General features: G+C 45.6%; 1 protein-coding gene across 1 annotated transcript; it reads right to left on the minus strand.

The window, feature by feature from the left end:
* Positions 1-4,587: 4,587 nt before the first annotated feature.
* Positions 4,588-41,269, minus strand: SMAP2 (small ArfGAP2). The gene is made up of 10 exons (XM_073571865.1): positions 41,024-41,269; positions 19,452-19,585; positions 19,287-19,372; positions 18,451-18,529; positions 17,589-17,672; positions 14,819-14,900; positions 14,292-14,398; positions 13,002-13,164; positions 12,339-12,655; positions 4,588-12,215 (listed from the first exon to the last, which is right to left on the minus strand). The coding sequence occupies exons 1-10, from the start codon at positions 41,124-41,126 to the stop codon at positions 12,099-12,101; spliced, it is 1,272 nt and encodes a 423-aa protein (XP_073427966.1). The 5' UTR covers positions 41,127-41,269; the 3' UTR covers positions 4,588-12,098.
* Between the last annotated feature and the right edge of the window lie 27,829 nt (positions 41,270-69,098).

A 69,098-nucleotide genomic window follows, 5' to 3' on the forward strand; every position in this document is an offset into this window, starting at 1 on the left:
CTGGTCTATGGGGGTCACAGTGAGATATATGGGGGTGGAGCAGGGTGACAGCAGCACAGAAATCCAGGAAACATTTCTGCTGATTGATGGCCTGTTCTGATCCAGACTTTGCATGCAAAGACCACATTCCCCTCCTCAGATCCTGTCCTGGCGATGTGTGAAAGCGAGGCGACAGGCACAGTCCGGGGTGACACTGGGAAGCAGGCTGGGGGGAAAGGTAGCCATACAGTAACGATAAAAATGAGACCCCTTTCTTCAGCTGCCTCACCAGCCCACCCCTGACTGCACCTATTACCCCTGACCCGTGTGCAGGTGCTCAGCCAGAACCACCCTAGAATGCTTTTAGCAGATAATACTGCCATAGTGTTCTCACATAATACCGCCATATACTTCACACAATACCACAATGTAGATCACACATAAAACCAGCAGGGTGACACAGCACAGAGTATTTCAGGAGAGCAGTATCACACGGGATAGGATTAGATACACGGCTCAGCAGTCAGTATCACACAGGATAGGATTAGATACACAGCTCTGCAGACAGTATCACATGGGATAGGATTAGATACACGGCTCAGCAGTATCACACAGGAGGGGATTAGATACACGGCTCAGCAGTCAGTATCACACAGGAGAGGATTAGATACACGGCTCAGCAGTCAGTATCACACAGGAGAGGATTAGATACACGGCTCAGCAGGCAGTATCACACGGGAGGATTAGATACACGGCTCAGCAGGCAGTATCACACAGGACAGGAATAGACACACAGCTCAGCAGTCAGTATCACACAGGGGAGGATTAGATACACGGCTCAGCAGGCAGTATCACACGAGAGGATTAGATACACGGCTCAGCAGGCAGCATCACACAGGAGAGGATTAGATACACGGCTCAGCAGTCAGTATCACACAGGAGAGGATTAGATACATGGCTCAGCAGTCAGCATCACACAGGAGAGGATTAGATACACGGCTCAGCAGTCAGCATCACACAGGAGAGGATTAGATACACGGCTCAGCAGTCAGCATCACACAGGAGAGGATTAGATACACGGATCAGCAGTCAGCATCACACAGGAGATTAAATACACGGCTCAGCAGGCAGTATCACACAGGATAGGATTAGATACACAGATCAGCAGGCAGTATCACACAGGATAGGATTAGATACACAGCTCAGCAGTCAGTATCACACAAGACAGTATTACAGATATGCACACACTGGTGAAACTTCCAGCCCCCCCCCCCCCCCCAATTATACACTAGACTATGGGCTGTATATGTCACTGTCCTCCTCAGACAGCCATAAAAGCTGTCATAAAAGGGAAGGTGTCAGATTACCGGAGATCACTGGGGCTGTGAGTGAGGAGGCGGAGACAGAGCAGGAGGACAGTGGAGCTGGAGCAGGAAGCACAGTGCAGAACGTGGAGCTCAGCAGATAGCACTGGGCTACAGTAAAATGGCGCCCAGCCACACCTACAGCAGTGAATGGTGCAGCCCACAGGGGCATGCCCAGTTCTCTGCTAATGAGGCTGCAATGTGGGGTCGGGAACCGACCACAGTCTCCTATGTCCAGGGACGGCCATATTTGCAGACTTTATGAGTCCTCCACAGATCTGCAAATCAAGATGGCAGCGCCCAGTGGCTACATTAAAACATTATTACAAACAAACCATAAATCCTGGTTAGTACAACATTTGCTGAAACATGTTTTGTTACTTACTCTTTTTTTGCAAATTATATAAAATTGCGGCACCTTCCCTTTAAGGAATCTAATTCACCTTGTATCCTGTTATGTGTATATACAGAGCCTTACAAAAGTATTCGGCCCCCTGGAAATTTTCAACCTTTTCCCACATATCATCCTTCAAACATAAAGATACCAAATGTAAATTTTTGGTGAAGAATCAACAAGTAGGACACAATTGTGAAGTTGAATGAAATTTATTGGTTATTTTAAATTTGGTTGGTATCTTTATGTTTGAATCATATGTGGGAAAAGGTTGAAAAGTTCCAGGGGACAGAATACTTTCGCAAGGCTTTATGCTCCACTTTCTGTCCCCTGGCGCCAACTGTGTTCTTTACAGCCATCACTACTAAGTCTTCAAATTCCCTTTTACTTTATTATGCTTTGCTAATATAGCGCTATACAGACATTGACACTGTCCCCGATGGGGCTCACTATCTAATTTCCCTATCACTATGTCTTTGGTGTGTGGGAGAAAACCGGAGACTACGGATGAAATCCACACAAACACGGGAAGAACATACAAACTCCTTGCAGATGTTGTCCTTGGTGGGAGCTGAACCCAGGACTCCATCGCTGCAAGGTTGCAGTGCTAACCACTGAGCCACCGTGCCGCCCATGGACTACATTTCCCAGTCCTTTTTCTAGGCTGTAAGCCAAAAATATTCACACATCTTGTAACCCTGCCTAAACCCACTCCACCCCCAGCTTTACATTTATAATGTCACACTGCCTCAGCATAATATCCTGTCCAGGAGACTGCTGCAGGCAAATCACTTAAAGGCCCAGAACACCAAACTTGGCGACAAAGTTTATCCAACACTGACCCCTTACTGACTAAACATGCTCGACTAATAGGGTGGATGGAAAGAAATGTATGACATATTATGGCATAATATATGGGGCAAATAGAAATATACAGGGAGATGGGAGAGCTCTGCCGAATAGACGCTCGGAAGCAGAGAGTGAGCTCTGCCGAATAGACGCTCAGAAGCAGAGAGTGAGCTCTGCCGAATAGACGCTCAGAAGCAGAGAGTGAGCTCTGCCGAATAGACGCTCAGAAGCAGAGAGTGAGCTCTGCCGAATAGACGCTCAGAAGCAGAGAGTGAGCTCTGCCGAATAGACGCTCAGAAGCAGAGAGTGAGCTCTGCCGAATAGACGCTCAGAAGCAGAGAGTGAGCTCTGCCGAATAGACGCTCAGAAGCAGAGAGTGAGCTCTGCCGAATAGACGCTCAGAAGCAGAGAGTGAGCTCTGCCGAATAGACGCTCAGAAGCAGAGAGTGAGCTCTGCCGAATAGACGCTCAGAAGCAGAGAGTGAGCTCTGCCGAATAGACGCTCAGAAGCAGAGAGTGAGCTCTGCCGAATAGACGCTCAGAAGCAGAGAGTGAGCTCTGCCGAATAGACGCTCAGAAGCAGAGAGTGAGCTCTGCCGAATAGACGCTCAGAAGCAGAGAGTGAGCTCTGCCGAATAGACGCTCAGAAGCAGAGAGTGAGCTCTGCCGAATAGACGCTCAGAAGCAGAGAGTGAGCTCTGCCGAATAGACGCTCAGAAGCAGAGAGTGAGCTCTGCCGAATAGACGCTCAGAAGCAGAGAGTGAGCTCTGCCGAATAGACGCTCAGAAGCAGAGAGTGAGCTCTGCCGAATAGACGCTCAGAAGCAGAGAGTGAGCTCTGCCGAATAGACGCTCAGAAGCAGAGTGAGCTCTGCCGAATAGACGCTCAGAAGCAGAGTGAGCTCTGCCGAATAGACGCTCAGAAGCAGAGAGTGAGCTCTGCTGAATAGAAGCTCAGAAGCAGAGAGTGAGCTCTGCCGAATAGAAGCTCAGAAGCAGAGAGTGAGCTCTGCCGAATAGAAGCTCAGAAGCAGAGAGTGAGCTCTGCTGAATCGACGCTCAGAAGCAGAGTGAGCTCTGCCGAATCGAAGCTCAGAAGCAGAGAGTGAGCTCTGCCGAATCGAAGCTCAGAAGCAGAGAGTGAGCTCTGCCGAATCGAACCTCGGAAGCAGTGAGTGAGCTCTGCCGAATCGAAGCTCGGAAGCAGTGAGTGAGCTCTGCCGAATCGAAGCTCGGAAGCAGTGAGTGAGCTCTGCCGAATAGAAGCTCAGAAGCAGAGAGTGCGCTCTGCCGAATAGCAGCTCAGAAGCAGAGTGAGCTCTGCTGAATAGAAGCTCAGAAGCCGTGCGCTCTGCGGAATACAGCCCTGCCTACCCACACAGCATGAAAATGATGCTACAGCAGATAACAGAAGCAAGCCAGTAACTCAGGGAGAATCTGAGGTGATATGACAGGAAGTCAGTATTTTCATCCAATGATCATGCAACAAGGAGAGCAGTTCAGGTTTCAGAATGACTTGGGCTCTTTTAGAAATGCCTTACTTTCCCTTCTGTAACAGTTCACATAAAGGGACTTGGAAAAGTAGTGCCTAACCACTTTAAGGAAGTATTCCCATCTTCCATCCATAACATTAGAATCTGTCATTTCATGATCTGTGGGAGCTTGACCTCTACCAATCCTAAGAATGAAAGGGGCTTAGGGCTAATTCCTTTTCTTAGCATTACCGCGCTCCCATCCACTTGACTGTGCACTGCCCCTTTCACTTACATTGGACCATTCTGTAGTTCCGTGCACGGCATGTGTAGGTTGGCATTGTACAAGAAAAAAGGAGCTAAGGGGAAGCACTACTAAATCAATGCTGCACTAACATCATTATGAAGATCAGTAGGTGACCAAGAGGTTGGACCCTCAACCCAATCACTGCATAAGATGCGAATGAATACCCCTTTAAGATTATTGAAACAATCTGGGGGGAAAAAAAAAACCAGTAGACAACCACGCTAATGTTTAATAACTATTTTTATTTTGGAATGTACATATACACAGATGTGTAGCTGCCTCTGTATAGGATACCCACCTTCAAATGAACAAGAATCAAATACACAAGAAACCATTTCTTCTTTACAATCATTAATACAAAAAAAAATGAATAGAAACATTTGTAAAGGTATAAATTCAGACACAGAACAAAAATATTGTATATACCTGTAAGATTATCTGCATTAGATTGGTTTATAACTTAAATGAGCCTTGTAAAATAGGTTAAATTAACATCTCCTTTAACTCTCTCATTGCCAGAAGAAAACAACTGACAAGTTACACAAAAAAAAACAAAGAACACAGGTTAGCAAAACAATATAAGCATATGTTAAAGCTACAGAAAGTGCAAATATTTCACATTCATAATATGCATTTCCCAGCACGCATGGTTAATGAAAGTCCTTTTGTTTGAAGGAATTTTGGTTCAGCTGATTAGCAAACGATACAATACAGAAACATTAAGAAGAGGCCTGACATGCTAAAAACCCTGCTTTTCCTGGGAAACTGTCATGCAACAGCCAAGTATCAGCCTAACCCTACTATGACATTATACCTGTAAGTCTTGTCTGCCTGGGGAAAAGAAAAAAAAAAAAAGTTATACATGTGCGATATGGTGTAGAAACAAGACACAGAACAGGACAGAGGCAGTTGTGTGCCAGGGACACCCAGGCCATATAATAGCTCATACACGGGAACCCTGGGTCCGGCGTTACATTCACTGCTAGCTTTGTACAAGGCGACCGGCTCTGAACATCGGCGTAAAAATCTAGTATCTATAATAGCCCACAAAGGCCCTCTAGGATGATAATGCTCACAGTGGGGCACATTTATGAAGAGGCCATAGACTTGCACAGAGTCATAGGATGGAGTGGGCTTCATGCAGCCCACCTAGTAACCGGACGCTCACACATACAGTTCTGGCCAAAAGTATTGACACCCCTGCAATTCTGTCAGATAATACTCAGTTTCTTCCTGAAAATGATTGCAAACACAAATTCTTTGGTATTATTATCTTCATTTAATTTGTCTTAAATAAAAAAACACAAAAAGAATTGTCCTAAAGCCAAATTGGATATAATTCCACACCAAACATAAAAAAGAGGGTGGACAAAAGTATTGGCACTGTTCGACAAATCATGTGATGCTTCTCTAATTTGTGTAATTAACAGCACCTGTAACTTACCTGTGGCACCCAATAGGTGTTGGCAATAACTAAATCACACTTGCAGCCAGTTGACATGGATTAAAGTTGACTCAACCTCTGTCCTGTGTCCTTGTGTGTACCACATTGAGCATGGAGAAAAGAAAGAAGACCAAAGAACTGTCTGAGGACTTGAGAAACCAAATTGTGAGGAAGCATGAGCAATCTCAAGGCTACAAGTCCATCTCCAAAGACCTGAATGTTCCTGTGTCTACAATGCGCAGTGTCATCAAGAAGTTTAAAGACCATGGCACTGTGGTTAACCTCCCTAGATGTGGATGGAAAAGAAAAATTGACAAGAGATTTCAACGCAAGATTGTGCGGATGTTGGATAAAGAACCTCGACTAACATCCAAACAAGTTCAAGCTGCCCTGCAGTCCGAGGGTGCAACAGTGTCAACCCGTACTATCCGTCGGCGTCTGAATGAAAAGGGACTGTATTGTAGGAGACCCAGGAAGACCCCACTTGTTACCCCGAGACATAAAAAAGCCAGGCTGGAGTTTACCAAAACTTACCTGAAAAAGCCTAAAACGTTTTGGAAGAATGTTCTCTGGTCAGATGAGACAAAAGTAGAGCTTTTTGAGCAAAGGCATCAACATAGAGTTTACAAGAGAAAAAAAAGGCATTCAAAGAAAAGAACACGGTCCCTACAGTCAAACATGGAGGAGGTTCCCTGATGTTTTGGGGTTGCTTTGCTGCCTCTGGCACTGGACTGCTTGACCGTGTGCATGGCTTTATGAAGTCTGAAGATTGCCAACAAATTTTGCAGCATAATGTAGGGACCAGTGTGAGAAAGCTGGGTCTCCCTCAGAGGTCATGGGTCTTCCAGCAGGACAATGGCCCAAAACACACTTCAAAAAGCACTATAAAATGGTTTGAGAGAAAGCACTGGAGACTTCTAAGGTGGCCAGCAATGAGTCCAGACCTGAATCCCATAGAACACCTGTGGAGAGATCTAAAAATGGCAATTTGGAGAAGGCACCCTTCTAATATCAGGGACCTGGAGCAGTTTGCCAAAGAAGAATGGTCTAAAATTCCAGCAGAGCATTGTAAGAAACTCATTGATGGTTACCGGAAGCGGTTGGTCGCAGTTATTTTGGCTAAAGATTGTGCAACCCAAGTATTAGGCTGACGGTGCCAATACTTTTGTCTGGCCCATTTTTGGAGTTTTGTGTGAAATGATCAATGTTTTGCTTTTTGCTTCATTCTCTTTTGTGTTTTTTCATTGAAGACAAATTAAATGAAGATAATAATACCAAAGAATTTGTGTTTGCAATCATTTTCAGGAAGAAACTGAGTATTATCTGACAGAATTGCAGGGGTGTCAATGCTTTTGGCCACAACTGTATCTTTATGATGTCTTTCTCAAAGCCAGTGTTAGGAGTGAATTGTAAAGGGGGACGGGAGACAAGACAGGATAGAGATATTATATTTTTAAAATTTAAACATCCTAATTTTGGCTTCAAAAATGCCAACAAAATGGCATGTGTCACAATCCACTAAAAGGGAATTTCAAGAAAAGTTCGGTTATCCTATTGGGTGATTTACAATCCTTAAAAGGGGTTGTCCTGAATATGAAAACATTTTTACAGAGGTTCAAACTGGTAAAAAAAACAACAAAACACTAAAGAAGTAGTCTATGCGCCCTGCTGGTCCTGATATACATGCTTAGCCAATAACTGACCGCAGTGGTGACCTGCCTCAGCCAGTGATTGGCTTAGTGGGCATTTCCAGAGAGTTGAGATAAAACCAAGATCAAAAAGAGCAGTGAGATCTGGGCAAGTGTTAGAAAGGGAAGTGCTTCTTTTTTTTTCTCCTTAGACCAGACTGATCCCTTATAAAAAATATTTTTTATCCTTTGGACAACCCCTTCAAGACAGGATCATATTTCGATGTTTAGCGCTTTATGTTAACAATGCCAAGGTGGTGACACAAAACAAGGAAAGAAGGTCACCTCTTATTCTGTAGAAAGATCAGATGGGCTTCAAAAACTGCATGCCTGAATAGAGGCTAAAGATTTTGGCATGTGATGCGGTGACTTTATATATTTCCTAGCACTCTTGATAAATCTGCCATATTGCGTTCTGGTGCCCACACTTGAAGACTTAGGGTGTGTGCAGACGCTGCGGATTTTGCTGCGGGCCCTGCGGACCAGCAGCAGAATCTGCTGCGTTGTACAGTACCATTTTACTCTGTGTACAATGAAAACCGCTGTGCACATGCTGCGGAATTTTCCGCGCGGTTTTGCTGCGGTGTCAAATCCGCAGAAAGAAATGACATGTCACTTCTTTTCTGCGGATTCCGCTGCGGTTTACCATCTCCTCCATTGTAGAGGTGATAAACCGAAGGGCTAAACCGCAGCCTAGTCCGGTTAACCGCAGGTCTTTTGACCTGAAATTTACCTGCAGGTTTTACAAAATCCGCCGGGAAAAATCCGCAGCACCTAAAAACTATGTGTGCACATAGCCTAAGTGCTACCACTCTTTATTAAATGTAGAAAAGATGTATTTGGTGTGTACCAAGCAGTACATGCATGTTTGTACACAGGCCGATGAACATGTCTGTAGTGAGGATAATCTGTAAAGCAGAATAAAAGAAAAAGCCTATGCACTTACCCGTTCAGTTCATGAATAGAGCCGAAAAGTCCTTCAGCACTATTAGGGCAGGACCATGTGCAGCAGATGTTGGGAGGCAGAAAGTAAGGAAACCACCATGCCGTTTGGCACAGTATAGACTATACTATTTTTCAAGGGCAGTCCTTTATTAGCTGCACAACTCCACACAGAAGTTTTACTAACAAAACTTGTGCAAATATTAACAAGCTTTTTGAAAAAAACAAAAAAAACAAAACAACGCATAAAATAGTATGTCTGTGCCATTTACAACATTTTCTTGGCTGGTAGGCAATTGCTACCTGTAGCCTTTAAGTGCACCAATATGTGGACAATAAGAATACCTGTCTAGTCACTTAGCTTGTGGAGAGGAATAAAACGACTAATATGAACACGGCAGCCCATATTCTTAAAACATGTGTATGTATTACACGACACTAGAATATATAAAAAGCAAAACGAAACAAGAACTCAGTGCAAATGGTCAAACTGCTCTGTATATGGAGAAGAGACCGGTTATGTCTCGCAAGATAACTGTCTACAGATTATTTGTACAATTCTGTCACATGCTGACCTACAATTTTCCTAAGGCGGCCAATCCACCACATCATGTGCTCATATATACTCTTAAGGCAGACATTTCTCTTCAGAAATATAATCATCTCAACACATCCATAAAATGTATGGCAATTTATGTGCAATTATGATAAGTAATAACTAATAATAGGGTTAACTATTAGGGCCAAACATGAAAGCTTCCCAAAAGGAATGATTACGAACAGCACCAAATTAGAACACTACCAGAAAATCTTATACACCACCCCTGAAAAATAAAAATATCTATAATATACAAGCCGTGCATTAATAGATTAAGTAAAAGCCAAGTTAAAGAAGTTGTCCACTACTTGGACAGCTTCTCATACCCCTCTCGCTTGGCCCCCATACTCACCTCCCGGGCTGGCGCCATTCCCGCAGTGTAGGCATTCGCTCTCCCCGGGGCTCTTATGTGATGTTGTCACATGTGACCCCAGCGCGTCACTGTCTCCACCTCCTGTCGAATTGAGAATGGAGAGGAAGTGAGAGATCAGTTTCAGCCCGGACTTCCTCTTCATGTTCGATTTGTCCAAAGATGGAGACAGCGACGCAAGCAGTGACTGGGCACCGGGGTCATATGTCACAACACTGCATAAGAGCCCCAGGGAGAACAAGTGCCGACATTGCGGGAACAACGCCGTTTCAGGAGGGGTATAGGCTTTATACCCCTCTCGCTTGGCCCTCATACTCACCTTCCATGCTGGCGCCGTTCCCGTGGTGTCAGCATTCGCTCTCCTCAGGGCTCTCATGTGGTGTTGTCACATGTGACACCGGAGTGTCACTGTCTCCACCTCCTGTCGAATTGAGAATGGAGAGGAAGTGAGAGATCAGTTTTAGCCCGGACTTACTCTTCATGTTCGATTTGTCCGAAGATGGAGACAGTGATGCCAGTGCTGATTGGGCACTGGGGTCATGTGTCACAACACTGCACAAGAGCCCCAGGGAGAGCAAGTGCAGACATCGCGGGAACGACACCGGCTCGGGAGGAGAGTATAGGTTTTATTATTTCATGGGGGCTAAACATTTTGATCAAGAAGGGGTTGTCCTAGGAGATGACAACCCCTTTAAAAGGGACCATTACCCTCCATTGGATCCACATTACAATCCCCTCTAAATGTTTCTATAATAAATAAAATATGGCCCAAGCACTAATGCATACACTGTGAATGCCAATACGCCCTACTGTGAGCGTTAAGACACCCTATAAATCTCTCCCTGCCATAAAATATAGCATTCTTCTATACTGCACGCTAACATGACAGTGAAAAGGCTAAACACACAAACTACTTCAGGTGTACAGAGCAGCAGATTACTTCAAATCAATTCCTGGGAATGTAACACAATGAGGGTAGCTCTAGAAGTGACGAAAGCAGGAATCTGGCCTTATAACATCAATCCGCAAACCAGATCAACGTTATACATGGGGTGGATTTAACGTCTTCCGCTAGGGGAGATTAGATGCAGGTATACAACACAAATTCCTTTTGATAAAGGTTATAACAAAAACCAACAAATTAGATTTCACTGCAAAAATACTTAAAGAAAAAAATCCAGTTTTAAGCAACATTAGAGCATAATCAGTTGATGACTATTAAAGCCAGATTCAGTTTATATTTATATTCATTTAAAGGGGTTGTCCACTGGAAAAGTCTTTTTAGCAACAGGCTCATAGAAGTTTAAAAAAAAAAAAAAAAAAAAAAAAAAAAAAAAAAAATGGGACACATTACAAGAGTCTCTTTATGTCCCTAATCTGACAATTATTGAGTGTGTTGGTCTTTATTTCTTGGTCCAATCTGAACACAGAGGAAATATCCACTCAGCCCAATCCCTGGTCGCAGTGAGGACATTCCCAGCGACAGACTGGCATTCCTGGTGTCAAGACAAAATCAGGAGGTAGAGGCCAGCAAAAGATCTGGATCAAAAAACGGGAGTAATGGCAGATTGGCGAGGTGACTATTGCTTATTTTCTTTTTGTCAAACCATGAACCCATTTCCAAAAACTTTTCTCCACTAAAGAACCCCTTTAAAAGTGATTGTATGGGACTTTTATATTAGTGGCCTATTCTTAGGATAGTAATCAATATCTGATCCGTGGAAGTGTGACATTCAGCACCACCGCTGATCAGCTGTTCCAGAGTGGGGCGGGAGCCAGAAGTGCTCAGTTGTGGAGCTGCACAGAACAGTTAACTGTATAGTGGCTATGGTATTGTACTGCACATCCGCCCCGTATTGATTTGAATAGGGGGCAGATGGGCAGAAATTCGTTACAATCACTATACAGTTGACGAAGCTGGGCAGCTCCGCAACTGAGCACTTCCAGCCTTTGCAGGCTCCATCTGTAGGGGTGCAACCCCGACACTCAAGTCAATCAGATATTGAGGACCTATGTTAAGTATAGACCATCATTATATAAGTCCGAGACAACCCCATTAACTACTTTCATCACTCCGCCTTTATAGGAACCCTCGCATACAAAGCATAAAAGAAAGTTGTACAAGGAAAAAGGAATAAATCTTAAGCCACTGATTTATAAATACTGGCATGCGTCTCCACACAGAGCATCTATACCAGCACATTATTATATTTCACTTTATAAGTAAAAACACAATGTGGACGCCATCACATTCCAGTCGCTGTACAGAGGTGGGATACAGACTAGCTGCAGACCTGAAGGGGTTTGCTGGTGTGGAATTGTAACACTGGTCTCTTGAGCCTATTTGTATTCAGCTGGTAGCAGCACACAACATGGGAGCCCAATAGGTGAACTCACTAGTTTCTTGCCATCTGCATATCCTTGTCGCAGATCTTCACATTATGAAGTGTGTAGCTCACCTGCAAGTGTGCCTGTAGACAGTTAACATCCTACACTAAAATATACTGGTCATGGTAGCTTCAAAAGGGCCAGTGTGTCCCTGTAAAAGTATGGGAAAGACGGAATATAAGTAGGGTGAACTCTAGAATGACTTAGATGAATGAAGATGCTTGTTTGTCACCAGAGAAGGACCAGCTTGGCTGGAGAAGTGAGGAGAGAGCAAGAGTTTAAGGGGAAGGGTTCTGATGATTTTCATTTCCACATTGGTGAGCTGAGGGTCTGGTTAGGTCCCTGGTTAGCTGAAGGCTGTCCATATCCTGCCATGCCTCCCACACCAAAAAAGGTCATCCCTGCCATCTGCTGGGACACCTAAAACACAACACATACTGATATTAATATTCTATTCCTTGAAACACCAGAAAAACAAAATACAGTTTATGAAACACAATGCAACAGATGTTATCATACAGGCCTATATGTTACAGAAATTACCTGAGCAACATTCCACTGTAACTGTTGTCCTGGTTGCATGCCATACATTGGCTGTGCCATAGCACCCATGCCCGCTACATAGCCTGCATGTTGTGTCATCATTCCATTAGGGACCCCCATCACTGCTGCCTGCATTCCACCCATGTACCCAGCTGGGACCGCCATAGGGCCAACTACACCTGGGTGTGCTGGTTGAGTCATGATTCCCAACGGTGATGCCATCATGCCACCCATAACACCACCAGGCGAAGGAACTGCTGGAAAGCCGGTGTAAGCACTTGGATATGGCATTTGTGCTGGTGCCATGAAAAGAGCTCCTGTAGGATAAATGGAAAACGGATAGGTTAGCGAGAGAAAATTTAAGAAGGTAATGCTGAGTATGAGTCTTCCTAATGGAAACTACTTAATTTAACCTCTGCAAGTTCTCCAAATATTTTCAACTCCAACAAAGATTATGTAATCTCCTTTATTAGATACTGATGGCGGATCAAACTGATATTACACATTTATGGAATTTAGTAAGAATCTGAATGAGCAGCTAACCCAAACCATTACGGAGAATAAAGACAATAAAAAGCAATTTTGCACCCAAGGACAAGGAGGGTGCACAATCCCACTGATTAGAAATTAATTATGATACACTTGAAAATGTTCTGTTCAGACCTTGAGCAGAAATTTGGGGAGTCTGAGGCCCATAGAGAGAAAGGATTGAGTCCTTAGAAAGTTGCTTCTTTGTTCCTTCTTCGGCCTTCCCACCAGATTCTGGAAACAGGTTAAGGTTCTCTGGCACGGACCCTGAGCCGGTTACTGGCATGGAGTTGATCGTCTGTTGAAATAACCAGAGAAGGGCTCAGATATTGCTCTGTAATGTTATTACAATAACTGGTGCAGAGAAGAGTAAAAATCATACTGAGAACAGAGTACCCAGTATTCACACATACAGCACCTGTTATACCATCATACAGTCTGGGACATCATATAGTGGTGCAGCTGGAATCAGATAAGGGGTTCTCCAAGAAATGTAATAAAATAAATGCACTTTTAAATTAGACATTTTTCTAAATACCTTTATTTAGCAACATATGCTTTATCTGCTGCACTGTCAGGATTTTAAAGATGGTAACTGCCAGGACACACAGCAGGAAAGACTGCGGGACGCAGGAGACAGACGCACTAAAACTGTCAGGCTGACTGAGATGGATGTTCATTCTCTGGCAGCTAAAGAAACAGGTTAAAAATCTCCTTTAGTCCTGCTCCACTCCGTGTCCTGTCAGGGTGACTGTACAGAGAGGAATGCAAGTTCACAGTGCCTGACATAACCTATGGGTTCTGCTTCATGCAACCCCTCCTACTCATACTGCGTATCCTCTGAGACTTAGGACGGGTTCTGGTTGATGGTAAGTTGCCATCTTGGAATTCTGACAGAGAGAAGTAGATAAAGCATAACTTATTGGTATAGAAAGGTATTTAGAAAAATGTTTAATGTGGTTCTCCACTACCAGGACAAACCCTTCTCGATTTGAATGTTTGCCCCCATGAAAATTAGAAAAGCGTATACTCCCCTTCCGTGACAGCACTTACCTTCCCTGTGATCATGTGAGATTGTTGGGATACGTGAGCCCTGCGCCCAATAAGCGCTGGCTTCACTGTGTCCGCCTCTGGAGTCATTAGTAATCAAGAGGAAGGAAGCAGCCAGCCGCAGCCTTCACTTACACATACATCCAAAGGTGGGGACAGCGGGCGCAGGGCTCACACATCATAACCGCACGCGAGTGCCGATACTGCTGAAATGGCGCCGGCACGGGAGAGGAGTATAAGCTTTTTACTTTCACGGAGGCATTCAGAATGAACCCCTTTAATATTTTCATGTGTATTATTTTAGTACATTTCTCACAGAACCTCTTAAATAAAAAGATATAAGCCATGTACAGTACACAAGGCGATTTAATTTACCTGATTGGTCTTTGAGCTGACTAAGCAAGTAGAGCCAAAAAGGTCCAGTTCCTTTTCCAAGCTGGTACTTGACTTTCCATTGGGAACAGCAGTAGTCACTGGAGTGTCTTAAACAATAAGTGAAAAAGGTCAGATACAGGAGCAGAGATGTGGCGAAATACACAAGGAATCAGCACTTGCAGTTACTTTTCTAGGGACTCATTAACAGGTATCCCTAGTAGTGCTCATAAGGAGAACCAGGAACAGAACGCATTATCCTGATACTCCGGATTTTACACAAAGCTAGATAATACAGGTTGAACTTGCTACATGTGTATCAAAAAATAAAGCATTCCAATTAAAAAATGAGAAAGAAAAAAATTCTGGTCACTATGAAGAAAATAACAGATTCATCCGTGGTCAATAGAGGTCATCTCTATGACACTCATATGTCCAAGCTTGGCATAAGGGTAGTGTTGACTATGACAGAATAACACATTACACCTCTGCAACAAACATTAAAAAAAAAATAAAAAAAAACATCTCACCAAGGCCAAGAAGGTCCATGACTGGCTCTGCTGTTCTTTGCGGAGAGCTTTTAGCGAGTTGAGCATCATCCTTTCTATGAGCCTTAAGAACAAAAAGTTGACATGGGTCAAATCAGTCTTTCATGCTGGATCTGTGCTGTAAACTTTGCATATCTGCAGATGTTCCAAAAACACATCTGAGGCGATGAGATCTAAAGCAATGTCATGGAGAGGTAGAAATACTCCTTCAGTCAATTGGCCAGGTATTTCTAGAACCTGTATTTATTCAGGGTGCATGTAATAGAATGAAAAAAGATTAGGTAAACATTAGCCCCGATTTGTAGCTGTAATCGGCATAACTCAAACTGCAAAATTTGCTATTTTTCTATATTAGACCCACATAATTGGGATCAGAAGCGGTTGTGCCATCTTTTCCAAAAAAAAATACTGCAAAATACAGATACGATCTACACACACCGATTTTTCGCGTGTGACGTGTATCTTCTCGTGTTTAAAAGACACAACTATAAGCAGATTAAAAAGGGGAGCAATGCACAACAAAATTGTTCCCGATCATGGAGGCAATATGTACGAACTGAAAGCTTACCAGGGTGAGACAAGGATGACTGAATCGTCAGAAGTAATATTTTTAGACCTTCCTTTTGATATTAGCATAGCTAATGCACGGTCATTTAAAGGGGTTGTCCGGGCTTTTCACATAATCTCAGTACATATCTGGGCTGCAGAATAGTGACAATAAGTAATTTACCTTCTGTCACCAGTTTGCAGGGTTTTCTAGATATCACTCTCTTGCTTCTGAGCAGAACGTCCGGGGGGGGGTGTTCTGGCATAGAAATGAGAACTGGTCGTTTCCTCCTACTCTACTAAAAACCTGCCCTCTATAGCAACAACCCCACCCTCCATAGCAACAGGCCCTCCCCGTCCACGTGAACAAGCCCTCCTCACACAGCAACAAATCCTCCCCCTCTAGCAGCCTCAGTGCAGAGAGCAGAACCACCCAGCTGCTCCTCCCCCAGACACACACTGAACAGTGATCTATGGAAAGTGAAACTCTAGTGAGGGAAAATCGTCCTGCATTGTGGGCCACTCCATGATTACAATACATAAGTCACTCATTATCAGTGATTCCTTCCCTCAGTGTCCAGGCTGCTGGCAGTGATGGGGCTTGGGCTGGCAGTGATGGGGCTCGGCTGCTGGCAGCAGTGAGAACAGACACTGTGATGGCCAGTGATGGGGGTCTGCAGCTTCTAATCTGCACAGGGGATGGCAGTCACTGATGTAATCTGCTCTGTGACAAAGCCTCTGCTGTGTGAATGAGACAGCTCTGTGTCACTGATGTCTTCACACAGCAGCAGATTTGGTGCAGTGTATGTGTGAAGATCCACCAAACTCCCAGCAAGCTCCGGTGACCAGCACCAACCACTGCCCACTCATTGGCTGTCAGTAAACTGCACCAGCACTCATCTTTATCATCATTCCAGCATTGGAAAGAACACAGCAGTGATCCTGTATTTGTGAAAGCAGCACAATCTACATCACATCCACAATGGTAATAGATAGAGCCATTACATGTTCCATGCCATACTCCTTGTAGATAATTGTATATTGTGTAATGAAAACTCTGTGGAGCTTTCACCCTGTCCGCTCTCTCTTCTATCCTCATGTGCTCTCTCCTTTGTGCTGTCTCCCCCTGTGTGCTCTTCCCCTCTACGCTCTCTCCACCTTGATGTTTTCTTCCATCTATGCTCTCATCCCTGAAGGGCTGACACTCGAAATTTCAGGGTCCCTTACTGACAACATATTCGGGTCCCCTGGAGATGCCGCCCATCCTCCACTCCAGCTCTGCCTCCATTCCAGCATAATATATATATTTTACACATACACACACACACACAATATAGATTGTTGCTGGCTGTATACACTATAGAGACTGTTGCATGCTGTATACCCAATAGACGGCTGCTGCGGGATGTATAAACAATAGATGTCTGCTGCAGGCTGTATACAGAATAGATGGCTGCTGCAGGCTGTATACAGAATAGATGGCTGCTGCAGGCTGTATACCAAATAGACATGCTCACACATACACTGCATCAAATCTGCTGCATCAGTGACACATTCACACAGCAGAGGCTTTGTCACAGAACAGATTACATCAGTGACTGCCATCCCCTGTGCAGATTAGAAGCTGCAGACTCCCATCACTGGCCATCACACACAGTCTGTTCTCACTGCTGCCAGCAGCCGAGCCCCATCACTGCCAGCCCAAGCCCCATCACTGCCAGCAGCCTGGGACACTGAGGGGAGGAATCACTGATGAGTGACTTATGTATTGTAATCATGGAGTGGCCCAGAATACAGGACGATTTTCCATCCTCACTAGAGTTTCACTTTCCATAGATCACTGTTCAGTGTGTGTCTGGGGGAGGAGCAGCTGGGTGGTTCTGCTCTCTGCACCGAGGCTGCTAGAGGGGGAGGATTTGTTACTGTTTGAGGAGGGCTTGTTCATGTGGACGGGGAGGGCCTGTTGCTATAGAGGGCAGCTTTTTAGTAAAGTAGGAGGAAACGACCAGTTCTCATTTCAATGCCAGAACACTCCCCCCCCCCCTTGGATGTTCTGCTCAGAAGCAAGAGAGTGATATCTAGAAAACCCTGCAAACTGGTGACAATTACTTATTGTCACCATTCTGCAGCCCAGATATGTACTGAGATCATGTGAAAAGCCCGGACAACCCCTTTAATAATAGGCAACAAGACAATGGTTACTTACCAACTTTACCTTCTCAAATATGACAGGTTCGGATTTTATATCAGGTGCAGACTCAGACTTCTTCCACTTAGTTTCTCTTTCTTTCTGTTTGAAAAATTAAAAACTCATCAGCTCACATTTCCCTCCAATACACATACAGAATCACATAGCCAAGGTCCTGTTACATGCTCAGAAATTTAATTAAATAACTTGTAAAAATCCTTGAGCTGCCCTGACTTTGCCATGTTGCTCGATTGCAGGGATAATCACACTTATTGCATTCGGAGAAGAGCATGTGAAATCTCTGCCTGCAGATCAACTGGGTGTTTCTTCTGAGTGTTATCTGAGGTTACTGCCCTTTATCCCTCACTCCCAGATGCTGCCATATACAGCTTGGCAGTCTAGCAGTCTCACACGCTGTATGGTAATGATTAACATCATCTTGGAAAAAGGGGCAAGAGTATGTACCCCCAGAGAAGCAGCTGAAGAAATGCCCAGTTGGTTTGCAAGCAGAGATTTCACATGCTGTCCAAAAGAAACAAATGTGAATTTCTCTGCAATGGGGTAACACAGCACAACATGGAAAAAATGTGTCAGAATGAGGGGATTGCATGGATTTTACAACGTATTTCACTAAATTTTTTGAACAAATATCAGGTCCGGTAACATGCAGCAGTTCTTATCAAAAGAATTGCATAGAATAACAGACATGACTGAATGGGAAGCAGTTATTGCAGCAGTTTATTCGCTGACAAATGAGTAGGACATTTGAATAAGGTTTTCTAACAATAACTATCCATTATAGAGGATTCATCAAGGTCTTGTACTAACTGGGAGTGCAGTGCTGGAGGAAACAAAAATCAGCAACACTGGAGATACTCACTCTGAATGCACTGATGTCTACACTGCGATCCATGTACTTCTTCTTTTCATATTTGTCTCTGATAAATGCTTCAACTGCTCTGTACAAGGTAAATGAAGGAAAAAGAAAACCTTATAATGCACAGAGGTTCTCCACTGAATAACTTTTTGGATTAGTGAAATGAAAAAAAAAAAAAATATTCCACAAACCTGACTACAAACTATAAACGAAGTCGCAGATCAAATACTATGGATTTGCTTTTATGCCCATTAGTAAATCTTGATTTTATCTTTTTTGCCCCAAGACCAACTGTAAGTGCGAAAAAACCCACAATACTACAAATATCGAGCCACTGCATTGAATTACGCATAGGATGCAAAAAAACATGTTTCGGGCATGTTCACGATTTCCCGAGATAAATTTTGCCTCTGGAGCCCTGAATTACTTAACGGATTTGCAGTTTGTACTGGTGCAGATCTGCCTGCAGATTAGGCTAAGCAGTACATAGCTACCTGTCGCAGGGAAAGTGCTTCAAATCCGTGACGGAAAAATGTACCACCATATACATGGGATTAACATTATAAACAACGTAAGGCGGTGTGTGGGTCACCCAGATTCCACATAGGATCTGCATGAAAATTCTGCTGTGTGAACATGCTGTTATTCTGACCACAATAAACGTACCTGCAGGATCCTGACAAATGTTTGTAAAAGAGGATCAAACACTGAATATAACCAATTCAGATAAAACTTTCTTTTTTTCGTTCCTTTTTTAAGCATGTTTCAATCTTGAAAGATATAAGCAAGAGGACAAAAATGTATCTTTTTCCCATAAGAAATTGAGGCTGAAAGGATACTGGTCTGTCTGTGGCCGGATAAAACTATCCGGTAAGAAGGCTTCGTACAGTCGTCTTGCCTTCCCATTTCCCATCTCTTCCATACACTGGAGAAAAAAAAAATAAGACATTGATATCATTTATTTTTTATTAGATTTTTCTCAAGTCCACATGATACCTTTTTACCTGTATCTGTTCTTGAGTCCACTGATCCAGATTGACAGATTTCACCCGTGAGATGTGGACGCCAAGGTTCCTGTGGACACCCGCACAGCGGATGCACATAAATACCCCAATATTCCAAGACGCCCATCTTGGTCCTGGGGAGAAGACACATTAATGAGACCTTGTTGGGAGGAAATATATGCTCTCCCGTCACTTGACCTGTTCCCCATTTGTCCCCTCATACAGTGTGTTATATACAGGAAATGAGACGTCTTGTGAGTACTGCATTGATTCTGACTACGGATACAAGAAGGAAGGAAAGGAGCATAGAGAAAAGTATCCACTTCAGCAGAAGAGTTATGCAGTTATATCACATTTCTCTGTCCTGGCACTGCATGCCAGGAAATAGTCTATATTCCTGAGCCATATCCTGCATGTCCATCATCCAGACACGAATCTTACTATTGTAGATATATCAGGGACACAACACACATCTCACATGACTTCCCAATCCTTTGATCAGCACCTCACTGCAACAATGGAACGGCACTAAATTGGGAAAGCATCCTACCTACACAACACTGCTGACTATGGACCTCAGAGCAGGGGACGCATTAACCAGGCTGTTCATGCATTACTATGGCCGGGAGTTACCATATATTTAAGGGATTGTTTTATGAAGGAAACCCATGTCCAAGTGCCCTAATAAAGTACATGGACATTATGTGTCAACTCATTTTCTCATCTGAATGGCCATCATCCACAGCAGGGGATGTGCGTGGCGACCACAGCTACCCACATCAAAGTCAGTGGTTTGCTGGGAATGGAATACATGGCGATCAGTTGATCAGCGTGTGGGCCTTAATGTGAAAGGGGTGGTCTCAGATAAAACAGCCCATTTGAAAGAGGGGCTGCGTGATGAGACAACCACTCTAAACCCCCTCTTACACAGGCCGATTTCTGACAAATACTAGCTGAACTACTAACATTTAATGGTCTGTTCACAAGGTACAACAAATTCTATGAGGACAGAATGATTATGTCCCTAAAAAGCATACATATTGTTGGCACATCCCGTGTATATTGGTGAGGTGCTGTTGGCATCAATGATGTACTGGACAATATAAAGGTTCTTTCCAATCACTTGGTGGACAAATGTTTGGTTTGTTTGTCAGATAATCGGTGGCACGTTTTCATGGTTCAAGGATCAGAAACACTCACTTACTGATCAATGGTAAATGGGACTGGGAGGAGAAGACGTGCTCAGAGGTCATACTATTGTTGCCTCACATGTACTGCCTCCAGGTATGAAGAGAGACCAAGAATGAGCACATCAGACTATACATTAGGGTGACCGGATCTCATATGGGGGGGAAAAAATGTCGGAATCTTGTTCATCTGGACCCCACAAAACGATTCCCCTTTCCAGATAATGAGATAGCCAAAATTTCAGCTCGATCAAACGACGTTAACCTGTGCCGCTCGTCGCTCAAAGTTTGAAAAAATCCAAATTGAGGTATTTTAAGATTTAGGTATTTTGCATAGTCTGTTAGACCAGAGTTCCCCAACTCTAGTCCTCAAGGCCCACCAACAGGTCATGTTTTCAGGATTTCCCTTGTATTGTACAGGTGATGCAATTATCACCTGGGCAATACTAAGGAAATCCTGAAAACCTGACCTGTTGGTGGGCCTTGAGGACTGGAGTTGGGGAACCCTGTGTTAGACTATAAAGAATGTGACAACAACATTGCAGAAATAGCCCTGACCAAATTTTCGAACCATTTGTGGTATTTGAATGCAGAGTTGGTGGGATTATCGTTTTTTGATCCCACCATTACAGACAATGAAAAGTTGTTAATGGCTAATAAATTGCTCAGTAGCACAGATGAACCATCAGAGCACGCTAACCTACATGAGTTGATAATTTTACATAGTTATCTAATCTATTCTAGAGCTTTTGTTAAAGTAGTTTTTGAAACGTCAGAATATAATGCTCGGCATTTGCTTACAACTTGCAGGACATATTGCTTTTGTTCTTCATCTTTTGTCAGAAGGTCGTTAAAGTTGGTTACTTCCTACCTCTTAATTTTTCTTTCCTAACTTTTGGATTTACAACCCTAGCGTGCTCTGATGGTTCATCTATGCTACTGAGCAATTTATTAGCCATTAACAACTTTTCATTGTCTGTAATGGTGGGATCAAAAAACGATAATCCCACCAACTCTGCACTCAAATACCACAAATGGTTCGAAAATTTGGTCAGGGCTATTTCTGCAATGTTGTTGTCACATTCTTTATAGTCTAACAGACTATGCAAAATACCTAAATCTTAAAATACCTCAATTTGGATTTTTTCAAACTTTGAGCGACGAGCGGCACGGGTTAACGTCATTTGATCGAGCTCAAATTTTGGCTATCTCAATATCTGGAAAGGGGAATCGTTTTGTGGGGTCCAGACAGACAAAATTGCGACATCGATTTTTTGCGGTCACCCTACTATACATACACATAAGCTGCCCTGGTCTGAAGATACACAGCAAGTTACAACACTGATAGTCCCATGCTCTGAAATAAACTTCACGCATAGCGAGATCGTTAGCGAGATCACTGAAACGTCACAGGTTTTGAGACACAACAGTGACCTCGCCAGCGATCTTGCTACGTGTGACACATAGCTGCGACCGGCCCCCCCCGCTGCAATATCGCTGATCGTGCTCGAATGTCCTGGGCCAGTTTTTGATTGTTGGTGTCCCGTTGGCCAGCATGCATCGCTGTGTTTGATGCCATAACAATGACGAGCGACCTCGTTGGTGACTCAGAACTCAGGGATGCAGGCATGATTTTGCTTTGTCTTTTCAACGCCCCCTCAGCTCCGATTGGTGGTCTCAAATTAGGATCTTTGTAGCGTTTCCTTTTATAAGTCAGCTATCAATTATATGCAATCATAACATTTAACATGTAGTTCTAATAATCTCGTGTCCCTGTGTCAGTGACTGTGGATCCACGAATAAATAGCGCACTAGCGACTCAGACAGGGACGCTAAAGCAAACTGCGTAATGATAGCGCAGTAGTGGCCACCAATCAGAGCAGAGGGGCGAGGAAAAGGCAACGCTGAAGCACGCCTATCGAGGTCTGAGTCGTCAGAATCGCTGCTGTGTGAAGGTCCCAACGACCGCCGAGGTCGTTATACGGATCGCCGTATCGTTGCTGCATTGTTAAGTAGATCTGCCTGTTTGACAGCTTACTAGCGACATACCAGCGATCCTTACCAGGTCGTATCGTTGTCGGGATCGCTGGAGCGTCGCTATGTGTAACGGGACCCTTACCCTTGTATGAATAATTCAAGTGCTGACTGAGTTCTTTTTACTGGACAGCACACTGACCCATCAAGGTAAAATGGATCTATTCATTCATCAGTTAAAATGACAGAAGCAAAAATGAGATATGTGAACCTCAGATGGTCTTATTGGGATCTGATTTTGGGTATCACAAAAGAACACTCATAGTGTGAAGATACAGTGTCCCAAAAAAGGTGATGACGTATCAAAGAGTTATCGTGCCGAATACACAATCGCTACACTCCGACCCAATATAGGTCTCTGGTAAGCATACACACAGCACAAGACAGGGTAAATAATATAACATATAGGGTCCCACCAGTGTTCAGAGACACTCAATGGCTCTGTGCAGAACAGGGACACTTCACATGGATGTGTGAATGCAGCCTAGAATACATTCAAATGTGTGTGAATTTTCACATCTGAACAGCGGGCTGAACCACTGACACTTAATAGTGAAAGATGTACAAAGCAAGAGAGAAAGAAGTGTGTATGAAGTGGTAAAGCTCACCAAAAATATATATAAAACAAATACATTTACTGAAGAACAAGATAGACGACACAACTTAAAAACAGCTTAACAGCCAGAGGGCTAAAATACAACAGATGGAGGTCCGTAAAGAGACTAGCCATCCTCCACTGTGTAAACTGGGGGTGAACTAAAGATGGTAAAGAAACCAAACTGGCCTGGGATATCAGATGTTATACAAAATGGCAAGCATAAAACACAAAGGGTCATGTGAATATAAACAGAGGCTAATAACTCTGTCAGAGGGAAGCCTATAATAAGTTTCAAAGAATGAGGACATACCCAGGACAAAGAATAGAAAATAGCTGGCATGAAGCACGGAAATCCCAAAAGAGCAAGGCTGTATATGTTGGTTAATATGCTAGGACCACCCAGTCACAGCATAGTGCATGGAGGAAAGAAACTCCATGTATCGCCACTGAGCATGGCTTCCTCAGGGGAAAGTAATCAAGTTGTAAAAATCTACATCACACATATACATGGCTACTCAAAGGGAATCTGTCAGGAAGATTTTACTACTGACTAGGGATAAGCGGACCTGTGGAAGTTTGGGTTCTGGTACCTGACCCATACTTTATTCCAAAGTTCAGTTTGTGTACCAGAACTTGAACTCCTTTGAAAACAATGGGGATCCAAACTTTGCTGGGAAAAAAAAAATCTCTCTCTCTGCAATGGACTTTCCCCGGAACTCCGAACATAGCAATGGACTCCCAGGAGAGAAGTCCGTGTTTGACGTTTAGCACCAGACACTACCTGTCCAGTCCAAATACTGAACTTTTAAGCTGAGGTTTTCTCAGATCAACTACTGAAACTATGAAACTAGTAGTATAGCACAGTATAAAGGAAGCCTGTTCTGTAGCAATCCGACGTGCCAGTGCTGAGAAATCAAGCTGTAACTTCACATTGCATATGGCTTCAAAGCTTGATTTTTCAGTGCGGGCACATAACATTACTACAGAAGATATCTTTCCTACTGCTGTACTATCGAGCCATAGCATGGTTTCAGGAGTAACATTGTTCCGACAGATCCCAATTAAAACAGAATTAGGCTATGCTCCCAAGATGAGCTTTTGATATTGCAGATTTTCTATACCCTTTAGGTAAAATACTGTAGGTTACGTGAATGTTTTCGAAAACAGTATATTATATATATATATATATATATATATATATATATATATATATATATATATATATATATATATATATATATATATATATATATATATATTAAAAAAAAAAAAAAAAAAAAAAAAAAAAGCAGCTCATCAAAAACTCATTATGGGAACATAGCCTTCAAAGATAATGGAATAGCAAAGACAAAGCGGATTCTACATCTTCATGCATTTCAGCCACAGAAGAGGCAGAGTTGTGCAACATACATGCGTCATTTCTTTTTAAATGATCAGAAATATAACTACTAAACACTATGCAGCAGGCTACATGCAAAAAATGGAAATAGAGCCAGCCATAATGCACAAATCAAAGAAAACCTAAATAATGGGGTTTATAAGCTGGGCTGAGCAAATCTAAGGGGCCCTCAGGGGCGGACACAGACTGTAGTGGGCCCCTGTGCAAGACATTTTTTGGGCCCCCCCTACTAGCAGCAGATCCGGCAGACTTCCGCACCTCTGCCGCCTAACTTGGCGACTTGTGGCAACGATCCGGCAAGCCCCATTCATTCTCTATTGGGCTTGCGACCGGTCGCGGCAAGTGCAGTTGTTCTAGATCCGTGTTACATGGTGCCACTAAAATATACAGCGGATATGTTGTTTTTTTAGAGCGGGAAAATCTACACAATGTCAATTTTTGCTGCAGATTTTCCCACCATAAATGTACTGTATATCTAATATTGAGGCTATGCAGGACTGGATATAATATCTGTAGGGTGCTGCTGGGCTGTATTTATTATTTGCCAGTTGCAGCCTCCAAACAACATATATAAGCCCACCAGCCCAGCATTGCCTCTAGTTAATATATACAGCCCAGCACAGCCTCCAAATAAAATATGGTATACAGCCCAGCACAGCCTCCAGGTAATATATACAGCCCAGCACAGCCTCCAGGTAATATATACAGCCCAGCACAGCCTCCAGGTAATATATACAGCCCAGCACAGCCTCCAGGTGATATATACAGCCCAGCACAGCCTCCAGGTGATATATACAGCCCAGCACAGCCTCCAGATGATATATACAGCCCAGCACAGCCTCCAGATGATATACACTCACTGGCCACTTTATTAGGTACACCTGTCCAACTGTGTGTTAAGACTTAATTTCTAATCAGCCAATCACATGGCGGCAACTCAGTGCATTTAGGCATGTAGACATGGTCAAGACAATCTCCTGCAGTTCAAACCGAGCATCAGTATGGGGAAGAAAGGTGATTTCAGTGCCTTTGAACGTGGCATGATTGTTGGTGCCAGAAGGGCTGGTCTGAGTATTTCAGAAACTGCTGATCTACTGGGATTTTCACGCACAACCATCTCTAGGGTTTACAGAGAATGGTCCGAAAAAGAAAAAAAATCCAGTGAGCGGCAGTTCTGTGGCCGGAAATGCCTTGTTGATGCCAGAGGTCAGAGGAGAATGGGCATACTGGTTCGAGCTGATAGAAAGGCAACAGTGACTCAAATTGCCACCCGTTACAACCAAGGTAGGCAGAAGAGCATCTCTGAACGCACAGTGCGTCGAACTTTGAGGCAGATGGGCTACAGCAGCAGAAGACCACACTGGGTACCACTCCTCTCAGCTAAGAACAGGCATCTGATGGCTACTTTCAGCAGGATAATGCGCCATGTCATAAAGCTCGAATCATCTCAGATTGGTTTCTTGAACATGACAATGAGTTCACTGTACTCAAATGGCCTCCTCAGTCACCAGATCTCAATCCAATAGAGCATCTTTGGGATGTGGTGGAACGGGAGATTCGCATCAGGGATGTGCAGCCGACAAATCTGCGCCAACTGTGTGATGCCATCATGTCAATATGGTCCAAAATCTCTGAGGAATGCTTCCAGCACCTTGTTGAATCTCTGCCACGAAGAATTGAGGCAGTTCTGAAGGCAAAAGGGGGTCCAACCCCTTACTAGCATGGTGTACCTAATAAAGTGGCCAGTGAGTGTATACAGCCCAGCAAAGCCTCCAGGTAATATATACAGTCCAGCATAGCCTTCAGGTAATATATACAGCCCACCACAGCCTCCAGGTGATATATACAGCACAGCACAGCCTCCAGATGATATATACAGCACAGCACAGCCTCCAGTTAATATACAGCCCAGCACAGCCTCCAGGTAATATATACAGCCCAGCACAGCCTCCAGGTGATATATACAGCCCAGCACAGCCTCCAGATGATATATACAGCCCAGCAAAGCCTCCAGGTAATATATACAGTCCAGCATAGCCTTCAGGTAATATATACAGCCCAGCACAGCCTCCAGGTGATATATACAGCCCAGCACAGCCTCCAGATGATATATACAGCCCAGCACAGCCTCCAGGTGATATATACAGCCCAGCACAGCCTCCAGGTGATATATACAGCCCAGCACAGCCTCCAGATGATATATACAGCCCAGCAAAGCCTCCAGGTAATATATACAGTCCAGCATAGCCTTCAGGTAATATATACAGCCCACCACAGCCTCCAGGTGATATATACAGGCCAGCATAGCCTCCAGGTGATATATACAGGCCAGCATAGCCTCCAGGTGATATATACAGGCCAGCATAGCCTCCACTCCAGGTAATATATACAGTTCAGCATAGCTTTAAGGTAATACAGACAGTCCAGCAAAGCCTTCAGGTAATATATACAGCCCAAGACAGCCTCCAGGTAATATGTATAGGCACCCCCGTTTCCCTTTGTTTCATAATGCTCTCCCCAAATGCAGTCTACTTTTGGCATAGTGCTTCTCGCCCTATGCGGCACCCCCAGTTTATGCTGCTTCTCCCCCTATGTGGGCCGCCTGATTCAGGTCTCTTCTCCCCCCATGAGCCGCCCCATTCATGAGCAGCCAAGCATCTCTCCCTGTGGCCCAACATTCATGAGCAGCCAAGGCCATGCTTCTCCCCAGGCCAGGCCCCCCCCCCCCATTCATGAGCAGCCAGGCCATGCTTCTCCCCAGGCCAGGGCCCCCCCCCCATTCATGAGCAGCCAGGCCATGCTTCTCCCCAGGCCAGGGCCCCCCCCATTCATGAGCAGCCAAGCATCTCCCACAGGGCCCCCCATTCATGAGCAGCTATGCTTCTCCCCAGGGGCCCCCCATTCATGAGCAGCCAAAGCCATGCTTCTCCCCAGGCCAGGGGCCCCCCCATTCATGAGCCGCCAGGCCATGCTTCTCCCCAGGCCAGGAGCCCCCCCATTCATGAGCAGCCATACTTCTCCCCAGGGGCCCCCCATTCATGAGCAGCCAAGGCCATGCTTCTCCCCAGGCCAGGGCCCCCCCATTCATGAGCAGCCAGGCCATGCTTCTCCCCAGGCCAGGGCCCCCCCCATTCATGAGCAGCCAGGCCATGCTTCTCCCAAGGCCAGGGGCCCCCCATTCATGAGCAGCCAGGCCATCATGCTTCAGTTCTCCCCCAGGATGGAGTCCCCCAAAACCATGCCTGCCATGCTTCAGATTTCTCCCCCACCCAAGGAGCCCCCCAAAATCATGCCTGCCTCCTCGGCCCCAGTCCCTCAGTCCTGCTCAGCTCCAGTACTCTTACCTTGTGCAGGCAGGCAGGGCAGGCCAGAGTCTAGACCAAGAGGATCCACATTGTAAAAGGGGAAATGTTCAGTGTGCTTGTGATGATTAGAGTTTATGAATGAATGAGGCGTGACGCCACCTGTGGTGTTCGGCAATGAAGATGTTAAGCCGACGCTGCAGACAGATCCTCTGGGACAGATGGTGTGGTGCAGCAATGATGTTATAGCCCTCCACAGGCAGGGCTGTAGTCCCAGGGCAGAGTAGGTGAAGTGACACTTAGATGGTGTAATGTCGGGCGCAGGGGATGTAGCAGTGCTGGGCAGGTTGACGCAGGAATAAGTGAAGGACACCAGGGCATGTAGTTCCAAAGCTTTACTCACAGTCTGTTGTGGCACAAGAGCCCGCATCCGTGCCGTGTCCTCTGGGTCAGGAGCTCAGCCAACTTCCAGGCAAGATGAAGTACTCCTTTCCAACACTCCGCCAACATATGTGCCTCTTCTGAACGTCTCCCTCTTAGCACCTTTAGTGAAGTACTCACAGTACTGAGTTACACTGGAGTTCCTTCTGTCACATGTTCCTATGAACTCTACTTGTATGGCAGACAGCTGTAGCCTGCTTCGGGGACTCCTTACTACCTAGTCCCGGCTCGCTCACGTTGCTGTTGTGCCCTCAGGTCTGGTGTGGGAATAAAGTGGTGACAACTTCTATTCCTCCGGTGTCTGCTGCAGGACCATTAGTATCCATACAACCTTGGGGACCGGACCCCGGCCTTGCGCTTAGAACTTGGGAAGGGTTCCCCTCTAACCCTTAGTTCTCCTCTTCTCCTCACGTTCCGTACTAATCTTTTTCCTTCTTATGGAGAGTCAGGCTTTCTACCAATGTTCCTTTCCTGTGCCAGCGGACTCAGGTCACTGAGGTCGGCTGCAGCACTTGCTTCATCCATCCCTCTCATGGGATCTTCACTCCTCCTCTGACTCTGTCAGACTTACTCAATCCTAAACTCTTCCCGCTCTTTTGATGCAAACTAAACTCCACCCGCCTCCCAGCAGGCTTCGTGTTCCAACCAAGGAGACACCAAAGGGTGCTTTGCTACACCAATATGTTGTGTGGGGTGCGAGTGTTGGAGTGTGGTCAGGTGTCTCCACCTTACCTGGATGGTGGGGCACCACACCTCAGGAGGAGGTGCAGTACCTCTGTGGCGACTGAACCCTCAGGGGCGCCACATGTACACTCCACTCTCCAGTCACAGTGTCTGCACTCCGCACATTCCTCCTGACTGAGCTGTTGCTATGGGCAGGGGCACGGCCACACAGACTCAGACACGTGATGTCACACACTGACCTGCGGCTGAACTGCAGCCACCTTCTGGCCAGCGCCACAGGGCAGGCAGTGTGAGTGACAGACAGTCTGTCTTCCCTCCTCTCCTCCCCTACGGCACTGACGCTGCTGGCTGATCTCTGATGATTTTTCACCTCAGCCCTCAGGGCTGGCTCCTCTGCACTGGGCTGCGCTGGCACGCAGCCTCAGGAGGAGTGAGGCCGCTCCCGTTGCCTTCTGCAGGGGGACTGCTCTCCTCTCCTCCTTGCTGGCTCTGCAGTGCTCTCGCCTCTACAAGTCCACATGGCTAATTTGCATGAATAATTAGCTATGTGGTGCTGGAGGGGCTCCGTGCAATAAACCGGCTGCAGGGGCGGTAGGTCCGCCCCTGGGCCAAGTGGTCAATGTGCCTTGACATTACTCTCTGCGGCCTAAAGGGCCGGTCACACTAAGCGATATCGCTATAACGTCACTGGTTTTGTGACGCAGCAGCGATATTGCTATGTGTGATACCTCCGACCGGCTCCCCCCGCTAGTTATCGCTGATCGCGCGAGAACGTCCTGGGCCGTTTCTCGTCGTCAGCTTCCTGCTGTGTCGACGAGCGACGCATGGACGCCGGCGGGTGGGACGTCTTCATCGCCTCGTCTGACAGGTAAGTAGTGACCGCTGCTATGTCGGTGGTGAGATCTGCCTGTTTGGCAGCTCACTAGCGACCACTTAGCGATGCACCAGTGAATCTGACCGGGTCATATCATTGTCAGGATCGCTGGTGCATCACTAAGTGTGACAGTACCTTAAGTGATAAATGTCTAGCCATGATTTTCACGGCTAGAACCAGGGCTGTTGAGTCCGTTTCCATTTTGGTGGAGTCGAATAAATTGGACTGCTGACTTGGAAAGTATATAATAAATTGGGTACAGTAATACGATGCAGGATGTGCTGAATAGTTTTTCATAATTAGGGAAAGTAATGTCTGTTCTGTTCCTGATCTGAGTTTATATTGCTATTCTAAGGATTGTATTGTGTTTTTTTGTGGTGTTGCCTCCACTTGAAAAAATAAATATAATATAATAGATATATTTACAGTACAGACCAAAACTTTGGACACACCTTCTCATTCAAAGACTTTTCTTTATTTTCATGACTATGAAAATTGTAGATTCACTCTGAAAGCATCAAAACTATGAATTAACACGTGGAATTATATAATTAACAAAAAAGTGTGAAACAACTGAAAATATGACTTATATTCTAGGTTCTTCAACGTAGCCACCTTTTGCTTTGATTACTGCTTTGCACACTCTTGGCATTCTCTTGATGAGCTTCAAGAGGTAGTCACCGGAAATGGTCTTCCAACAGTCTTGAAGGAGTTCCCAGAGATGTTTAGCACTTGTTGGCCCTTTTGCCTTCACTCTGCGGTCCAGCTCACCCCAAACCATCTCGATTGGGTTCAGGTCTGGTGACTGTGGAGGCAAGGTCATCTGGTGTAGCACCCCAACACTCTCCTTCTTGGTCAAATAGCCCTTACACAGGCTGGAGGTGTGTTTGGGGTCATTGCCCTGTTGAAAAATAAATGGATGGTCCAACTAAACGCAAACCGGATGGAATAGCATGCCGCTGCAAGATGCTGTGGTAGCCATGCTGGTTCAGTATGCCTTCAATTTTGAATAAATCCCCAACAGTGTCACCAGCAAAGCACCCCCACACCATCACACCTCCTCCTCCATGCTTCACGGTGGGAACCAGGCATGTAGAGTCCATCCGTTCACCTTTTCTGCGTCGCACAAAGACACGGTGGTTGGAACCAAAGATGCCAAATTTGGACTCATCAGACCAAAGCACAGATTTCCACTGGTCTAATGTCCATTCCTTGTGTTCTTTAGCCCAAACAAGTCTCTTCTGCTTGCTGCCTGTCCTTAGCAGTGGTTTCCTAGCAGCTATTTTACCATGAAGGCCTGCTGCACAAAGTCTCCTCTTAACAGTTGTTGTAGAGATGTGTCTGCTGCTAGAACTCTGTGTGGCATTGACCTGGTCTCTAATCTGAGCTGCTGTTAACCTGCGATTTCTGAGGCTGGTGACTCGGATGAATTTATCCTCCGCAGCAGAGGTGACTCTTGGTCTTCCTTTCCTGGGGTGGTCCTCATGTGAGCCAGTTTCTTTGTAGCGCTTGATGGTTTTTACCACTACTCTTGAGAACACTTTCAAAGTTTTCCAAATTTTTCGAACTGACTGACCTACATTTATTAAAGTAATGAAGGCCACTCGTTTTTCTTTACTTAGCTGCTTTTTTCTTGCCATAATACAAATTCTAACAGTCTATTCAGTAGGACTATCACCTGTGTATCCACCAGACTTCTGCACAACACAACTGATGTCCCAACCCCATTTATAAGGCAAGAAATCCCACTTATTAAACCTGACAGGGCACACCTGTGAAGTGAAAACCATTTCCGGTGACTACCTCTTGAAGCTCATCAAGAGAATGCCAAGAGTGTGCAAAGCAGTAATCAAAGCAAAAGGTGGCTACTTTGAAGAACCTGGAATATAAGACATTTTCAGTTGTTTCACACTTTTCTGTTAATTATATAATTCCACATGTGTTAATTCATAGTTTTGATGCCTTCAGCGTGAATCTACAATTTTCACAGTCATGAAAATAAAGAAAACTCTTTGAATGAGAAGGTGTGTCCAAACTTTTGGTCTGTACTGTATATATCTATCTAGGAGACATATTCATTTTTTATATTAGTGTCATGCATGAAAGTTACCCGAACAAGTCTATGGGTCGTGAAAATAACAGAGCACACACAGATGGGATCAGAATGCAATCCGTGTTGTTCGTGATCGCCACTGTAATGTATAGAAGAAGTATTAAAAATTGTTTGTTTATACGTGAAAAATCACTGATGGTAGAAACTGAAAATTCCCCAACCTCTGAATGAGGCCTAAGGGGTAAAACTTCTCCTTGTGGAAAGTTTCAAGTTGGCGTGAGGAGATTTGCAAGTCATGCAATGCTTCCCAGGAAATTTAAAGATGTCAATAGCCTTTTTCAGAGAGAATCTCTAGTGCCACGTATTGCATACAGCAATCCTAAAAGGTCAATGTTGATAATTAAAAGGAACTGTCAGGATGACTTTTCAAACTAAGTACTGCTGCTCAGTGCTTCATGGTGGGGCCAGTCATTTAAATACACCTTCCCACCTACTTGTTTTCCCCTCTATCTCCGCCCCCTTTTCTTTGATTGACAGCTATGGCTTTATAGAGCCAGAGAAGGGAGGCCATAGATGAAAACTAAGCAGGTGGGGAGGGGTATATAAATGACTGGCCCCACTATGAAGCACCGAGCGCCTGTATTTGGTTTGAACAGTCATTCTGTGCCGACGGAGTCCCTTTAAAGGGCCAAGCCACATGACATAGGATAAGTAGCTCCAATTGCAGACATGTGTTTAAGGGTGTTTGTCACTCATCAGTGCAAAGCAGGAAAACTGGTTAGGCTCAATAAGGAGCATCTGATAGGGCGCTGGAGGGTTAAAGTTCTTCTTTGTGTTTCCAATCTTTTTGGTTCCATTATCTAGGGCAGATCATACTGTTCAACAAAACAAGTACTAGAATATATAGTATTTAGCCAAAGATCACGTATACCCCACGTTTCCAATGCAACTGCAGGTCTCCTAACCAGAAATTCAAAGCCTTGTAGGCATATACAGCGTAGAAAGGAAGAATATTAAAAGACACCAAAATAGAGAAAACAAAGCAGAAAGCCTGTGCAGGTACAGTCAGTGAAATAGTTAACCCGCTGTAGATTGGCCCAGGAGCCTTGCTGCCTGCAGCAGTGATGCACAAGTTGTGTATGGTGTCAACACTACTGCCAGATACTGCAGAGTCAGAGCTGATTACATCCAGATAAACACTAAGGTTTTTTGAAGGACACCACATGAGCAAGGATTGCTCTCCTATCTACAGGCAGTGAATCACCGGATGTATCATTTCCCAGCAAATGTGCTTCCCGTGGGATCATGCTGGTAAACCACGCTCTGATCTCATCCTGTACAGATCGTGACTGCTACAACCACTCTTCCAGGGAAATATAGATTTCATAACGTTGCATACGTATGGAGAAGTGACGTATAGGATGGATAATATGGAGACCGGTGATGAGGGGAGATTAGGAGCATGCTACTACAGTTACACAAGAAATAGAAATTAGGTTCGGGAGATCGTCTTCCTCCCAGCGCTACCGGAGTCCAATAGTGCTGCGTCATCAACCAGATGGGTGACACTGCAGGATCACCACAGAAGGACGGACACCTAGCAATGTCACCATCTGGGCAGCAGCCCAATGTTAAGAAACATGTCTATTAGCACAAGGAAGCATATTCACAGGTACAGACACAGACCTTCATAAAACAACCCAAACTCAGCAGTAGTTGGTGGCTACCAGGTCCTGAGATATGGCCAGCTCAGTCACAACCCATATTTAGATGTAGTTGGTAGCTATTAGGCCAGCTCAGAGTCACAACCCAAACTCAGAAGTAGTTGGTGGCCATCAGGCCCTGGGATTTGGCCAGCTCAGAGTCACAACCCAAACTCAGCAGTAGTTGGTGGCTACCAGGTCCTGGGATATGGCCAGCTCAGTCACAACCCATATTTAGCTGTAGTTGGTAGCTATTAGGCCAGCTCAGAGTCACAACCCAAACTCAGCAGTAGTTGGTGGCCATCAGGCCCTGGGATTTGGCCAGCTCAGTCACAACCCAAACTCAGAAGTAGTTGGTGGCTATTAGGCCAGATCAAGAGTCACAACCCAAACTCAGCTGTAGTTGGTGGCTGGCTATTAGGCCAGCTCAGAGTCACAACCCAAACTCAGAAGTAGTTGGTGGCCATCAGGCCCTGGGATTTGGCCAGCTAAGAGTATATAAGACTCTCTAATACAGTGGTATCCTACCTTTATAACTAAAATACATGTACCAGAGCATTAGCCTGAGCGCCACGGATCAGAGACCACGGCTATGATAAGGAGAGATCTTGATCTGTTCGCTCAGTTATGAATCAATGGAGCATTATGGAAAAAGACAAAACAGGTCTGATTGTGGAAACCTAGAAGACAAGGTGCAGCTGTTTTTCTGCTCAGCATGCAGCACACACCACGAGATGATGGACTATGTGGAAGGATTAGGTGGACAGAAACTCAGAAAAGCCATTGTTATCAGAAGCAACTTACAGTGCCTACAAGTAGTATTCAACCCCCTGCAGATTTAGCAGGTTTACACATTCGGAATTAACTTGGCATTGTGACATTTGGACTGTAGATCAGCCTGGAAGTGTGAAATGCACTGCAGCAAAAAAGAATGTTATTTCTTTGTTTAATTTTTTTTTAAATTGTGAAAAGTTTATTCAGAGGGTCATTTATTATTCAACCCCTCAAACCACCAGAATTCTGTTTGGTTCCCCTAAAGTATTAAGAAGTATTTCAGGCACAAAGAACAATGAGCTTCACATGTTTGGATTAATTATCTCTTTTTCCAGCCTTTTCTGACTATTTAAGACCCTCCACAAACTTGTGAACAGCACTCATACATGGTCAACATGGGAAAGACAAAGGAGCATTCCAAGGCCATCAGAGACAAGATCGTGGAGGGTCACAAGGCTGGCAAGGGGTACAAAACCCTTTCCAAGGAGTTGGGCCTACCTGTCTCCACTGTTGGGAGCATCATCCGGAAGTGGAAGGCTTATGGAACTACTGTTAGCCTTCCACGGCCTGGACAGCCTTTGAAAGTTTCCTCCCGTGCCGAGGCCAGGCTTGTCCGAAGAGTCAAGGCTAACCCAAGGACAACAAGGAAGGAGCTCCGGGAAGATCTCATGGCAGTGGGGACATTGGTTTCAGTCAATACCATAAGTAACGTACTCCACCGCAATGGTCTCCGTTCCGGACGAGCCCGTAAGGTACCTTTACTTTCAAAGCGTCATGTCAAGGCTCGTCTACAGTTTGCTCATGATCACTTGGAGGACTCTGAGACAGACTGGTTCAAGGTTCTCTGGTCTGATGAGACCAAGATCGAGATCTTTGGTGCCAACCACACACGTGACGTTTGGAGACTGGATGGCAATGCATACAACCCCAAGAATACCATCCCTACAGTCAAGCATGGTGGTGGCAGCATCATGCTGTGGGGCTGTTTCTCAGCCAAGGGGCCTGGCCATCTGGTCCGCATCCATGGGAAGATGGATAGCACAGCCTACCTGGAGATTTTGGCCAAGAACCTCCGCTCCTCCATCAAGGATCTTAAGATGGGTCGTCATTTCATCTTCCAACAAGACAACGACCCAAAGCACACAGCCAACAAAACCAAAGCCTGGTTCAAGAGGCAAAAAATCAAGGTGTTGGAGTGGCCTAGTCAGTCTCCTGACCTTAACCCAATTGAAAACTTGTGGAAGGAGCTCAAGATTAAAGTCCACATGAGACACCCAAAGAACCTAGATAACTTGGAGAAGATCTGCATGGAGGAGTGGGCCAAGATAACTCCAGAGACCTGTGCCGGCCTGATCAGGTCTTATAAAAGACGATTATTAGCTGTAATTGCAAACAAGGGTTATTCCACAAAATATTAAACCTAGGGGTTGAATAATAATTGACCCACACTTTTATGTTTAAAATTTATTAAAATTTAACTGAGCAACATAACTTTTTGGTTTGTAAGATTTATGCATCTGTTAATAAATCCTGCTCTTGTGTGAAGTTTGAAGGCTCTAACTTATTTGCATCTTATCAAACCTGCTAAATCTGCAGGGGGTTGAATACTACTTGTAGGCACTGTATATGAAAGTCAATGCCAAGACAATCACTGAATCCTCCTAAGTGGCAGAATCTGTCATAACCACCATACCATGACAGAAAGATAGGAGGGAGTGGGTCCCAGTGGCTGGCACTTTAGAGCAGGGGAACCTTTTTTCATCCGGGGGCCATTTGGAAATTTCTACCATCATTCGAGGGCCACACAAAAATGATCACCTTGAGGCTGTGTACCCACGTAAGCGTTTTTTTTCGCGTTTTATTACCAGGAAAAATACTTAAAAGAAGCATCCCATTCATTTTAATGAAAACCGCATTTTTTGTGTATATTGATGCATTTTTTTCCACGAAAAAAAACGCATCGCGGTAACAAACGCAGCATGCTCATTAATTTTGCGGAAAAATCCTCAATTATAGCTATTTTCTATGAGACTGGGGACGCGCTAAAAACGAGCGGAAAAAAAACGAGCGTTTTCTAGGAAGGAGTCCGGTTTTCATGCAGAAATTTTCTGCATATGTGGGTACAGTGACTAAATATACCGGGATAATTTTCAGGCTAACAATTAATTACAGTAACTCACCCTTAATGTGATGGCTGGAGCTGCTCCTCCATCACTGGGGACTATATATATGACAGGTGTTAAGATTTATAGTACTCGGGGGGATATACTGCACTTTCGGGGTAAATGCAGCATCTGTGGGGGGATATATAGCACCGGGGGGGGGGGGGGACAGGGATCGTCGGGGAGGCTCATAGATCACTGAGTGGTGACACGAAGATCACAGGGGTGCACATAGCTTTGGGTGACAGATCACAGGGGGCACATGGGAGCACAAACATCACAGGGGGTACATAGCAGGTGGGCACACAGATAACATGGAGCACAAAGCTGGGAGCCACAGATATCACAAGGGTGCACATAGCTGGGGGCACAGAGATCACGGGGGGCACATAGCTGGAGGGCACAGATCACAGGGGGCATAGATATCACATGGGGAAACAGCTGGGGGGGCACATAGATGGAGGGCACAGATCACAGGGGGTATATAGGTGGGGGCACAGATCACATATGGAAACATAGCTGGGGGCACAGATCACGGGCTATATATAGGTGGGGGGCACAGATCACATATGGAAACATAGCTGAGGGCACAGATCACGGGCTATATATAGGTGGGGGGCACAGATCACATGTGGAAACATAGCTGGAGGGCGCAGATGACGGGGTATATATAGGTGGGGGGCACAGATCACATGTGGAAGTATAGCTGGGGGTACAGAGATCACGGGGGGCACATAGCTGGAGGGCACAGATCGCTAGGGAGGCACAGAGCTGCGGGCACGCACTCACAGAGATCGCTGACTCTCTGGCAGCATCTCCTCTTCCGGGACATGTGGACGGGAGAGCATTGGGCGCTAGTCCCACCCACCCAGACGACGTCATCATCATGTGCAGGGCAGGCAGCGTTTTGTAATGAACGCTGTGTGCCTGTGCACTTGGGGGTTAAAGGCCCTGTAGCTGACAGGATACAGCAGCCGCCCCAGCATTGAGGACTTCAGGGACCTGCCCCGCGGGCCGCATGAAAAGCCACTGCGGGCCGCATGCCACCCGCGGGCTGGAGGTTCCCCACCACTGCTTTAGAGCAATTATTAGTCATATTAATAAAAGAATGAACTATTTTGATATTCTTCACATGGGGAAAACGCTTTTGCCTAAGTGACATGGACATGACTTGGCACCAAAATGCACGACGTGTGGCATACAGGCAGCTGATTGTAGAAATACAGATGATTGGCACACTACCAAACACATCATGGTAGAATAATCAGAGAAATGTGGCCTAAACATGAATGGTGGAACTATTTTCAGCATCTGCAGACAACTTTTTCTTTCTTGTTAGCCAACGTTCACAATCAGATGAGTTTTGTACCTTAGGATTTGTAAGCCAATACCAGGAGTGGGTGATAAATCCAGAAGTGGTGACGTGTTTCTATTATACTTTTCCTCTGATTGTTCCACTCCTGGTTTTGGCTAACAAATACTGAGGTAAAAAAACTCTCAGGAACCCAGTGATCGAGAGTCCCTATGACTGGAGGATGGGCACATAAACTGTGTTCCAAATTATTATGCAAAAAGAGTTTAGGAGTGATAAGGTTAGAATTTTTTTGTTTGTCATTTAAACTCCTTGATGGTGATGTGTGTCAGGGCTCTTTATATCACTGAAAGCAATTGCAGATACCTGTGCAAATTAGTTTGGCAGGTGTGTCCAAATAAAGGCAAGACTACTTAAGAAGGCTGTTCCACATTATTAAGCAGCCTACATTTTTTGCCAAAATAGGAAAGAAAAAGGATGTGTTGGCTGCTGAGAAGCAACAAATTGTGGAGTATTTAGGTCAAGGCATGACTACAATCAACATTGCCAAGACACTTCATCGTGATCATCGCACCATCAAGAAGTATGTAGCTGATTCCCAGCACACACGTGTGCGTGCTGATAAGGAAAAATTGAGGACTCTTTCCAACAGGCAATTGCGTCAGGTTAAAAGAGCTGCTGCAAAAATGCCTTGTCATAGCAGCAGACAAGTTTTTGAAGCTGCTGGTGCCTCCAACGTCCCCCGAACAACAAGATGCAGGGTCCTTCAGAGGTTTGCAGCTGTGCGGAAGCCATCCTGTCGACCACCTCTATCCACTGCACACAAGCAGAAACGGCTCCAGTGGGCCAAACGATACATGAAGACTGACTTCCAAACTGTTTTGTTCACCGATGAGTGCCGTGCAACGCTCGATGGTCCAGATGGATGGAGTGGAGGATGGCTGGTTGATGGACACCCCATGAAAACACGGCTAAGGCGCCAACAAGGAGGAGGTGGAGTAATGTTTTGGGCTGGAATCATGGGGAGAGAGATTGTCGGCCCCTTTAGGATCCCTGAAGGGGTAAAGATGAACTCCATAATCTATGTGGAGTTTCTAAAACAGCACTTCCTGCCATGGTTCAAGAGGAAGAACCGTGCTTTCCGCAGCAAGATCATTTTCATGCATGATAATGCACCGTCTCATGCTGCAAATAACACATCTGCATCTCTGGCTGCTATGGGCATAAAAGAGGACAAACTTATGGTGTGGCCACCATCTTCCCCTGTCCTCAACCCCATTGAGAACCTCTGGAGCATCATCAAAAGGAGTGTCTATGATGGCGGGAGGCAGTTCACATCTAAGCAACAGCTCTGGGAGGGTATTCTGTCCACATGCAAAACAATTGAAGCACAAACCATCCAAAAACTGACAAATTCAATGGACGAGAGAGTTCAGAAGCTTCTTTCCAACAAGGGGTCCTATGTGCAAATGTAACATCACCGAGAATAAAGTTTTGACTTGAAAACTGTTTGATTTCATTTTGTAATAAGCTGATAATGCTTATAATTTCACAATTGACCATTTTTTTGTTCAAAATAAAAAGGTTGAAAACTCTGCTGTGCATAATAATTTGGAACATGCATTTTGAGTGTTTCTTATTTTTAAAAATATACTGTTTTCATAGGCAGTTTGTTCAAAAACATTGCAATTATACTAGAATATTAGATGACTGGAAAATAATGACTGTAATTCATATAGGTAATGTAGAGAAAATATGAGGAAATATTTTTTGCATAATAATTTGGAACACAGTGTAATAGCAGATCACGCATGCAGAAGCCAATCTGAGCCTTGGGTGTCCTGATGATAACGTTATTTCATAGGCATCAAGAGATGACATACTAGGGGTTGGACACCAGCAGGTAATATCTCAGCACACTGCCATCTACGATGCATAAGTAAAACACTACCAAAGAAAAAAAGAATTCTACACACCCGAATACAGAGCTAGTAGCCACAGTTGGGTAGTCACATAACCTCCAGATGGCACAACCCAGGGGGGAGGGGAAGAGATCCTTGGCGCAACCCGGGGGGGGGGGAAAGGATCCTTGGCGCAACCCGGGGGGGGGAAAGGATCCTTGGCGCAACCCGGGGGGGGGAAAGGATCCTTGGCGCAACCCGGGGGGGGGAAAAGATCCTTTGCGCAACCCGGGGGGGGGGGGGGGAAAAGATCCTTGGCGCAACCCGGGGGGGGGGAAAGAGATCCTCGGCGCAACCCGGGGGGGGGGAAAGAGATCCTCGGCGCAACCCGGGGGGGGGGGGGGGGGGGGGGGAAGAGATCCTTGGCGCAACCCGGGGGGGGGAAAAGATCCTTGGCGCAACCCGGGGGGGGGGGAAAGAGATCCTCGGGGCAACCCGGGGGGGGGGGAAAGAGATCCTCGGGGCAACCCGGGGGGGGGAGGGAAAGAGATCCTCGGCGCAACCCGGGGGGGGGAGGGAAAGAGATCCTCGGCGCAACCCGGGGGGGGGAGGGAAAGAGATCCTCGGCGCAACCCGGGGGGGGGAGGGAAAGAGATCCTCGGCGCAACCCGGGGGGGGGAGGGAAAGAGATCCTCGGCGCAACCCGGGGGGGGAGGGAAAGAGATCCTCGGCGCAACCCGGGGGGGGAGAGATCCTCGGCGCAACCCGGGGGGGGAGAGATCCTCGGCGCAACCCGGGGGGGGAAAGATCCTCGGCGCAACCCGGGGGGGGAAAGATCCTCGGCGCAACCCGGGGGGGGAAAGATCCTCGGCGCAACCCGGGGGGGGAAAGATCCTTGGCGCAACCCGGGGGGGGAAAGATCCTTGGCGCAACCCGGGGGGGGGAAAGATCCTTGGCGCAACCCGGGGGGGGAGAGATCCTTGGCGCAACCCGGGGGGGGGAAAGATCCTTGGCGCAACCCGGGGGGGGGAAGGTCCTTGGCGCAACCCAGGGGAAAAAACCTTGGGGCAACCCTGGGGTAGACCCTTGGCACACAGGCTCCCAGGGAGTGCCGGCATTCGCATAGGGCTTCCAGAACAGTCGTTTACCTTTAGCCTGGCAGTCAGCGCAGAACTTGTTCTCTTCCCTCAGCAGTAGCTCAGAGAGCACGGCCTGATACCGCTCCACGTCCCGTACAGACTTCCCGGTCATCTTCCCGGGAGACAGTAAGATGGCTTCCCCGTGCCGCGGCTCTCAGTTCCTGTTTCCGGGTCTCCTCCTCCGGGCCTCACGTTGATGGTGACGTCACTTAGCCGCGCCCACTCTTTCCCAACACTGCATGCGGTGTCAGAGGGTCAGCCAATCACAGCGCGGGACCTTGACGCCCACAAGGGAAAAAATTATGAATGGACGTTGACGTCACTTAGCAACGCAAATGCCTGGTTACTTTGAGAACTGGGATGGAAGCTGCTGTATGGCGCCACACTGAGAGTAGCGCCGTTCTCGCTGGCGCATTCTCTGGTCTTTCCAGTTCATATATCTCTATATAAAATAAGGAATATTACGGTTTCTGAAGTTTCCCTTTAAATATTAGTTATTGCTGATATCCTATGGACACTTGTACATGTGTGAGCTACAGTGGGGTCTATGATGGCTAGGTTACACACAGGCGGAGATCCAGGAGCTGGAATCTTGGCCGCAGAGCTGACAATCACTAGATGTGACACTGCGGTCTTCATGAAGTATGACAAAAGTGTAGTCGCAGCCTAAAATGCCACAGAGGGCTCCCACCTCGTCAGCCTGTTTCCAGAGGGCTCCCACCTCGTCAGCCTGTTTCCAGAGGGCTCCCACCTCGTCAGCCTGTTTGCAGAGGGCACCCATCTACTCAGTCTGTCTGCAGAGGGCACCCATCTACTCAGCCTGTCTGCAGAGGGCACCCATCTACTCAGCGTGTCTGCAGAGGGCACCCATCCACTCAGCCTGTCTGCAGAGGGCACCCATCCACTCAATCTGTCTGCAGAGGGCACCCATCTACTCAGTCTGTCTGCAGAGGGCACCCATCTACTCAGCCTGTCTGCAGAGGGCACCCATCTACTCAGCCTGTCTGCAGAGGGCACCCATCCACTCAGCCTGTCTGCAGAGGGCACCCATCCACTCAATCTGTCTGCAGAGGGCACCCATCTACTCAGTCTGTCTGCAGAGGGCACCCATCTACTCAGTCTGTCTGCAGAGGGCACCCATCTACTCAGCCTGTCTGCAGAGGGCACCCATCTACACAGTCTGTCTGCAGAGGGCACCCATCTACCCAGCCTGTCTGCAGAGGGCACCCATCTACTCAGCCTGTCTGCAGAGGGCACCCATCTACTCAGCCTGTCTGCAGAGGGCACCCATCTACACAGTCTGCTGCAGAGGGCACCCATCTACCCAGTCTGTCTGCAGAGGGCACCCATCTACTCAGCCTGTCTGCAGAGGGCACCCATCTACTCAGCCTGTCTGCAGAGGGCACCCATCTACTCAGCCTGTCTGCAGAGGGCACACATCTACACAGTCTGTCTGCAGAGGGCACCCATCTACTCAGCCTGTCTGCAGAGGGCACCCATCTACTCGGCCTGTCTGCAGAGGGCACCCATCCACTCAGTCTGTCTGCAGAGGGCACCCATCTACTCAGCCTGTCTGCAGAGGGCACTCATCCACTCAGTCTGTCTGCAGAGGGCACCCATCTACTCAGCCTGTCTGCAGAGGGCACTCATCCACTCAGTCTGTCTGCAGAGGGCACCGATCTACTCAGCCTGTCTGCAGAGGGCACCCTTCTACTCAGCCTGTCTGCAGAGGGCACCCATCCACTCAATCTGTCTGCAGAGGGCACCCATCTACTCAGCCTGTAGGCAGAGGGCACCCATCTACTCAGTCTGTCTGCAGAGGGCACCCATCTACTCAGCCTGTCTGCAGAGGGCACCCAACTACTCAGTCTGTCTGCAGAGGGCACCCATCTACTCAGCCTGTCTGCAGAGGGCACCCATCTACTCAGCCTGTCTGCAGAGGGCACCCATCTACTCAGTCTGTCTGCAGAGGGCACCCATCTACTCAGTCTGTCTGCAGAGGGCACCCGTCTACTCAGCCTGTCTGCAGAGGGTACCCAACTACTCAGCTTGTCTGCAGAGGGCACCCAAGTACTCAGCCTGTCTGCAGATGGCGTGAACCTTGTCCAGTCGGTCTGCAGAGTGCTGAGCTTGCCAGTATTTCTTGAAAAATATCAATTAAAGTATATTTGCATCCCTAAATGCCCCCATGCAAATGTGGCGCCCCCAAAAGTATGGTCGCCACACTGGCATTGCCTTCCTCCAGGGAGGGTGATGTCAGGCTTGGAAGCAATGAAGGGTCTCTCTGGCAGTTAAGGCCTGTTTCACACATCAGTTTTTGTCCATCAGTCAAGATCTGCCGTTTTGCAAAAAAAAAGGATCCTTTTTTTTCCCATTGAGTTGCATTACTGGCGAATCTTGACGAATGGCCATCCGTTGGATCCGTTTTTTTGCGGCTCCGCCAAAATTTTGACGTCCGCCGACATGCCCGAACGGAGCATGTAACTTTTTTCGGGCGGCAGGATCCGCACTTCTCACTGCGCATGGCTGAAAGACTTCACTCAGTCTGAAATTTAACCCTAAACTCTGTTCTGGCGGCTGGAAAAAATCTCTCTCTCTCTCTCTCTCTCTCTCTCTCTCTCTCCTCCTCCCCAGGCAGCGGTTCCTTTAAAATTCTTCCTTTCACGGATCCGTTAAAATAACGGTCCGCTGACAAACGTTGTGGTCAGTTCAGAAACGGATCTGCTATCCGCCATTTTAGCGGATTTTGACTGAACACAAAAACTGATGTGTGAAACAGGCCTAACCATAACATACAACACAGGTCCCACTCCAGGCCAGCAGAGGGAGCTCTGAACCAATACTAAGGGGAAGAGCTTCTCTCTGGGGGCCAGTAGGGGAAATTAGTCAGTTCGTGTGAGGAGGGCAAAGTGTGTGGACATGGAGAGAGGAGCTGGGGGATTGAGCAGAGGGTTGAGGCTCATTCCCAGCCAGAGCGCATGATCTGGAGCCTGGTCTCCAAGGTTGTATGGATACTGATGGTCCTGCAACAGAAACCAGAGGAATAGGAAGCTGTAAATGCTCTATTCCCATCTAAGACTCGGAGGCACAACAGCGACGTGTGAGCCAAAGGAGATAGAAGGCTACAGCTGTCTGCCATATGAGGTAGATCCAAAAGGGAAGAAGAAGGAGGAACATCAGTGTAACACAGTACTGCATGTACCTCAAGTAAGCGCTAGAGAGGAGACTACACAACCCATCTGATAGAGAGATTCATAAGTTGCTTCCAGGCTAATCAGCTCCTGTGCCATCTGTAATCTGGACCCTGGACTGCACTTACAAAGTAAAGGTGAAGAAACTACCCTTTGTCGTGTCCTTGCCTTCTTCCTGCAACTTCTTCAGCACTGCTACATCTCTGTGCCAGACACTGCACCCTCTTCCTCAACACCTATCCTCTTCATCTACTCTGCCCTGGGACTACAGCCCTGCCCGTGGAGGGCTATAACATCACTGCTGCACCCCACCATCTGTCCCAGAGGATCTGTCTGCTGCGTCTGCTTAACACCTCTGTTATGATTGAGTCACCGTAGGAGGCAAAAATAGAAATGCTAGCTAAGTCCAGAAAACCAGAGAAGTTGGCAGCTATCGGATTGCAGACCCCTGAACCTATCAACACAACTAGCAGTAGCCGTGGGGGGCTCCTACGATGCCCTAGGCCCCTCGATCACAGCCGGAGGACTACATAGCCTAAAGACAGAAAGGGAAATCTAAACTGCCCCAGAGCAGACCCCAAAGCAAAAGGCAGCCCCCCACATATAATGACGGTGAAGCAAGAAGAAAGAACAAAACACAGACAGAAAGATAGACTGAGCAAAGATGGGGCCCACGCTAGCTTAGATAGGAAAGGACAGGAAGGCTGCTGTCTGCAATCCGTGAAAAACCCTATGAAAATAAGAGCCAACAAACTGACAGTAAAAAAGGCCCTGAAGACGCTAGGCTTCAAAAAAGCTATGTCAGTACTCAGGAATATTCTGAAGACAGAGCAACAGGCAAAAGGAGATTCAGCTCACCCCAGCAGGGAATGGCATAATCCAGAAAAGCAAGGAAAACAAAACACTAATGCAAAAAGGCAAAGCAGAAATCTTAGCTTTAGATGAGCAGGAATCAGACTGGTTTCCTAGAAGTCCACAGAGAAATCACCCGCAGGCCAGAAGGGCGTCGGCAGCCTTATATCCAGTCATTAACTCCACTCAGCCAGTCATCATCATCAGCCCCAGGTGTTTGACAATCAGGCTCACTACCTTTCTTCACCAGAAGAGGGAGTTCCTCGGGCCTCAGTAGTGAAGGGGAAAATGAACTCACAACACACCTCCCTTGCCGAACACCACAGGTGGCGTTACGAATCACTCATAAACTTTATTTCATCACTCAATCCTCTTTTACATGGGCGCCCAGGGCCACGGACCGAGTCACCGCTGCTGTGACATTCCCCTCTGAAGGACCGGCCCGGTACCGAGTACCACACAGCCCTGGGAGGGCGACCCATTTTGGCGTCACGAACAGGATTTACGGAGCCCGATGTCCCCGGGTCCTGTGTGCCAGAAACTGTGTTGTGTGCATTAGACTGTTTGTACCATTGCCGCCATTATCCCGCTGCTTGGCGCGCATGGGAACCCAAAGAGGCGGGCCTTCGTGGGCGGAGCCTGCCGAGGAGCGCGAAACAGTGAAGTACCGCGCGGGAAGAGGACAGCGCGCGAGAAGTGAGCAGCTGAGGCCGGCAGAAGGTAAGCATGCTTAACCCCGGGGCATGGCTAACGTTAACTAGGGGGGGAAAAGAATGTCGGAGGCACGCGCCAATGCAGCGGCGGACTCCCCTGCCAACCCCTCAGCGCCGCAAGATGCAGGGCCCAACGCGGCTGCGGCTCCAATAGCATCTACCACAGCGGTCCCCATAATGCCGCTGTTTATGCCTTACATACCCGGAGCAGCATGGCTACCGCAATATTCAGTCATACCCTGAGTGACTTCAAAGAGAGACTGTGCAGTTTGTTTGAAGTGTATCCTCTATCTGAAAGCCAGAAGGTGAACATCCTTATTGGGCAGCTAACAGGTGCAGCACAGAGAGAGGTAAAAGCCTGGCAGGACACTGATAAGGAGACTGTTAAAAAGATCCTGGCTAAGCTAAGAAGCACCTTTGACACCCGCACTGCCGCTGAGATCAAGATGAGATTCTTTGGGTGTAAGCAGAAAGCGCGGGACAGTATACGGGACTATGCTCTTAACCTGCAGGAGGCGCTGCGAGCCGTCAAGCAGATTGACCTAGAGAGTGTGAAAGATGGGGACGGACTGCTAAAGGAGCAATTCATTGAGGGACTCCTATCCAGTACCCACAGAGCATAGCTGTGCATCATAGCCCTACAGAACCCTAATCTAGACTTTGCTGATTTTAAAGACAGGGCTATCTGGGTGCTGCATGAACCGAATGTCAGCCGTCCAGCGCCCCCTAGGCACCCAGCGATTACATACCACCAGGAAGCAACATCTTTCCCTTCCATCCCTGTGGAGGCTGATGCACAGACTCTGGACAAAGATCCATCTGCAGAACTGCATCTTCAGGTCAAGAAGTTGACCAAGGGTATGGTTGCACTTGCTAAAACCGTGCAGTCCCTGCAGGTATCCTCCAAGGAGAATATCCAGCTCGCCTCCAGTCCAGAGGATGTCCCGTGGCTAAAGAAGAAGAAGATCCCACCACTCCGAGGAAGGAACAACGATCGCTATGACCAGGACGGACGTCCCATCTGTTGTCGCTGCTGCAAGGAATGGCATCTTGCAAGATTCTGTCCTTTAAACGGGCAACCCCTGGGGCAGAGGGCCAACCCCCAGTAGTAGGACCACAAGGCCCAAAGAACTGGCGAGCCAAGTATGTTGGAGGGAGACCAGTCCTCCCAGTGGTGATTGACAGCATCCCCATGAACGCTTTGCTGGACACTGGCTCCCAGGTGACAACTATGCTCTATATCCTTTACAAGCGGTATTGGGCTGATTCTGAACTTACTCGCGGCCCAAGTGATGAACTCACAGTAGTTGCCAGTAATGGTCAGTCTTTACCGCAAGTGGGATGTAAAGAAATTACTGTTAAAGTGGGTCGAGTAGAGTTAAGATCTCAAGGTCTGATAGATGTGGATATTGATCGACGAGAATGATGACTCTTGGTACCAATGTGATTGAAAATTGTCATTCCGAGGTTATTGTCTTTTTGCAACAGGTGGCTGAGACTGCTGGTTCCAGTAAACAACGAGTCCTGCAGAAGGAGATCAAGGCCCTGATGCAAACACAGCAGGTAGAATTGTCTGGCGGAGAAATTGGCAGCATCAGAGTGAGTGATTGGTTCCCCATTGCGATACCCCCCAGATGTGAAATGTTGATTTGGTGTCGGGCAGCCATAGGCCTCAGAGGAAAAGATTACCAGACAATGGTAGAACCAGTGTACTCTGATAGCAGGCCCACTGTCCTGACAGCCAGAGGGGTAGTTGATGTCCGTAAAGGGAGGGTACCTGTACGCCTCTTGAATTGTGGGGAGGAGGAGGCCACAATACCTTGGTATGCCACAGTTGCTAAACTGCTTACTGTCAGTAACAATGCAATACGGGCAGCAGAGCCCTTGGTCTCATCCGACCAGGTGGAGGACAATGGCTCTGTAAAGCAGCTGTGGAGGAGTGGTGTCAGCAGCTGAAGGTGGGGACTGACTCCACCCCTTCATACCAAAAGAATGGGGTTTACCGGGTGACCCAGGAGTATGAGCGGGTATTCAGTAAACACCCTCTAGATTTTGGGAAGGCAAAAGGGGTTCAACATCATATCCCCACTGGAGATCACCCATTAAAGAAAGGTCCCGGCCTATACCCCCAACACATTATCAATGTGCCAAAAGTATTTTGCGGGAAATGAAGGAAGCTGGGGTGATTAGAGACAGTTGTAGCCCCTGGGCAGCAACCATAGTCTTTGTGAAAAAGAAAGATGGTACCATGAGAATGTGTGTTGATTACAGAAAAATTAACAGCATTACACATAAAGATGCCTACACATTACCTAGAATTGAGGAGTCCTTAGCTGCACTTAAAACTGCTAACTACTTTTCCACCTTAGATCTCACTAGTGGGTATTGGCAGGTTCCCGTGGCAGAGGCAGACAAGGAGAAAACAGCATTTACCACCCCAATGGGTCTCTGTGAGTTCAACTATATGCCATTCGGGCTCTGCACCGCCCCAGGAACATTTCAACGGCTGATGGAGTGCTGCCTGGGACACAAGAACTTCGAGACGGTCCTGTTGTACCTTGATGATGTCATTGTTTTCGCCAAGACTTACGAAGACCATCTGGAGCACCTGGCTGAGGTGTTTGAAGCCTTGTCCAACTTTGGCCTGAAGGTGAAGCCTTCCAAATGCCACCTCCTGAAACCCAAGGTTCAGTACCTCGGTCATGAAGTGAGTGCAGAAGGTGTGGCACCGGATCCTGACAAAGTCACAGTCATCTGGGACAGGCAGAAGCCCAGCAACCTCCATGAAGTACGTCAATTCCTCGGGCTGGTAGGCTACTACCGAAGGTTCATCAAAGGCTTCACTGAGATAGCCACTCCTATGCAAAATCTTCTGGTGGGACAGCCCAAGAAGGCCAGAAAGAGTCCTACATTCGAATGGAATGAGGAGCTGGAGAGGTCCTTCACTCGACTGAAGATGGCTCTTACAGGAGATGAAGTTCTGGCCTACCCAGATTATGACCAACCCTTTGTGTTGTATACTGATGCCAGCAACGTGGGACTGGGAGCAATACTGTCACAGGTACAGAATGGCAAAGAAAGAGTGATCTCCTACGCCAGCAGGAAGCTTCGTCCCACTGAAAGGAACCCTGACAACTACAGTTCCTTCAAGCTGGAGTTCCTTGCCATAGTCTGGGCTGTGACTGAACGATTCAAGCATTACCTAGCTTCAGCCAAGTTTACCATTTTCACGGACAACAACCTGTTGACTCACTTGGAAATTGCAAAACTGGGTGCACTGGAGCAGCGATGGATGTCCCGGCTGTCTAACTATGAATTCACCATCAAGTACCGAGCGGGGCACAAGAATGCTAATGCTGATGCGCTGTCCAGAATGCCCAATCTACCAGATGCAGGAGAAGACCCTGAGGCACTCGAAGAAATAGAGTTACCTGCCTTCCACCGGCCAATTGCGGCCCAACGTGCCCAAGGAGTGAGAAACAGACGGTCTATCATGAAGCAGGCCACCTTAAATCCATTGCCTCATCATGACTGGGCAGAAACCCAAGACAGCGACCCCGCAGTCCACCTGGTGAAGGAGCTACTTTCACAAGCTGACTCACGCCCAGAGTCAAATGCTCCTGAAGAAACCCAGCAGTTGTGGAAGGAAAGAGGCAGACTGTTCATTTATGAAGGAAAGCTGTGTCGGAGGAGTATCAATGCCCGCACTCACGAGTTGGTCTGGCAGGTGGTAGTCCCGAAGAGAGAGGCATCAATGGTCTTGGAAGCATACCACAATGGAGCTGGACACTTCGGATGGAAGAAGTTGGAAGCCTTGCTCCGGGAGAGATTTTACTGGGCTGGTATGAGGAAAGCCATTGAAAATTGGTGCCGGGAGTGTGGACAATGCAACCTGCGCAGAAAGGACCGAAACAGCCAGCGAGCTCCTTTGCAGCCAATAATAACCAAACAGCCACTTGAGTTGGTCGCCCTGGACCATGTGAAGCTGGTCCCAAGCCATTCGGGCTACATTTATGCTCTTACCATCGTTGACCACTACTCAAGATTCTTGGTAGTTGTGCCTGTCAAGGATCAAACAGCCAGGACAGCAGCCAGAGCCTTCCAACAGCACTTTTGTCGACCACACGGATAACCAGAGCGAGTGCTTACAGATTAAGGTCCAGCCTTTGAGGTGGAAGTGTTCCAGGAATTCTGTAACTTGTACGGTTGTAAGAAGATCAGGACAACACTGTACCATCCACAGACCAATGGCATGTGTGAAAAGATGAACCAGGTGGTGATCGACCTACTGAAGACCTTGCCTTTGGAAGAGAGGAATCTGTGGCCAGAAAAGTTGCCAGATCTGGTAGACCTCTAGAACCACATTCCTGTGAATTCCACCAACTGCACTCCAGCCTACCTAATGAGAGCGAGGCCTGGCAAGTTACCTATTGATTTGGATATGGGAGTCTTTACACCTGAGGTGACATACCCAGATGCTGACTGGGATACAGAGCGGCAGCAGCAATACAGAAGAGTACAAGAGTGTGTAGAAAAGAGTCTAGCTCAAGCAAGACAAAAACAAGAAAAGCACTACAATCAGTAGTGCTACATCTGCAGTTCCCTTGTCACCAGGAGAACAAGTCCTAAAAAGGAAGAGGAGGATGCATAAATTGGATGACCAATGGGAAGCTGAACCCTACACCATCTTACCATCAAACTTCGATAACACCAAGGTGTGCCTTGTCAGTAAGGATGGCGGAGAAACCTCAGCAGCAGTATCAAGGGATCATCTGAAACTGTGTCCTGACCAACTAAAAGAGAGAATGGAAGAGCAAAACAACATCCAACCCATAGACAAAAAATAAAAGGTCAGCACTGTACTTGGAGAATTCCCTGTAAATTGGACTAGAGCAAATAATGCCATAGTGGTGCCAGTTTTGACCTTTCCCCAACTGGTAGTACGAGAAGTGACTCAAGAGAACTCTGAGCATCAGGATGTTCAGGTAGCAGATGCCACACCAGCAGTGGAGCCAGAGAACCCTCGCCCTGCCAGTGGTGAATCTGTCATGCCCATGGTGAGTCTAAGAATTAGCAGATGGCTACTACCCAGTTTACCCACACCAGAGTTACGTAGGTCTGTCCGTAGTACCCAAGGTAATCCACCCCTCAGATATCGTGTATAAATCAGTTAATGTAAATGTTAAATTGTATGTATATATGTAACGTTTAAGTTTTGTGCCTACAGAGACTCTGTAAGAAATCCCCTTTTTTTAATTTTCCAGTTTGTTTTGATGGACAATTGGGCCACAGGACTAGGTGTGGTCAAAAACTTCTTTTGTACATAGTTCACCATTTGCCCAGGAATGGACCATGGACATTGACGCATGGACTAATCGTCACAAGGACTATTTTTGGAGCGTTTGGTTTTTTGTATTTTTCATTTGTTTTTCTAAATCTTGTACATTTATAATTGTTTATTTGTTTATATGTTCATATGTTGTTTTTCCTCAGTCCAGGTGTACTGAATTGCACTAGGGGGGAATGTGGCGCCCCCAGGAGTATGGTCGCCACACTGGCATTGCCTTCCTCCAGGGAGGGTGATGTCAGGTTTGGAAGCAATGAAGGGTCTCTCTGGCAGTTAACCATTACATACTACACAGTTCCCACTCCAGGCCAGCAGAGGGAGCGCTGAACCAATACTAAGGGGAAGAGCTTCTCTCTGGGGGCCAGGAAGGGAAATTAGTCAGTTCGTGTGAGGAGGGAGAAGTGTGTGGACATGGAGAGAGGAGCTGGGGTATTGAGCAGAGGGTTGAGGCTCATTCCCAGCCGGAGCGCATGATCTGGAGCCTGGTCTCCAAGGTTGTATGGATACTGACGGTCCTGCAACAGAAACCAGAGGAATAGGAAGCTGTAAATGCTCTATTCCCATCTAAGACTCGGAGGCACAACAGCGACGTGTGAGCCAAAGGAGATAGAAGGCTACAGCTGTCTGCCATCCGAGGTAGATCCAAAAGGGAAGAAGAAGGAGGAATGTCAGTGTAACACAGTACTGCATGTACCTCAAGTAAGCGCTAGAGATTAGACTACACAACCCATCTGATAGAGAGATTCCTAAGTTGCTTCCAGGCTAATCAGCTCCTGTGCCATCTGTAATCTGGACCCTGGACTGCACTTACAGAGTAAAGGTAAAGAAACTACACTTTGCTGTGTCCTTGCCTTCTTCCTGCAACTTCTTCAGCACTGCTACATCTCTGTGCCAGACACTGCACCCTCTTCCTCAACACCTATCCTCTTCATCTACTCTGCCCTGGGACTACAGCCCTGCCCGTGGAGGGCTATAACATCACTGCTGCACCCCACCATCTGTCCCAGAGGATCTGTCTGCAGCGTCGGCTTAACACCTTCCTTGCAGAATACCACAGGTGGCGTCACGAATCACTCATAAACTTTATTTCATCACTCAATCCTCTTTTACATGGGCGCCCAGGGCCACTGACCGGGTCACCGCTGCTGTGACATTCTCCTCTGAAGGACCGGCCCGGTACCGAGTACCCCACAGCCCTGGGAGGGCGACCCACACATTAGATAGAGGTGGGCTTCGGGCACACTAATAGTCAATCATCAGAGATAGAAAAGAATCTCAGGCCGCATAAGGTACCTTGCATTTTTTCAGCCAATGTCACTGCTTATGATCAGTCAAAAAATTCCAACACGTCTGAACGATAAAGAATATTCATCACTTGGTCGTTAGTTGAAACAAACAATCGTTCATTTTGCCGAGGATCATACAATATAGCTGAAATGGGTAATTTTGACTGACTTTTCTGTGATATGTATGGAGTTTTTACAGGTGCATTTACACTGGATGACCAGTGGCCATTACATGACCACCAATCTATTACAGAGAAGCTGATCAGCGGGTGGTTAACCGCCCATTTAGGGAGGTCGACCGCAGTTCCACAGTGCTGAAACAAATAAATGTGACATCAGCGCTTCAAAAAAGGATGTAAACAGTGGTGATCTATCATTAACCCCTTTACCCCCGAAGGTGGTTGGCACGTCAATGACCAGGCCAATTTTTACAATTCTGACCACTGTCACTTTATGAGATAGTAACTCTGAAATGCTTTACTGGAACCCGCTTATTCTGAGACTGTTTTTCGTGACATACGGTGGGTACAGAAATTATTCAGACCCCTTTAAATTTTTCACTCTTTGTTTCATTGCAGCCATTTGGTAAATTCAAAAAAGTTCATTTTTTTCTCATTAATGCACCCCATCTTGACTGAAAAAAAATCACATGGTCATAAGTATTCAGACCCTCTGCTCAGACATTCATATTTACATCATATGCTGTCCATTTCCTTGTGATCCTCCTTGAGATAGTTCTACTCCTTCATTGGCATCCAGCTGTGTTTAATGAAATTGATAAGATTTTATTTGTGAAGTCACACACCTGTCTATATAAGACCTCACAGCTCACAGTGCATGTCAGACCAAATGAGAATCATGAGGTGAAAGGAACTGGCCAAGGAGCTCAGAGACAGAATTGTGGCAAGGCACACATCTTGCCAAGGTTACAAAAGAATTTCTGCAGTACTCAAGGTTCATAAAAGCACAGTGGCCTCCATAATCCTTAAATGGAAGAAGTTTGAGACCACCAGAAGTCTTCCTAGACCTGGCCATCCAGCCAAACTGAGCAATCATGGGAGACAAGCCTTGGTGAGAGAGGTAAAGAAGAACACCAAGATCACTGTGGCTGAGCTCCAAGGCTCCAGTAGTGAGATGGGAGAAAAAAATACTTTGTGTAACATCACTGTAGCCCTCCACCAGTTGGGTCTTTATGGCAGAGTGGCCCGACGGAAGCCTCTCCTCAGTGCCAGACATATGAAAGCCAGTATAGAGTTTGCTAAAAAACACTTGAAAGACTCCCAGACTATGAGAAATAAGATTCTCTGGTTTTAAGAGACGAAGATAGACCTTTTTGGTGATAATTCTAAGTGCTATGTGTGGAGAAAACCAGACACTGCTCATCACTTGCCCAATACAATCCCAACAGTGAAACATAGTGGTGGCAGCATCATGATATGGGGGTGTTTTTCAGCTGCAGGGACAGGATGACTGGTTGCAATTGAAGGAAACATGAATGCGGCCAAGTACAGAGATATCCTGGATGAAAACCTCTTCCAGAGTGCTCTGGACCTCAGACTTGGCTGAAGGTTCACCTTCCAACAAGACAATGACCCTAAGCACACAGCTTAAATAACAAAGGAGTGGCTTCGGAACAACGCTGTGACTATTCTTGACTGACCCAGCCAGAGCCCTGACCTAAACTCAATTGAGCATCTCTGGAGAGACCCGAAAATGGCTGTCCACCAATGTTCACCTTCCAACCTGATGGAACTGGAGAGGATTTGCAAGGAAGAATGGCAGAGGATCCCAAAATATAAGTGTGAAAAACTTGTTGCATCATTCCCAAGAAGACTCATGGCTGTGCTAGCTTAAAAGGGTGATTCTACTCAATACTGAGCAACATACAAACACAAGAGAAAAACCGACAAAAAGTCCAAAATATCAGAATTGTAAAATTTATTATTTTTATTAGTACACCAGGTTAAAAAAATGATATGAGGTCACAATAAATTCATCCAATAATACATATTAAAATTACAATGCATATTTGTATGCTATGAAAAAATGGGGCGCACTTATCCAGTTTATAAAATTGATGTGGATGTATTACAGAGTAAATAATACATATGTACAGGAAAGTTTATTAAAACCTTTCTTGTGTTTTCTTGCTCAATACAGAGCAAAGGGTCTGAATACTTAAGACCATGCGATATTTCAGTATTTCTTTTTTAATAAATTTGCAAAAATTTCTACATTTCTGTTTTTTTCAGTCAAGATGGGGTGCAGAGTGAACATTAATGAGAAAAAAAATTAACTTTTTTGAATTTACCAAATGGCTGCAATGAAAGAACGAGTGAAAAATGTAAAAGGGTCTGAATACTTTCCGTACCTACTGTAGTGTACTTCTTGATACTGGTAAAATTTCTTAGATATGACTTGCATTTATTTGTGTAAAAAATGGGAATTTGGAAAAAAATTTGAAGTGACTTTGAGGAGTCTGTATGATAAAACACTCAAAAATGACACCATTTTAAAAACTGCACCCCTTAAGGTGCTCAAAACCACATTCAAGACGTTTATTAACCTTTCAGGTGCTTCACAGGAATTAATAGAATGAGAAAGGAAAAAATTAACATTTAACTTTTTTCACAAAAATTTAACTTTAGACTAAATTTTTTTTGTTCACAAGGGTAACAGGAATAAATTAACCCCAAAAATTGTAATGCAATTTCTCCTGAACATGCTGATATTTCTTATATAGGTAAAAACCACTGTTTGGGTGCACAGCTGAGCTCAGAAGGAGCGCCGTATTACTTTTTCAACGCAAAATTGGCTGGAATTGAGATTGGTCGCCATGTCACTTTTGGAGAGTGCCTAATGTGCCTAAACAGTGGAAACCCCCCACATATTGCTCCATACAGTATAATGGGTCCCATATGATGCTTCATACAGTATATGATGAGCCCTGTTATGATTAAGTCACCTAGGAGGATTACCGGGGAATTAGCTAAGCAACCAGGAAACCAGAAAGGTTGGCAACTTAGTGGATTGCAGACCCCTAAACCTAACAACTAGTGTTGAGCATTCCGACACCGCAAGTATCGGGTATCGGCCGATACTTGCTGTATCGGAATTCCGATACCGACTTCCGATATTTTTTCAATATCGGAAGTCGGCATCGGAATCGGAAGTTCAAAGTTGATTGACAGCCTGACGTCATCATGATGCGCGGTGTGTGCGCATCATGATGCGCCGTCATTTCGGGCCTTCCGGGGGTCTCTGCCGGCCTGCCGGGGGGCTGTGTGGACTGCCCGGGGTCTGTACCGGCCTGCCGGGGGGCTGTGCCGGCCTGCCGGTGGTCTGTGCACCCTGTGGGGGTCTGTACCGGCCTGCCGGGGGGCTGTGCCGGCCTGCCGGTGGTCTGTGCACCCTGTGGGGGTCTGTACCGGCCTGCCGGGGGGCTGTGCCGGCCTGCCGGGGGGCTGTGCTGATGTCCGGGGGTCTGTGCAAGCATCGTCCGATGGGACTACAAGTCCCATCTGGCGATGCCTGCTACCATGACAGTGATTGACACATTAGCCAATGATGGGACAGTAGTAGTCCCATCATCCGGCTAATGTGTTAAATGTTAAAAAAAAAAAAAAAATACTACATACATACTACATGCATGCTACATACATACTACATGCTACATACATACTACATGCTACATACATACTACATACATACCACATACATACTACATACATACTACATACATACTACATATATACCACATACATACTACATACATACTACATACATACTACATACATAACACATATATACTACATACATACTACATACATACATACTACATATATACTACATGCATGCTACATACATACTACATGCTACATACATACTACATATATACTACATGCATACTACATACATACTACATGCATGCTACATACATACTACATGCTACATACATACCACATACATACTACATACATACTACATGCATGCTACATACATACTACATGCTACATACATACTACATATATACTACATGCATGCTACATACATACTACATGCTACATACATACTACATATATACTACATGCATGCTACATACATACTACATGCTACATACATACTACATATATACTACATACATACTACATACATACTACATGCATGCTACATACATACTACATGCTACATACATACCACATACATACTACATACATACTACATGCTACATACATACTACATATATACTACATGCATGCTACATACATAATGCATGCTACATGCATGCTACATACATACTACATATATACTACATGCATGCTACATACATACTACATGCTACATACTGTACATACCACATACATACTACATACATACTACATGCTACATACACTCACTGGCCACTTTATTAGGTACACCATGCTAGTAAGGGGTTGGACCCCCTTTTGCCTTCAGAACTGCCTCAATTCTTCGTGGCAGAGATTCAACAAGGTGCTGGAAGCATTCCTCAGAGATTTTGGACCATATTGACATGATGGCATCACACAGTTGGCGCAGATTTGTCGGCTGCACATCCCTGATGCGAATCTCCCGTTCCACCACATCCCAAAGATGCTCTATTGGATTGAGATCTGGTGACTGAGGAGGCCATTTGAGTACAGTAAACTCATTGTCATGTTCAAGAAACCAATCTGAGATGATTCGAGCTTTAGGACATGGCGCATTATCCTGCTGAAAGTAGCCATCAGATGTTGGGTACATTGTGGTCATAAAGGGATGGACATGGTCAGCAACAATACTCAGGTAGGCTGTGGCGTTGCAACGATGCTCAATTGGTACCAAGGGGCCCAAAGAGTGCCCAGAAAAAATTCCCCACACCATGACACCACCACCACCAGCCTGAACCGTTGATACAAGGCAGGATGGATCCATGCTTTCATGTTGTTTACGCCAAATTCTGACCCTACCATCCGAATGTCGCAGCAGAAATCGAGACTCATCAGACCAGGCAACGTTTTTCCAATCTTCTACTGTCCAATTTCGATGAGCTTGTGCAAATTGTAGCCTCAGTTTCCTGTTCTTAGCTGAGAGGAGTGGTACCCAGTGTGGTCTTCTGCTGCTGTAGCCCATCTGCCTCAAAGTTCGACGCACTGTGCGTTCAGAGATGCTCTTCTGGCCACCTTGGTTGTAACGGGTGGCAATTTGAGTCACTGTTGCCTTTCTATCAGCTCGAACCAGTCTGCCCATTCTCCTCTGACCTCTGGCATCAACATGGCATTTCCGGCCACAGAACTGCCGCTCCCTGGATTTTTTTTCTTTTTCGGACCATTCTCTGTAAACCCTAGAGATGGTTGTGCGTGAAAATCCCAGTAGATCAGCAGTTTCTGAAATTCTCAGACCAGCCCTTCTGGCACCAACAATCATGCCACGTTCAAAGGCACTCAAATCACCTTTCTTCCCCATACTGATGCTCGGTTTGAACTGCAGGAGATTGTCTTGACCATGTCTACATGCCTAAATGCACTGAGTTGCCGCCATGTGATTGGCTGATTAGAAATTAAGTCTTAACACACAGTTGGACAGGTGTACCTAATAAAGTGGCCAGTGAGTGTATATACTACATGTATGCTACATACATACTGCATGCTACATGCATGCTACATACATACTACATACATACTACATGCTACATACATACCACATATATACTACATACATACTACATACAATACATTCATACAATACATACATAGACATACAGTACATATAACATAGAGTAACATACTTACCAATACTTGTCACATTGTTCCCCGAAGCCATTGTCGTCTACGGAATAAATATTAACATAACAAACCACAAAAATACTCACCCACGATCCGAAGCAGTCCACGAGTGTGTCCCACGACGATCTTGGGTAGAGAACTGCAGCATCAGCTGTTGCTGCCGTTCTCTACGGGCTGCAGGAATCCAATGAAGGAAGGTAGGTATCCTTCCGCACTGTATTCCTCCGCCACTTAAAAAAAAAAAAGTCCCTAGTCTCACTTTATGCCATTGCTGCGTGGGAAATTCCCACACAGCAATGGCATAAAGTGAGACTAGGGACTTTTTTTTTTTTAAGTGGCGGAGGAATACAGTGCGGAAGGATACCTACCTTCCGTCATTGGATTCCTGCAGGCCGTAGAGAACGGCAGCAACAGCTGATGCTGCAGTTCTCTACCCAAGATCGTCGTGGGACACACTCGTGGACTGCTTCGGATCGTGGGTGAGTATTTTTGTGGTTTGTTATGTTAATATTTATTCCGTAAAAGACAATGGCTTCGGGGAACAATGTGACAAGTATTGGTAAGTATGTTACTCTATGTTATATGTACTGTATGTCTATGTATGTATTGTATGAATGTATTGTATGTAGTATGTATGTAGTATATATGTGGTATGTATGTAGCATTTAGTATGTATGTAGTATGTATGTAGCATGCATGTAGCATGCAGTATGTATGTAGCATGCATGTAGTATATATGTAGCATGTAGTATGTATGTAGTATGTATGTGGTATGTATGTAGCATGTAGTATGTATGTAGCATGCATGTAGTATATATGTAGTATGTATGTAGCATGTAGTATGTATGTAGTATGTATGTAGTATATATGTAGTATGTATGTAGCATGTAGTATGTATGTAGTATGTATGTAGCATATATGTAGTATGTATATAGCATGTAGTATATATGTAGTATATATGTAGCATGTAGTATGTATGTAGTATGTATGTGGTATGTATGTAGCATGTAGTATGTATGTAGCATGCAGTATGTATGTAGTATGTATGTAGCATGTAGTATATATGTAGTATGCATGTTGCATGCATGTAGTATATATGTAGTATGTATGTTGCATGTAGTATATATGTAGTATGTATGTTGCATGTAGTATATATGTAGTATGCATGTTGCATGCATGTAGTATATATGTAGTATGTATGTTGCATGTAGTATATATGTAGTATGAATGTAGCATGTATGTAGTATGTAGTATGAATGTAGCATGTATGTAGTATGCATGTTGTATGTATGTAGCATGTATGTAGCATGTAATTTTTTTTTTTTTTTTTTTTTACATTCAACACATTAGCCGGATGATGGGACTACTACTGTCCCATCATTGGCTAATGTGTCAATCACTGTCATGGTAGCAGGCATCGCCCGATGGGACTTGTAGTCCCATCGGACGATGCCTGCACAGCCCCCCGAAGCCTGCACAGTCCCCCGGCAGGCCGGCACAGCCCCCCGGAGCCTGCACAGCCCCCCGGCAGGCCGGCACAGCCCACCGGAGCCTGCACAGCCCCCCGGCAGGCCGGCACAGACCACCGGAGCCTGCACAGACCCCCTGGCAGGACGGCACAGCCCCCCGAAAGGCCCGTACAGACCCCAGAGAGGCTGTACAAGGGAAAAACAGGATTTTTCTTATTCCGATACCGGAAGTCCCATAGACTTGAATGGGACTTCCGGTATCGGAATCGGCGATACCGATACTTTTTTTTAAGATCGGCCGATCCATTCCGATCCGATACTTTGAAGTATCGGACGGTATCGCTCAACTCTACTAACAACACAAACTAGCATTAGCCGTGGGACGTGCCTACGATGCCCTAGACGCCTCGGCACAGCCAAAGAGTTACCTAAGCCTAAAGCAAGAAAGGGGAAAGCTAAACTGACCTGGAGTAGAACCCCAAAGATAGATAGTCCCCAAACATATATTGTCGGTGAGACAAGATGAGGCACAAATGCAGGCAGAAAATAGAGTAAGCAAATGATGGGGCCCAAACTGTCTAGATAGGACAGGACAGAAAAGATACTGTCTGCAATCATGCAAAAACCCTAAAAAATCCAACACGTCTGATATACAAAAACACTGAGGCCACACAACCTCTCCCCCGCTAGATCAGCATTCTGGTGTGAACTGGAAGCAAAGCAAAAGATACTAATATAACAGGGGATTAGCAATACTGAACAGAATGACATAAGCTGTGACATATGAGTGGGGTCCAGCACAAATCCCAGCAGGGAATAATGCTGAACCCACACAGTAAAGCAGAAAGCAGAGAAAAGGCAAAAACTATATCAAATGCAAAAGATTCAGCAAACAAAGAACTTATCTGAATGATGCAAGACCAAGGAGGGGAAAAAGCAGACTTCACAATGCTTGCTCACTTAAATCCTCCCAGTCAGTAACCCCTGACTTCCAATCTTCGTCTTCAGGTGATAGACTTCTGTCAATACGACCAGCTCCACTACCCACTGTAACCACCAGAGGGAGCCCCGACTCAGAAGTCAGATCAAGAGAGTTCACAACAGGGCCCCATATATCGCTCCATACAGAATGTGCCCCATATGATGCTCCATATATAATGGGCCACATATGATGCTTCATACATAATGGCTCCCATATGATGCTTCATATATAATGGGCCCCATATGATGCTTCATATATAATGGGCCCCATATGATGCTCCAGTGTATGATGGGCCAACATGATTCTCTATATATAATGGGCCCCATATATGGTGTTCCAGTGTATAATGGTCCCCATATATAATGCTCCAGTGTATGATGGGCCCCATAAATAATGCTCCATATATGATGTTCCATATATAATGGTCCCCATATGATGCTCCATGATAAGCCTCATATAATTCTCTATATATAATGGGCCCCATATATGATGCTCCATATATAATGGGCCCCATATATGATGCTCCAGTGTATGATGGGCCCATATAATGCGCCATATATAATGGGCCCCATATATAATGCTCCATATATGATGGGCCCCATATATGATGCTCTAAATATAATGGGCCCCATATGATGTTTCATGATGAGCCTCATATAATGCAACATATTTAATGGGCCCCATATATGATGCTCCAGTGTATTATGGGCCCATGTAATGCTCCGTATATAATAGGCCCCATATATAATGCTCCATTTATGATGGGCCCATATATGATGCTCCATATATAATGGGCACCAAATGATGCTCTATGATAAGCCTCATATAGTGCTCTATATATAATGGGCCCCATATATGATGCTCAAGCGTATGATGGGCCCATATAATGCTCCATATATGATGGGCCCCATATATGATGCTTCATATATAATGGACCTCATATGATTCTCCATGATGAGCCTCATATAATGCTCTATATACAGTATATTGGGTCAGTGACAGAGTCATATGGTCTGGCTTTAAATAGCTGAGCTCCAGGATTAGCCGGGGCTGTTGTGGGCCTGGAGAGGAAGACTCCAGGAGAGTGTTTGTGCACAAAGTGTTTGTGTAACGACATTGTTAACCCTGAGTTGGCTGACCCCTACTAGTCCAAGGACTGCACGAAGTGCTACTGTTTTGATTTGTTTTGGTGTTTTGCCCAAAGGGCCATATTTATTTTTGTGCTTTAGACCTAGGTTTATGCTGTGTTAATAAACCAAATGCATCCATATATTGCTCCATATACAGCTGTGGCACAAATTAAGAGACCACCACATCAAATCCCTCTCATGGACAGCCCATTCTCCAGACCTGAACCCCATTGAAAATCTCTGGAATGTAATTAAGAGGATGATGGATAGTCACAAGCCATCAAGCAAAGAAGAACTGCTTGAATTTTTTTGTCAGAAGCAGTGCGAAAGACTGGTGGAAAGCATGCCAAGACGCATGAAAGCTGTGATTAAAAATCATGGTTATTCAACAAAATATTGATTTCTGAACTCTTCCTGAGTTAAAACATTAGTATTGTTGCTTCTAAATGATTATGAACTTGTTTTCTTTGCATTATTTGAGGTCTGAATGCACTGTTTTTTTAAATTTTGACCATTTTTCTTTTCAGAAAAAATGCAAATTTTTTACTTGAAAATTCGGAGACATGTTGTTAGAACTTTATAGAATAAATGAACAATTTACATTCAAAAATATATCTTTAAAGAGAAAAATCAGACAAACTGAACATTTGGAAGTGGTCTCTTAATTTTTGACAGAGGTGTATAATGAGCCCCATATAATGCTTCATACAGTATAATCATATCTCCCAACTTTTGAAGAAGGGAAAGAGGGACACATCCCTGACCACACCCATTTAGCGCTGCTGATCACACTGTTTCATCTAATATATAATTGCCAATCGGCTCTGTCACAGCTTCCGGCGATTGTGTCGCTATCCCACAATCCACCGTGGCCGGAAGGATTGGGATAGCGTCACAATCGCCGGACACTAGCGACACTAGTGCCACTGATTCCCCGCCAAGCCTCAGCCGGCAGGCGACTCAGCCAATGAGCGGAGCCGCGCGGCTTTGGCGGGGGATTTGAATCCTGCATTGATCAGCCAATGAGCGGTGCCACGCGGCTTGGCGTGGGATATGTATCCCGGTCGCCATATCGGAATACCCATAACTTGGGTGTTCCAATATGGCGGTCGGCATAGTTCAGATGCGAGCAGCCGGGAAATGATCAGCTGGCGCCGTTCATCTCCCGGCTGCGTCGCGGCTGACCTCCCTGCGGCAGGAGATGAGCCGCACTCTGGATGCAATAGCATCAGGCCTATTTATAGTATACAATAATTATTAACAAAAAAAAATAAATTTATTTACAAGTAATGAATTAAAGTAATAATGCAAATTTAGTAATAATATTTCTTTTAAATTAGAATGTAAAAGCTGCACAATACATAACAGATCCACTCTATTAGATAAAATATCTTTATCAATATTGTGCTTTTGGTTAATGGGAGGAATTAGAGAATAGTTAACTTATTGTTCTGCATATCTGCTGAAATCATGAGAAGCATTACCCTCACCTCTCACAACAGTGAGGTCAAATTAAGCAGAATGACCGGCAGGAGCGCCTGTGACTACAATTCGGCATCGGGCAGAACAGGCAGGTAGTTAACTATTTGCCTGTGAATTCTTAGCCATTTAAGAAAAAAAATTCAAAGGTCCTGGATGAATAACCCCAATTAAACAAGATCACATTATTATTTGTGCTATTTTTGTCTTTAAAGGAGATACCTGTCACTTTAAGGGTGGGTTCACATTGCGTTTCTGCTGTCTGTTTAACCCCTTTACTACATAAGACTTACTATTCCGTCCATGTGACCTAAGTCCCAAGGATGAAATAGTACGTCATAGCAATCAGCGGCGCCCCCCGGGGGGAGCGCCGCTGATCGCGGCCGGGTGTCTGCTGATTATCACAGCTGACACCCGGCACTATGACCGCCCCCGGCACATTAACCCCATAAACATCAAACATGATCGCAGTGTACCCTGGGCATAGGAGAGAAGCGAGCAGGGAGGGGGCTCCCTCCTTGGTTCCCTGCGACCCCCGGAGCAGCGCGATGTGCTGTGTCGCTCCGAGGGTCTCCTCTCTGCAGGCCCCTGGATCCAATATGGCTGCAGGGGCCTTCGGGGGGCTGCAGAGAGGCGGCTTCCACAGTGCCTGCTCAGAGCAGGCATGGAGGAAGCCTGCTACAGTGCCTGTCAGATCGCTGATCTGACACAGCGCTGTGTGAAGTGTCAGATCAGCGTTCTGACACCTTATAGTGATGTCCCCCCCTGGGACAACATAATAAAAAAAAAACAAGTGTAAAAATAATTTATAAAAAATCGCCAAATAAATTAAAAAGAAAAAAAAATCCCCAATAAATTCTTTTTTTTGTAAATAAAAACATGATAAAAATGCACATATTTAGTATCGTCGCGTCCGTAACAACCCGCCCTATAAAACTGTCCCACTAGATAACCCCTTTAGTTAACCCTTTAAAAAAAATCACAAAGCAAAATACAATGCTTCATCATCATACTGCCGAACAAAAAGTGCAATAACGCGCGATCAAAAAGATGAATATAAATAAATATGGTACCGCTGAAAACATCATCTTGTCCCACAAATAATGAGCTGCCACACAGCATCATCAGCGAAAAAATAAAAACGTTACAGCTTGCAGGATAAAGCGATGCAAAAATAATTATTTTTTATATAAAATTGTTTTCATTGCATAAAAGCGCCAAAACATAAAAAAACAACATAAATGAGGTATCGCTGTAACCGTACCGAACCGAAGAATAATACCGCTTTATCAATTTTATCGCACGCGGAACGGTGTAAACGCACCCCCCAAAAGAAATTCATGAAATGCTGGTTTTTGTTCATTCTACGTCCCAAAAATCGGAATAAAAAGTGATCAAAAAATGTCACGTGCCTGAAAATGGTACCAATAAAAACGTCAACTCGTCCCGCAAAAAATAAGACCTCACATGACTCGGTGGGTCAAAATATGGAAAAATTATAGCTCTCAATATGTGGTGATGCAAAAACTATTTTTACAATAAAAAACATCTTTTAGCGTGCGACAGCTGCCAAAAATAAAAACCGCCATAAATAGTAAATCAAACCCCCGTTATCACCGCCTTAGTTAGGGAAAAATAATAAAATAAAATAAATGTATTTATTTCCATTTTTCCATTAGGCTTATGGTTAGGGTTAGAGCTAGGGTTAGGGCTGGGGTAAGGCTGTGTGCACACAATGCGGATTCTGCTGCGGATTTTTCCGCTCAGATTTTGCTAACTCCACAGGTAAATACGCAGGTCAAATGACCTATGTTTTACCTGCGGATTTAGTGCGGATTAGCCTGCGGTTTTCCCCTGCGTTTTGACATCTGGTAATGGAGCAGAAAGAAGTGACATGCTGCGGATCTAAAATCGCAGCAAATCCGCGTGGAAAAATCCACAGCATGTGCACTGCGTTTTTCATTTGCCATTGAATATAAAGATACTGTACAATGCAGCAGAAACTGCTGCGGATCTGCAGGGCCAAATCCGCTGCAGATTGCCAGCAGAATCCGCAATGTGTGCACACATCCTTAGGGTTAGGGCTGAGATTAGGGTTAGGGGTGTGTTGGGGTTAGAGTTGAAGTTAGAATTGGGGGGTTTCCACTGTTTGGGCACATCAGGTGCTCTCCAAATGCAGCATGGCGTCTAATTTCAATTCCAGACAATTCTGCGTTCAAAAAGTCAAACGGTGCTCCTTCCCTTCCAAGCTCTGCCATGCGCCCAAACAGTGGTTTACCCCCACATATGGGGTATCAGCCTACTCAGGACAAATTGCACAACAATTTTTGGGGTCCAATTTCTCCTGTTACCTTTGGGAAAATAAAAAATTAAGGGCAAAAATATCATTTTTCTGGAAAAAAATATGATTTTTTTATTTTTATGGCTCTACGTTATAAACTTCTGTGAAGCACTTGGGGGTTCAAAATGCTCACCACACATCTAGATAAGTTCCTTCGGGGTCTAGTTTCCAAAATGGGGTCACATGTGGGGGGTTTCCACAGTTTAGGTACATCAGGGTCTCTCCACAGGCAACATGACACCCGCAGACCATTCCATCAAAGTCTGCATTCCAAAACGTCACTACTTCCCTTCCGAGCCCCGACGTGTACCCATACAGTAGTTTTCTCCCACATATGGGGTATCAGCATACTCAGGACAAATTGGACAACAACTTTTGGGGTCCAATTTCTCCTGTTACCCTTGGGAAAATAAAAAATTGGGGATTAAAAGATCATGTTTGTGGAAAAAATAAAATATGATTTTTTTATTTTCACGCCTGGGTGTTATAAACTTCTGTGAAGCACTTGGGGGTTCAAAGTGCTCACCACACATCTAGATAACTTCCTTGGGGGGTCTAGTTTCCAAAATGGGGTCATTTGTGGAGGGTTTCCACTGTTTTGGCACATCAGGGGCTTTCCAAACGCAACATGGCATCTGATCTCAATTCCAGACAAAAAAGTCAAATGGTGCTGCTTCCCTTCTGAGCTCTGCCATGCGCCCAATTAGTCATTTACCCCCACATATGGGGTATCAGCGTACTCAAGACAAATTGCACAATAACTTTTGGGGTCCTGTTACCCTTGGGAAAATAAAAATTGGGGGTGAAAAGATCATTTTTGTGGAAAAAATATGATTTTTTAATTGTACGGCTGTACGTTATAAACTTCTATGAATCCCTTGGGGGTTCACAGTTCTCACCACATATCTAGATAAGTTTCTCAGGGGGGGTCTAGTTTCCAAAGTGGGGTCACTTGTGGGAGGTTTCCACTGTTTAGGCACATTAGGGGCTCTCCAAACGTGACATGACATCCGTTCTGAATTCCAGCCAATTTTGCATTGAAAAAGTCAAACGGCGCTCCTTCCCTTCTGATCTCTGCTATGCGCAGAAACAGTGGTTCCCCCCACATATCAGGTATCAGCGTACTCAGGACAAATTACACAATAACTTTTGCAGTCCAATTTCTCCTGTTATTCTTGGTAAAATAAAAAAAATTGGACCTGAAGTAATTTTTTTGTGAAAAAAAGTTAAATGTTCATTTTTTTAAACATTCAAAAAATTCCTGTGAAGCACCTGAAGGGTTAATAAACTTCTTGAATGTGGTTTTGAGCACCTTGAGGGGTGCAGTTTTAGAATGGTGTCACTTTTGGGTATTTTCTATCATATAGACCCCTCAAAGTGACTTCAAATGTGATGTGGTCCCTAAAAATAAAATGGTGTTGTAAAAATGAGAAATCGCTGGTCAACATTTAACCCTTATAACTTCCTAACAAAAAAAAATTTTGGTTCCCAAATTGTGCTGATGTAAAGTAAACATGTGGGAAATGTTACTTATCAAGTTTTTTTGTGCCGTATCTCTGTGATTTAAGGGCATAAAAATTTAAAGTTGGAAAATTGCGAAATTTTCAAGATTTTCACCAAATTTCCATTTTTTTCACAAATAAATGCAAGTTATATCAATGAAATTTTACCACTAACATGAAGTACGATATGTCACGAGAAAACAATGTCAGAATCACCGGGATCCATAGAAGTGTTCCAGAGTTACTTCCTCATAAATGGACAGTGATCAGAATTGAAAAATTGGCCCGGTCATGAACGTGCAAACCACCCTTGGGAGTAAAAGGGTTAATGCACCCATTTGACAGCAGCAAAAACGCAATGTAGCAACTGCATCCAAACGCATGCCAATATAGGCATGAAATGCACAGGCAAACGCTGACTGCAGTGTTTTTATATCCATTTAGCAAACGCAATATAACGTTACGAATCTGCAGCATTGTGTTATATTGCGCTTGCGATAGATGATAGGATAGAAAGACAACCAGGGAGCAGCAGAGTGAGAGCGGGGACACTGGTAAGATCTATGCAGCTATTCTATCTACAGTATCTATCTCATATCTATCTATCTTTCTATCTATGTGTTTTCAACTCTGCAAGCTTATATCTGGTATATAGTTTTTTTCAACTTACTCTGCTTGTCCCCTTATGTTGTGAGGTCAAGAAACTTTTCAAAGTGCTTTATGATCCATGTAGTGCTGGACATGTGTTTATTTGACCACAACATTTTATTGGGTCCTGGTGTCTCAATTTAGTGTGATTGATTAACGAGCAGAGAGAGCCACAAAAAAAAACAAAAAAACAACTTAGCCTTAACCTCCTATATATTCAGACCTAGCTAGGGGGAGCATTTATGCAGGGGGCATTTATGCACATGTAATCAAAGTACATGTATCAAAGTACTTCTGGCAGTTATAACATGGCAGTTGGGCAGGAGACAGGTAAGACATTTATATACATCTACTCTCTGTACATTTGGAGTACAACAAATATATACCATATGCATTTGTGTAATTTTTATCCTGGCCGCTGCATTCACACACATCCACCGCCCTGGCATTAACTCTCCACACTCCATCCATATTGGCCCCTCGCTTCTTTCCTCTCCTATGTATAGCACTCATGCTCTTTTCACATTGTTAAATTGCACAGATCCAGCCAGTCCCACCATTCAACACCAGAGACGCTCTCACAAATCACTTAACCATCTGCTCACTCTTTCTATCCTCCTTCTCCTAGTTGCAGGAGACATTGCTCCCAATCCTGGTCCCCCATGTTATAGAAAGTCAAACCCCCCCACTGCTACACTCAGAAACCCCTCTAATCTTATTAATATTCCCTGCATGCCATCTGTCTCTCTTAATTGTGCACTTTGGAATTCTCGCTCAGTGTGTAACAAACTCTCCTTCATTCATGACTTCTTCCTTTCTAATTCTCTTAACCTCCTGGCTCTTACTGAAACCTGGATCCAGCAGTCAGATACTACCGCTGCTGCTGCTCTTTCATACGGGGGGCTACACTTCTCTCATACCCCAAGATCAGACAATAGAGCTGGTGGAGGCGTTGGTCTGCTCCTATCACCAAAATGTACCTTTCAGGTTATCCCTCAAGTACCCTCACTTGTCTTCCCTTCTTTTGAGGTCCATGCCGTCAGACTCTACACCCCCTTCTCCATGCGAGTGGCGGTGGTGTATCGTCCTCCCGGCCCCTCCCATCAGTTCCTGGATCATTTTGCCACTTGGCTTCCACATTTTCTCTCCTGTGACATCCCTACCCTCATCATGGGAGATTTCAACATCCCCATTGCTCTTCCCCTCTCCCCATCTGCTACTCACCTTTTATCTCTAACCTCCTCATTTGGCCTTTCGCAGCTTACTAATTCTCCAACGCATGAAGACGGAAACTCCCTCGACTTGGTCTTCTCTCGGCTTTGTGCAGTGGATGATTTTGCAAACTCCCCTCTCCCGCTCTC

This window comes from Dendrobates tinctorius, unplaced genomic scaffold (genome assembly GCF_039654945.1).
Source record: "Dendrobates tinctorius isolate UK_male_01 unplaced genomic scaffold, ASM3965494v1 ptg000007l, whole genome shotgun sequence".
NCBI lineage: Eukaryota > Metazoa > Chordata > Amphibia > Anura > Dendrobatidae > Dendrobates > Dendrobates tinctorius.

Bases quoted from the DNA above. Each gene is read 5' to 3' on its own strand.
- SMAP2 (XM_073571865.1), bottom strand. From the start codon at position 41,126: ATGACCGGGAAGTCTGTACGGGACGTGGAGCGGTATCAGGCCGTGCTC. The intron at 18,530-19,286 runs GTATCCTTTCAG...TACCTTGTACAG, and splicing joins ATCCGGCCACAGACAGACCA to AGCAGTTGAAGCATTTATCA. The intron at 12,656-13,001 runs GTCTGAACAGAA...TTTATCCTACAG, and splicing joins TCCCCAAATTTCTGCTCAAG to GAGCTCTTTTCATGGCACCA.